The sequence below is a fragment of the Apodemus sylvaticus genome, chromosome 4 (assembly GCF_947179515.1).
Source record: "Apodemus sylvaticus chromosome 4, mApoSyl1.1, whole genome shotgun sequence".
NCBI lineage: Eukaryota > Metazoa > Chordata > Mammalia > Rodentia > Muridae > Apodemus > Apodemus sylvaticus.
This window is the reverse complement of record NC_067475.1, coordinates 39,701,883-39,762,830: the sequence shown is the minus strand read 5'-3', so window position 1 is coordinate 39,762,830 and position 60,948 is coordinate 39,701,883. Positions and strand designations below refer to the sequence as shown.

General features: G+C 40.1%; 1 protein-coding gene across 1 annotated transcript; it reads right to left on the bottom strand.

The window, feature by feature from the left end:
• Window positions 1–308: 308 nt before the first annotated feature.
• Myoz2 (myozenin 2) lies at window positions 309–27,877 on the bottom strand. Its single transcript, XM_052178507.1, has 5 exons — window positions 27,802–27,877; window positions 19,841–20,010; window positions 11,344–11,473; window positions 9,158–9,341; window positions 309–543 (listed from the first exon to the last, which is right to left on the bottom strand). The coding sequence occupies exons 1-5, from the start codon at window positions 27,875–27,877 to the stop codon at window positions 309–311; spliced, it is 795 nt and encodes a 264-aa protein (XP_052034467.1).
• Between the last annotated feature and the right edge of the window lie 33,071 nt (window positions 27,878–60,948).

Below are 60,948 nucleotides of genomic sequence, written 5' to 3'. Positions count from 1 at the left end.
TTCTAGAGTTGAGACAAAGAGAAATTCTGTCAGCTAACTCTTTTCCATCTGAAACTCACAATGAAAAGGCTAGCTTATTTAAAACAGGAAGTTAAGTATGAAGATAAGGAGCTGAATGAATCTGAGGGACTTGAAAGTTTTTAAAATAAGAATTTAATGGTTCAGTTCAAATTAAATGCCAAAAAATGAAATGTTCTTAACTGCTATTGAATGACTATAGCAATGGGGAACTCCAATGGCTTGGCCACCTGGTAGACCACCAGCAGCTGTTATGGGCAGAACATCCTGCGCAGTGCCCAGCTTCCCTTTCACAGGTCATCTGATTCTGGTACAGTGGCGTCTTCTGTAGGCTCAGTTGTTATGACAACAGGAACATTCTCAGATATCCATCCCTTCGGTGTCCTGTTAAAGCATCGCCTGCCTGAAAGAGGATTGGCAAAGGCCAAGAACCTGGGGTCTGTTAGCAGCAGCAGTTCAAAATCCGGAACTTTGAACTTAACCATTTTTGATGCTTTTTCAAAACCTCCAAAGGGAGTGGCAACCCTGTGGGAATCAAAAGAAAGGCAGATAATAATTAATATTTAATTCTATTTGACATAAAGTGCAGATAATCTCGTAACTTTATGGACATGTTGTTATAGTCTTCAACGGATGTTTTTCAGTTTGGGGCCACAGAACCAAGCATTTTCCATGCGTTGACAGTAAAGGACATAAATGCATGTCTGGACAAACCTGATCCCTGAATCACTGCATCAATTTGTGCCACTCTGCTTTTTGCTGTTTGTCAATGCCTGTGACGTTTCTGCTCTGTCTTCCATCCAAGGATCCCAGCTCACAGTTTCCTCAAATTCCTGTGGTACGGGTTGTTTCTGTTAACCATTTGTACTCGAGGTACGATAATTTGTATTTTTCATATCTGTTTTTAAGATTATCATTTCCTTGGGGTCATCAATGAATTCCAAATTCTTTGAAAGGAAGAAATGTGTCTTGAGTGTGTGTATCTTCACCATAAAGATTTCAAAGTTTGCAAAAAGAGGCAATGGATTTGAAAGAGAGTAGGGAGGGATACATGGGGGAGTTCGGGGGCAGGGAAGGAAAGGGAAGGTAAAGATGTTGTAATTAAAGCATAGTCCCAAAACAAATGAAAATTTCAAAATTTCTAGATGTATCTCTGAATAAAAAAAATCTAACCCCTGCTATTGCATACAAGGTCTCTCATGCGTTTCTAGCTCATCTTCAGTTGTTTTTTGTTTTTTTTTTTAATCATCCAGCATCAGGCACAGTTTTAAATGAACAATGTAGTAAATGTTCAGATCTTGTGTCGTGAAGGAGGCATAAAAAAATAAAACATCTAACAGTGATGAGCTATGCAGCAAATTCAAAAAGGAGGATACTCTGAGCAGCCTAGTGTTCAGTGACTTTAGTTTGAATCATCAGAAATATTTCTCTTTGGAAAAAAAAAAAAACACCACACAACATTTAAACTACTTCTGAAGAAAAGAGGTCAGCCATTAGAATTTGGCTAATGCATAACAGCACGTCCACTGGAGAGAGGAATCAAAGGCAGATATAATTCTGGAAAGCTCAGGGAAAGAAAGAAGACCTATCTTTCTAGACTCACAGGCAGAGGCAGGAGAGGCTACAGGCCAATTGTGGGGGGGGTTGTCTAGGGAAGGAATATGAAACCATGAAGAAAAGCCAAGCCAAGTACTTAGAACATGGCAGATCTTATAGCCCAGTACTTAGAACATGGCATATCTTATAGCCCAGTACTTAGAACATGGCAAATCTTATAGCCCAGGAGGAAGAACACCATTTAAATCCACTCATCAGCGAGTCTTGGTAAGATAAAAACAGAGTCCCCTTGCCAATTTATTAATGATTTTTGACTGGAGCTCAGTATTGGAGCCCATGCCTAGCATGTGCAAGGGGTCATTTCCCACAGTGAGAACACAGAGAGGGGGAAGATGGGAGGTGAAGAGGAAAGATAGAGGAGAGAGAGAGAGAGAGAGAGAGAGAGAGAGAGAGAGAGAGACTTTTTCAAGATAGGAATATCAGAATACCCACAATATAACTCACAGACCATGTGAAGCTTAACAAGAAAGAAGACCAAAGTGTGAATGCTCCAATCCTACTTAGAAGGGAGAACAAATGACCATAGGTGTGTGGATTCATTTCTGGATCTTCAATTCTATTCCATTGGTCCACTTGTCTGTCACTTCCTGGGCATATACCCAAAGGATTCCCCGGCATGCAATAAAGACACATGCTCCATTATGTTCATAGCAGCCTTATTTATAATAGCCAGAAGCTGGAAAGAACCCAGATGTCCCTCAAAGGAGGAATGGATACAGAAAATGTGGCATATTTACACAATGGAATACTACTCAGCAATTAGAAACAAATGAGTTCACAAATTTTTAGGCAAATGGTTTGATCTGGAAATATCATCCTAAGTGAGGTAACCCAATCACAAAAGAATACACATGGAATGCAATCTCTGATAAGTAGATATTAATTAGCCCAGAAGCCCTGAATGCCCAAGGCACAAGTCGCATAACAAATGACTCCCATGAAGAAGTATGGAGAGGGTCCTGATCCTGGAAAGGCTTGACCTAGCATTGGAGGGGAATATAAGGACAGAGAAAAAGGAGGGAGGTGATCGGAGAATGGATGGAGAGAAGAAGGTTTATGGGACATATGGGGAGGGGGGATCCGGGAAAGGGGAAATCATTTGGAATGTAAACAAAGAATATAGAAAATAAAAATATTAAAAAAAAAAAAGAAGGGAGAACAAAATAATCCGGGGAGGTAGAGGGAGGGATCTGGGAGGGAGAGAGGAGGGGGAAGGAAGAGGGGGGGAGGGGCAGGATCAAGTATGGGAATAGTCAGGAGAGAAACCCAGAGGGTCAGGAGAATGAATAGAAATATGTAGCAGTGGGGGTGGAAATTGGGGGGAACCACTAGAAAGTCCCAGATGCCAGGGAGTGAGAGGCTCCCAGGACCCTATGGGGATGACATTAGCTGAAATACCCGTCAGAGGAGAGAGAGAACCTGAAGAGACCACCTCCTGTAGATAGGCACGACCCCCGAGGTGAGAGATAGGGCCACCCACTCATCTCAAAAATGTTAACCCAGAATCGTTCCTGTTTAAAGGAAATGCAGGGACAAAGAGTGGAGCAGAAACTGAAGGAAAGGCCATCCAGAGACTGCCCCATCCCATCTGCAGACCCCAAACCCCAAAACACTATTGCTGAAGCCAAGAAGTGCTTACAGACAGGAGTGGTATAGCTGTCTTCTGAGAGGCTCTGCCAGCACCTATGACAGATGCAGATACTCACAGCCAACCATTGGACTGAGCACAGGGTTCCCCAATAGAGGAGCTGGGGGAAGAACTGGAGGAGCTGAAGGGGTTTACAATGCCATAGGGGGTATGCCAGAGGGGTGAGGCAGGAGTGGGTTGGTGGGTGGGGATCACCCTCTTAGAGGCAAAAGGGAGGGGATAGGATAGAGGGTTTTTGGAGGGGAGACTGGGAACGGGGACATTTGAAATGTAAATAAATAAAATAACCAATTAATAAAAATAAATAATTTTTTTTTAAAGGATAGGAACAATGGAGCCACTGAACCAAGCATGGCTATTTTACATGGGTCCCTGCACAAATAGTCATTACTGGGATTTTAAGAATGGTTACATCATTAGATTAAGCAGACTGGAGTTGAACGTCTCTGAAGTCAGCTGATTTGCTCAAGTGATTTTATAAGTTCCAGAGATGAAACCTGACTGTGTTTTCTGACTATCAGAGAGAGCGCACCGCAGGGTTGCTGCTTTGGCATTCAGTGTGCTATTTTCTTTCTTTTTAACCACTTGTGTTTCATTTTTCCTAGGTGCCGTGAGCACACTTCTTGCCTTGTAAAGGGCAGTGTCCCTTGGGTCTGTCGTCCATCTCTTTGCTCTCACCGCAGGGCCAATAGAGGCTGCTGTTTGGAAAAGGACATTTTCTTTTCTTTGGCAAGTCTGAAACTACGTCCTGTTGATTTGGGCTCTCTGGCCCTCTCTGCAGCACTGAAGGAGCATGCATTAGCACTCAGAGTGGGAGACCTCCTGTAAGACGGTTTAGGTCCATGGGAATACTTTCAAACTTCAGTCCAAGCTGGTAGGGCAAAAATTTCCAGTGAAAAGACTTGAAAAAAAGTTTTTTTAAAAAAACCATAATTATAAAAAAAACCCTATGATTTCCATAATACTAGCTTTTCAGAAAAAGGTCTGAGTTTAAATGATTTTCACATTATGTCACCTATGTAGTGAATAATAGAGTCACAGATTGATGATTTCTTGTTTATTTTTTGTTTGTTTTTCTTTTTTATTTTCTATATTGTTTGTTTGCATTCCAAATGATTTTCCCTTTCCCAGTTCCCCACACCCCATAAGTCCCATAAGCCCTCTTCCCTCCGCCCGTCCTCCAATCAACCCCCCCTTCTTCTCTGTCCTGGTACTCCCCTACAATGCTGGATCAAGCCCTTCCAGGACCAGGGACCTCTCATTCCTTCTTCTTTGGAATCATTTGATATGCAAATTGTGTCTTGGGTATTCAGAGCTTCTGGGCTAATATCCACTTATCAGTGACTGCATTCCATGTGTGTTCTTTTGTGATTGAGCTGCCTCACTTAGGATGATATTTTCCAGTTCCAACCATTTGCCCAAAAATTTTATGAATTCATTGTTTTTAATTGCTGAGTAGTATTCCATTGTATAAATATACCACATTTTCTGTATCCATTCCATGACAGTAATAATCACTATTCCTTAAGATCTCTTAACATCAATAGACGCAATTCCCCAATAAAAAGACATAGACTAAAAGACTGAATACGTAAACAGGACCCTACATTTTGCTGCTTATAGGAAACACACCTCAGTGTCAAAGACAAACACTACCTCAGAGCAAAAGGCTGGAAGACAATTTTACAAGCAAATGGTCTCAGGAAACAAGCTGGAGTAGACATTCTAATATCAGGTAAAATTGACTTTCAACCTAAAGTCATCAAAAGAGACATGGAAGGACACTTCTTACTGGTCAAGGGAAAAATCTACGAAGAAGAACTCTCCATTCTGAACATCTATGCTCCAAATGCAAGGGTACCCTCTTTTGTAAAAGAAATTTTACTAAAGCTCAAAAGCCTACCACAATAATTGTGGGCAACTTCAATACTCCACTCTCCTCAATGGACAGATCAGAAAAACAGAAACTAAACAAGGACACAGAGAAACTAAACCTTTGGACCAATTGGATTTAACATATATATATGTATATATATATATATATATATATATATACATATATATATATATATATATATAGAGAGAGAGAGAGAGAGAGAGAGAACATTTCATCCTAAAGCAAAAGAATATACCTTTTTCTCAGCACCTCATGGTACCTTCTCCAAAATCAACCATATATAATTGGCCACAAGACAGACCTCAACAAATATAAGAAGATCAAACTAATCCCATGCCTTCTTGTTTATTTTGATAGGATTATGTTGTAAAAATGTCTGAATACACTGGACATAATAATTATTTTTCTACAAAGTAGAATGTTTGCATAAAAATTAAAAATAAACCATTTTTACCAAGTAGCCAATCAATGTACTATATTTAAAGGCACTTTAATCATAGACTATATTCTACAGATGAGAACTTTGAGTTAAATGCTATACGTAAGATCACACAGCAATTTGAAGCAAGCCAGAACATTTCTTGCTCTCGGTTTACTGCCCATGTGTTCCACAGACTCGAAAGCAGCATGGAGTTTGAATACACACAAAAGAAACAAAGAACCAAAAGGTATAATCAGATCTTTATCATTTTGAGATTGGAATTATCCTTGGGAGTCGGTTTTCTTTTGATCATTATCAGCACTGAGAGTTATCAGCCTGCACCTTACCTTTTGCTATTATCTAATGATATATTAAAGATATATATATATATATATGTATATATATATATATAAAATGATATATATAAAGATATATATAATCTAATGATATATATAAAGATATATATATAATCTAATGATATATATATAAAGATATATATAATCTAATGATATATATAAAGATATATATATAATCTAATGACATATATAATGGTATATATATATATATATATATATATATATATATATATATATATATATATATCCCTCCCTCCCTCTCTCCTTCCCTCCCTCTCTGCCTTGTTGTTCTCTGTGTGTCTTTGGCATTTGTTTTACAATAATGAAAAGGTCATATCAGAATAAAGTCTCCATGTAGTAACATGTTGAATAATTTAATACGAGTGAAACAATACTAACTGCATTTTACTTTTGAAATATGTATGCATAATAGTTGGACTAAATTCTTGGTTAAGCTGTGTTCTCAAAATCATTAGTAGTTGGAAGAAGTAAAGTTGTGTTGACCTACAATGGGGAAAGAGCCTGTTTTATACTGGGAAATTATTTGAACTTCTCTTTTAAATAACTGGATTTTATTCTGACTAATGTAATGAAAGGCCTTTGTCATTTTGAAGTTATACAGGTAGAGATAATTACTGGGGTTACTTTGTCCACATAAGAATTTTTAAATAAAAAACATTTGTTTACGAATCAAAATAAAACATGCACAAAGTAGCGCACTGGAATCAGGTTGCAGACCACAAATAGTATTAACATATTTGTTTTCTAGTTATTTGTTCCTGGTGTATTTTATGCTGGCTTTGTAGTTTGTCCTCCTGACACATTTACTTAACTAATTCTGATGATTTTCCCATAGCTCCTTTCGAATGTGTGTGAGCACAATAAGCCCTCTGTGAATAATACAACTTTATTGTTCTTGTCTTATTGTCTAATAGAGGTCTGTGTCTGAAAATGTGTATGTAACTTTTAAATTTAACTTTTATCTTGAAAGAATACTTCTAGTGGATGTAGAATCATAGACTGGTAGTTACATCACGATGTTAGGTACTCGTTCGAGATTTCCATCATTTCTGTTAGGAAACCAACTTGCTTTTACTTCTTTGAAGAGAACTTTAACCGTGGGACTTCAAACCTCTTTCCTGTCTTGCTCACTTTCCTTGACTTGCGCGCCGCTTTTGAGGCTTCTGTCACGTGTGGAAAGGTCTCGGCCATAAGTCCTTCTCTTTTGCTCTAACTCCTCGCCCAGCGCCTGCTCCCACAGACCGTCATAGCCGCGCATGCGTCGTCTGCCTTCCTTGCTCTCTGGTTTCTTTTTCTCCATATTTCAGCTGGAACATTGTCCTATGTCATATCATAGTTCTCTCTTCAGACGTGTCTAATGTCACTAAGTTCATTTGTTAAGCGGAAAGCTTCTCTATTTCTCAATATGATACACATACAGGAAAACGTATTAAATTTCCATAACAGATACAACAAATCATCATGGAATAGCTGTACATATTAGGAACTGCTGTGGCACATTATATATATATATACCTGCCCAATCTTAAACCCTCTTGCTCCTGGAAGGAGTTGATATATTGAATCTTATAGTAATATAAACACAAAATAAAATTTAAACTAGAGGACATTGTACTAAACCAGTCTAAAAAGATAAATACTATATGACTTCACTTACAAGAAAACTTTAGAGTAGTAAAAGTCATAAAGATGGAAATTTGATTGACTATGGAAGATGAGTATCAGAATCACTGTCCAGAATGGATGCAGGAGTTTTGGTCTTACAGGAAAATGTCTTGAAGACGGTGGTGATGATTACATCCATTGGGAATACAGCAAACACAGCTGGCTAGTACCTTAACGTGATTAAAAGTTAGGGGCTGGAAAGATGGCTTAGAAGTTAAGAGGATGCTCTGCTTGCCAGTGACTAGGTTTCTAGCACTTACATGGTGACACACAACCATTTGTAACTCCAGGTCCAGGGGTCCGCATGCCCTCTCCTGACCTCCAATGGCACCATGTACACATGGTGCACACATCCAGGCAAACCACGCATCCACATAAAGTAAAAGAAATATGTCTTGTTTGGGGCGGGGGTTGTTTTCTATTTGAGACAGGGTTTCTCTGTGTAGCCCTGGCTGTCTTGGAACCCCCAGAAATCCACCTGCCTCTGCCTCCTGGGTGCTGGGATTAAAGGTATGTGCCACCATGCATGGCACAAGAAATACATCCTTTTTAAAAATGGTTAAAGTTGTCAAATGTATACTATGTGTTTTATCACAATTAAAAATTGACAGGAACTTAACCATGGTAGAGATGATTTGAATCTAAAGTTGGGCCGTGTGGAAGGACTGACTGTGGTTGGTGGCAGCGTTGTGACGAAGAGGAGATGGAGTTTGCTCAGCTTGACACTGCTGATAGAAACCACATTGAGGTTGTTGACGGTTGGTCTCCGTTTGCCTTCACTCCTAACGGATATGCTCGCAATATCTAGCTGGAAACCTGGGGTAGACACCAGGGCTTCTACATGGAATATCCCAATCTCTTCCTGTTCCTGCCAAGATCTACCTGCTCAGTTTTGCTTAGCTTATTTATGTTTATGTCTTACCAGTGAACACCTCCCCTGGAAAAGTGGCATCAGCTAATACGTTTAGATTCTAATTTTTTTTTTTTTAAAGATTTTGGTCTTCAGGATAATTGCCTAACTTCATAGCTTTCCAATCACTTAAAAAAAAAAAAAAAAAAAAAAAGACTACTGTGCCAGCAAGATGGCTCATGAGATAATGGCCCTCATTGTCATACCTGATGACCCGAGTTCAGTCCCTGGGACTTTCTTGGTAAAAGCTTGGTGGGGAGCAGACCTCTGCAGGTTCTCTTCTGACCTCTAAATGTGCACCACGGCACGTGAGCCACCCTCCCGCCCCACAATCAAAATGGAGAAATAGAAATATATAGATAAATGATAATATTTTAAAAGCATCATTTTTATGAAATTCTTTGTACAGACCCCAGTGAATTGACTAGTTAAAACTTTTAGTAGTAGTGCATAGATGTATCAACTCAGATTTAGCAGATACCCAGGTTTCTACTTAGATTCTTTTCTCAGAATCGCAGATGGTTTTCTCAATTTGATTCCCGTTACGGTAGTGGGAAACTCTTCTTTCACATACCCACTGAGTCGCCCTGGATAACTGAGTTACCTGTTGAAGCTCCTGTAATCTGGCAGTTCTGCCTTTCCTTCAGGCATGAAAAGTTTCGGGTACAAAGCCTCCAGGAGCTCCGGATCGCCGCCAATGGCCTGCTCCCACGGAGACTGGTAGTACTTAGGAACAGCCGTCGTGTTAAATCTTTCAGGGGGAATTTCCTTCAGTGGTCCAGAATATCCTTTGGAAACAGGGCAAAGGGAATGAACAGAGTGCCCGTCAGGTACTAAATGCCAACTCACATCTTCCTGTATTTAGTGTTTCCTGCTGAAGTAAGTTTATGAAGAACCTTTTCTATAAGTCACCAGAAATTATCACATTGAAGTGGAGATACTTAAAAACCTTTTACAATTAAGGAATCTAAAAAGGAAGATACTTTATTATTGTTGTTAATGAGCCTCCAATCATTATTCAGTATAAAGCAATCAGCCCTGAGTTATACATACACAAATGTATATAAAAGGCTCAGCAGGTTGTATTTATCTATTTCTTAATATAGGTTTAGATGATATATACACACATTATCTATTACACAATATAATAATAAGGAAAGAGAGGCTATCAATCTGTGAGTAGAGAAAACATGAGAGGGCTTGGAGGAAGGGGACATTGGAGAGGAGAGAGGGAGGAAGGGGAAGAAGGAAGTGATGACATTACACTTTAATTGAAAATGTAATCTTAAATAAATAAATTATAAACTGAACTGAGTACTCACTCTACCTTAAAGACTATATTTTTCAATCTTAGTTCTCACACTAGATCTGTAATAACTTGTTTTCCTTGTTTTAAAGATTTAAAAGAGTCAAAGCAAAAAAATATTTTTTTTACAATGCACTAGTAAAATGAAAAGAAGTGGACCTAGTTGTGATGGATTTAGCCCGCTGTGATCTGAAAGCTCGCTTTCCGCCATGACTTTCGCTTGAAACTGCAGAAGAAAGATCATCATTGTAGTATTTCTTTTAGAATGCTGTGCATTTTAATTGTTCTCTCTTGTTCTTCGGTGTCATTTTAAGATGTCTGTCTATAGCCCTTCTTAGCGTGATCAATCCGAATGCTCTAATCTATCTAAGCTCAGCAATGACTGACAGCTAACTTTAAAAAAGATGAAATGTTAGTGAGTGGACTCACCCATGTTCAAAAAGTCTATTGCCACGCTCGGAGGAAAATCCACAAGTGCTCTTCCTAAAGTGTGTGTTCGTTTTATAGAACCTGGCAGATGCGACTCATTTGGAAGTTAAGTCTCGTAAATTTTTAAATATTTAGTTTGTATATTACTCTAAGGCAATATTCGAATTTTTGAAGACAAGAAGCTTGTAGGTTATTTTTGAAAAGTTACTAATTAATTAATATGATTTTTATAAAGATATTATCTCTCATCATGTAATCATGTTTCTAAGTAATACATATTATTTGAATAAGATTTGCTTTTAAAACAAACTAAAGAACTATGTTCTTGTGTGTGTGTGTGTGTGTGTGTCTTGTTATTTTTGTTGTTGGTGGTGGTGGTTTTTTTGTTTGTTTGTTTGTTTTTGCTTTTTTGAGACAGGGTTTCTCTGTGTCACCCTGGCTGTCCTGGAACTCACTCTATAGACCAGGTTGGCCTCGAATTCAGAAATCCTCCTGCCTCTGCCTCCCAAGTGCTGGGATTAAAGGCGTGCACCACCACTGCCTGACTGTGTCTTGTTATTGATACTGTTTGTTTCTTCTGATGCAGTGTCTAAACAGCCCAGACTGTTATGGGATTCATAAACGTCTCACCTTAGCTTCCAGAGTGACAGAATTAAAATAATAAGCCACCCACACCTGACCAAATATATGCTTTATAGACTTCAGATAAAGTCCTTTCAGAGAACAGAAACCAATAAAAAAAATCGACTACTGAAAACTGTCTTCTGACCTCCACGTGCACTCAGCAGAAGACACACACACACACACACACACACACACACACACACACACACACACACACACCAGTTAAATAAATAAAAACTGTTAAAAGAGATAGTATGGACCATCTAAAACAAAATATAACTACAGTAACTATTTTAAATGATTATTTTAAACTGAAATGTTACATTTATTCTAAACTTTTGAACAAAATACCATTGAATAAGACTTCAAAGGAGTAGTATTTTTAAAGACATAGAACTTTTTTACTGTCGCATTTGAAGGTGGTTAGTTACCTGGTGCAATGCTCTCTGGATTTGGGGGGCTTCGTGGATCTGGGGTGTTGGGGGGAGTTGAGGGGCCTTGCTGTGAGCCACCTTCTAGGTTGCTTCCATCAATTCTCCCATTCTGCATGGCGATATTGTGCTGTATTTGTTTAAAAGTAAATTTGAACTATTAGGCACAGAAAGAGCAATGTAAACTTCCATTTGTATATAGAGAAAGTAAACCTAATGCTACCATATTGCCAGTCGGGACCCTAGTAATTTACATGGTAATGAAGTTGAACAGTTCAAGGAGAACTTTTACGTATGCCAGTCTATAGTCCACTGAACAACAACAACAAAACAAAATTAATTGAGTAATACTGTGTGCAAGACACTGTAGAGCTCTCCTCCAATTTATTAGATTTCTAGCCATAACATTACAATAAGAAATATGTTTAATTTAACAATATTTACCAATATACTAAAACAAAGCATTTTGGCCAAGCATTTGACCTAGAGATTCTTTAAAAAAGAAAAAAAGAATGGCTTTTATTATCTTTTTGAGAATTTTATACAATGTTTTGCTTGTATTTATCTCTCTCCCCTAACTCCTCCAAGATTCTTTCCAGCTTCATTAGACTTCATGCCCTTCACCCCCCCTCCCCCATTGAGTCCAGTATGTGTTGGCCAACTACTCAAGGGTGTGGGGCCTGCCCTGGAGTATGGTTGACAAGGTGTCACACCATTAAAGAAGACAGAAGTACCCTCTTTATGCAGCAATCAAATACCAAGAACTCAAGTTAGGGTTGGGACCTCCTGCCCACCCTCCCACCCTCTCTCCCATGCTGGGAGAACTTTTGACTGGCTTGAACTTTCACGGGTCTTGCACAAGCTGTCACAAGTGCTGTGAGTTCCTATGTGTGTCTGCCCTGCTGTGTCTGGCAAACACTGTCTCCTTAAAGCCATCCACTACCTCTGGCTGTGAGAATCTTTCCACCATCTTGATAACAATGGTTCCTGAGCCTTGATAAGGGGGTTGTGCTATAGAAGTCCCATGTAGGGCTGAGCAATCTGAGTCTTTTATTTGCTGCATGTTGGCGTCTCAATGGTAACTGCCATCTACAGCAAGAAGAAGATTCTCCAGTGAGGCTCAAGGAGCGCACCGATGGCTATAGTAACAAGTCATTGGGAATCATTTTAATGCTGTCTTTCAGCAGATTATAGTAGTAAAATTTCCCCTAGGGCCCATGACCTTTGTAGCCACAAAAGTTGGCTCAATTGACAGTATCATATATAGGTTCTATCTCTTGAAGCAAAACTTAAATCCAATGAAAAGTAGTTGATAACTCTCAGAAACTTTCTACCTCCATTGTATGGTGTCAGTGGGCATGTGTTGCTAGGCTAGTCATCAATATACTTTGCAAGTTGGCTGTGGTTTATGTTGACTTTCTCCTCAGCTGTGATAGCAGATTTCAGCATTACGGAAGGCAGGCAGTTAGTGAAGCTTCCAGTTGACTAACTGGCTGGATTCCTCCATGTTCTATATGACTCAAGCACATGGTATCTTCAGCCATAAGATCTTACTGTCCAGTTCTAGAAGGTAACTAATATCCTGTAATGTATTAATGATGATTGTGTGACTCCTTTTGGCTGACAGTTTTATTATATTAGTGTTGTATTTTATAGTTATGTTTTAGATTCATTAGACTATAGAAAGGTTTCAAATTCTATAGCATCTGAAGAGCTCTCCTTCATACCATGCCTATACACAGAAAAGCTACATGTATTTAGCGACATAGACTTAATGTGATTTTTTTAAGGAAATAAAATTCTGAAAAGAGATGCTTCTCCTTTAAGTTTTAAGTGAATTTTTTGTAGTCTTATAATTTAGGACTGCCTCTATGGCGACAGAATAATGCCTTTCAAAGCTTTCAGTTCATTACCATTTTCCTAGCCATTGTGAATAGATCAAAAATGAACATAGCTAAGAAAGTATTCGTTGAGTCAGTCCTTTGGGCATACGACAAGGCATGGTACAGCTGGGTCATCTGGTAGCCCTATTTTTTAGCTTGGTGAGAATTGTTGATAATGATGTTCATCGTGGCTGCACTAATTTTCAACCCCACTAACTGTGAATAAGTGTTCCCCGGTAGAGAGAATATTTTGTGTATTGTATGGATGTATCATCTGTCAATGAAAGAGCCTATAGCCTGTGACCTGAATGAGGTGGGACATCTGGGAGGAGAAAGAGTTCTGGAGAGAAGGTGGGAGAGTCACTGAAAAGATGTGACAAGACAGACGCATTGGATCTGAGCACAGGTAACCTGGCTACATGGCAGAGTGGGCAGAGTAGGCTAGTTTAAGTCAGAGAAGAGACTTGCTATATGGCCAAGGAATTTGTTGATATATTTTGAGTCTGAGTCTTGTTTCTGGGAGCATGGGTCTAGGAGGAAGAACCAGGGATGACTTCAGCATCCTCTCTCCCACAGCTTCATGAACATGTGCTACCAGTGGTTTTCTTGATCTTAGCCATTCTGACTGAGTTAAGATGAAATCTCAAAGTATTTTTAAATTGCATTTCCCTGATTTCTAAGAATGTTGAACACATTTATCAATATATCTCAGCTATTTCGATTTTTTTGTTCTGAGAACTCTCTGTTCAGAACCATAACCCCTTTAAAATTAAAAGAAAAAAAAACCCAGGTCATTTTTTTTCTTGTCTCTGTTTTGAGTTCTTTGTATATTTTGGGTCTTAATCCAATTTCAGATGAATAGCTGGTACTCTGCAAGTTTCTTTCCCATTTAGTTGATCAATGTGGACACACACACACACACACCAAATTATTATTTAGTTGTAAAGAAAAATGAAATCATCAATTTTGAAGGTAACTAATAGAATTACAAAATATTATACTTAGCGAGGTGACCCTCAGGCGCCACACACTTTGCACCCAAGACTTAGAGGTTTAGAGTTGGATCTGACCAGAAGTCTCCCTGAGGACCAGGTCTCAAAGGTCTAGAAAGCCTTTCAACCACAAACAGCACTGTGTGACCATTTCACACCTGGCCATCTTCATGTGTACACATGCTAGCTTTGAATCTAACTGAATGCTTGTTTTTACAAAGCCTTATGTAATGTAATCATTCTGAGTATTTGCTGAATTTTTAGTGAATAAATCATCAAATCCAGCTAATTTCTTTTTGCCATAACCTTCTTAAACCTGTCTTTCTTTACCACCTTAGTCTTCAATGTGTATATCTTTCTTGCTTATTTCTCTTTCAAAACTTATTTTTAATTACATGTGTATGTAACTGTGCATAGCTATGTGCATGTGAGTGTGGTTGTCTACAGAGGATGGAGGAGGGGTTTGAACCCTCTGGAGCTGGACTTTCAGGCAGTTGTGAGCTGTCACATGGATGCTGGGAATTAAACTTAGGTCATCTGCAAGAGTAGCAAGTGCTCTTGACTACTAAGTCACCAACCTTCCTCATTTTTGTCCTATAGATATCTGCCTTCTGTTCATTTCCCATCATGTACTACTCTTGTAGTCAGTTGGAACACTAATGCATCTGTCTGACATGACTGCACCCTTTAGAAATGCTTCCTTACCTCATGTTGAATACTGTTCAAACTCATGTCCAACCATTAAGATCTTGGACTTGCCTCTTGAACTGGCACATTTCCAAGATCTGATCTCACACGTCCCCTGTCCTTCACTGCCCATCACGTTATGATTCCTGCTTTGTCTCTTTGCAGTGAGCTCCCTCTGTTCACTATCAAGCCAAATCCTAAATCCTCCATGTCTCTTTTCAATTTCCTTCTTTCTAATGTATCATACCAGAAATGTCACCACATCTGTACTATCTCACCGCTCCAACTACATCTGCATCCTTCTTTTATGGTCTCTCTTATTTGTTCTTGTCAAGCAGATTTTTATCACATTCACAGCACTGTGAATTCCCTAAAGGTTAGTAGTCTCTTAAATCTAGTTAGGAAATTTTTTTTCTATAGTTATTACACAATGACTATCTTAGCTAAGTGTAGTGGTGCACATATTTAATGCCACCACTCATGAGGCAGACACAGATGGATCTCTTTGAGTTTGAGGCCAGTCTGGTCTACACAGTGAGTTAGTTCCAGGCCAGCCAGGATTACACAGTGAAACTCTGTTTCAAAAAAAAGTCTTAAAGGCCATTTTTAATAATTACTAAATATAAAGCATTTACATACATATATAATTTAATGTTTTACATTTTTGAATGTATCTTCTACCTCAAGTATTTTACTGAATTTACTATATTAATATTTTACCAACTTCAGTTATAAATTTAAAGGCTATTGAGATAAATGTGGAAGGTTCAAAGCGCAATGGATAAAGAATCACCATTTGTTATGTTTCTAGAAGAATACAATATGAATTTCACCTATGGGAACAGGTACTCCTTCCCATGTTCATTTTAGGAAACATGACATCTCTTGAGTCTTGGAGTGAACAGGAACATCAACTCTTTGGTTAGTCATTGGCAGGAAGGCCCCAAGACTTCTATTATCATTGTTTAGTGTACAAACAAAGACCTGTGATGTTCAGGTGATGACTGATTGTGGCATAAGCTCTAAATTATAGTGTTCACCATCTGTGTTTCCTGTCAGAAAGGTTGAAAAGACAAGGGAAAATGTGGTGTTTAATTTAGTGAGGTTAACCATAAAATTAAACCAGCATCTTCTAGGCTCAAAACATACGAGTTCAAAACAAATATGCAATTTCATGATTTCTGTAGAAATAACAATAAAAAAGATTTGTAGTAAATTTTATACCAAATATAAATAAGTTGATTTTTAAAACAAAACATGATAGATATGTATTAAGATTTCCAATATACATTGCTTAGTCTTATTTAAGAATTGTTTTCTTAAAAAAACAGATGTTTTTATTTTGATACAATAACAAATTATTTTGGAGGAAAATGGAATGTAGCATTCTAAAATCGTGACAAACTGAACTGTTTTGTGAGGAAACAAAATGTTTCAGTACATTTGCAAATGTGTGCTTTCTTTTAGTTTTTTGGTTTTTAAATTATTTCTTTTATTTTTTTGACATTATACTGGAATCATTTCATTTCCCCCTTCTCTCTCCTCCCTTCAAGCCCTCCCATATATTTGCTCTCCTTCAAACTCACACCTTCTTTTTTCTCATTAACTGTTGGTACTTGAATCATATATACTTAAATACAACCTGCTCAGTCTGTGTAATGTTACTTGTATATATCTTTTCAGGGATGACCATTTGGTATTAGGTAACCAGTTGGTGTGCATTTTGCTGGGAGAATGGCCTTTTGTAGCACACTTTCCCCTAGAAGTTTTAAAGACTGCAAACAGTCCAATGTCCATTAACAGTTATTTATAGAAGAGGATTATAATTATCATTAATTTCTCTTACATTTTTATTTTATCTTGAATGTTTACTTCATCAATTTCTTCTTTTCCTTCTTTCTTTCTTTATTTTGTTTTGCCTTCTATTTAAGACATAAACAACTTTACCAACCAGGACTTTAAAACTAGTTCATATAGCAGGCAACCATTCTTTTGAAGAATTCATCCATTTGTTGTTAATATTATTTATTTCATACAAAGTGCATAAGACTTGAACTTGCCAGTGCCCTCAGAAGTAGATTAAACTTGAAGCTGTATTTATATTTTTATTTTAGGGTGTGCCTATAATCACGATACATATGAGAGTCAGGAGTACAAGTCCAGCCATGACTGCATAGTCAGTTGAGGGACAGTCTGGCATGCATGAGACTGTCTCAACACAAAACAAAACAAAAAACCCAACCAATCAAAGAAAATAAACAAGGTTACTTAACAGTTGAGTTTACTTAACTGTTTACTTAACACTGAAATGGATTATTGGGGATTTGATCCATGTTGTTATCTATATGAGATACTAAACAACATAATAAAATAGGAAACATACAGATAGGTAATTGTCTGTAACTCAATGGATGTGGAAAGGTAAAAGTATTCTCTCGGAAAACTGATCAATAATTAGACCAGACTCATTATGTTCTAAGAGGAAACAGGTCCTAACTTCCTATCAACAATATGATTGCTTAATTTTCAAATTACTTTGCCTTTCTCAATTTCTTTTTTTAACTGTAAAATATGGGGACTTAAATGCTCTCTGAGGTGTCACCTGTTGCACAACCTCTTTGTGACATGATTTTAGTGCTAAAATATGCCCGAGGAATATGAGAAAGACAGCATATATGAACCACACTCACTTTGTCAAGAGTATGACAACTCAGTCACTGCAATTTGGAACACTGTTAAAATGACAGGAATTTTTTTCAAAAAAAAAATAATTCCGATTCCTGTCAATTAATTCATACCTTTGGGAAATGTTTACTGAGTGCCTATTATGTTGTAGACACTATGTTGGAAATTCAAAAGGCAAATAAATGCATTATTTTGTCTAGAGAAGATAAAGGCACACAACACTAAAAGACCAAGTAATCCCTGCCTTTACAATCTATATTGGTATATACTGCTCTGAGTTATTTAGCATCAATATATTGTTTGGTTTGGCTGTTTGGGATTCTATTAATCATTTCACACCCAGTTTTCTTGGAATAGTCAGCAATCTCAAGTCATATGTTATAAATTTCTTTTAACTGAAAACAAATACAGAAGATTATGAGGGAATATGTTATGTTCATGAGGACAATTTTAATCAGTGGTTTGCAACCTGTGGGTTGTGACCCCTTTGGGGGTCAAATGACTCCTTCACAGGGGTCGCCTAAGACTAATACCGCCTATCAGATATTTACATTATGATTTGTAACAGTGGCAAAATTATAAATATAAAGTAGCAACAAACTAATTTTATGGTTGGGGGGGGGGGCGTCACTACAACATGAGGAACTGCGTTAAAGGGTGGCAGCACTGGAAGGTTGAGGACCACTGTCTTCTTCAGAGCTGTTGTTAGACTGTTAGTGTTTGCAGTGTCTGTGGGAGTCATGCAAGCAGGCATTATTCATTTACTGAGAGGCCTGAACTTGCAGGTGATTTTGCAAGACTTTCCCTAATCCACCTATTTCATATTACTTCATAAAATGTCATCTCTGTTGTTATTCCTCCATAAATGTAATTATGTAACAGACCATCTGGTAAATGAGGATTATTTTCAGTTCATACTGTACTAGCCACAGATAGTTTCTGAGGAGAGGGTATTATGGATAATAATAGGCTAAAATAACATCATATATTTACTCATGATTTCAGGTAAAAATTAACTTTATCCTTCCCAAATGGAAATATTGTAGTTGAGTGTGATTTTACACATCTAACTGAATTCACAACTAAAACTAGAATTTAAGCCATGGTTGTTGTTTTGGTTGACTATAGTTCTGAAATTTGAACAAGTCAGGCAAGGATTCAACCAGTACATTTAATCCCCAGCTTTCAAAATCTTAATGTAAGCCTGGTATGACGACACAGGCTTTTAACGACACAGGCTTTTAAACCCAGTCCTTGGGTAGAAGAGGTAAGCATATCTCTCTGAGTTCAAAATCAGCTTGGTCTACACAGAGAGTTTCATGCCAGCCATGGCTACACAGAAACACTCTATCTTAATTTTTTTCATTTACACACTCTATCTTTATTTTATTTTTTCACTTAACTGTTAGTAAGTATAACAAGGAAATATACAAATAATAAAAATAAATAAACTCATTTACCTTAACTGGTCATCTGTCTTTCATTAACTAACTTCCTTCTCTACAGTTTCTCTCAATGACTGTTTAAATGAATATGATGGTAACAGATGTAGACATCTAATTTTTCTTAGTTTGAGACAAGGTCTCACTCTGTAGTCTTGCCTGGCTTGGAACTCCCTATGTTGCCCAGATGGCCTCAAACTTGTGAGTGATCCTTCTACCTCTGCCTTCAGAGTGCTGGGATTGCAAGAATGCACCACTACACACAGCTATAAAATACAATTGAAAGTGTCAAGGTTTTGATGTTTATTGGCCAGAAGAGTGAGGTGCATGTTGACTTGGCTATCACTGTATAGAAGAAATTCTTCGAGGCAAGATTGATGGAGGTCCCCATTCTTGGTGTTTGCAAGGCCAGGATGTACCCAGCAAACACAACTCTAATCCCTGCTTTGTGGACCTCTGTGTGCCTTGGGAGTGTTTCCACCACAAACATTTAGCTGTAGGTGATAAGACTTGGAAACATTTGGTACCACTTCTCCCTTTTCACTCCCATTCTCCTAGCAGAACAGGCCACCTCCTCAGTGCCAAATCCACAGCTGACAATGTCCTATTGAAGAAAAAAGCATTCTCATGTCATGCATAATGTTTCCTTTATTTGGGCCCCTAAGCTATTCATCATCCTGACTAAAAGGTCTAATAGAATTAAACTGAAAGAAAATATGCAGATCAACTCGTTTGAGAGCCTGGGAACACGTTTCAACTTAGGAATGCTGTCGATTCATGTATGTACTCACGGTCCGGCTGTACGTACATTTATTTGTGCTTTAGTTTCATACTGGAAATTTTCAAAGGTGTATTTGTCAGATCTTCTTTGACGCATCTTAAACAGTCTGGCACCACGATTACTGAAATGGGACAATTCTTCTATCATGATGTCTCTGGGGATGCTAACTTTTTTGCCCAGGTTCATGCCGTCGACATCTGTAAAACAACATTCACATTCATGAGAATCCAAAGGAAGGCAGTTTCACACACTTGGCCAAGTTCTATTCTTTGTCTCCTGCCCTGGGTTATAGGAAGTTATCGACATGTCTTCTCTCAGCCATCCTTGGGGGACATCTGAGCTCAACATTTTGGCACTGCATAATGACCTAAGTCGCTTATTTTGTCTAATCCTTCATGTCCTCCTCGTTTATGTTCAGCTCATAATAAGAATAATAACTAGTGCAAAGAGTTGGTATTAAATGGTATTTAAGTAAAATGTTTCATAGTAGCTATTCAGCATGCTATCCAGCATATAGAAAGAATTAATAAGCATTAGCTGTGATGCACTTAGTACTGTTCAGACTTTCCCACTCCTGACTTTTCAAACAGAACTGCTTCACATTGGCATTAATAAACTTTGCTTTTCTCCTTGCATTTGTACACATCAGTTTGAGTTTTGCCTATCACTGAAGTACGTGCTCTCTCCAACTCCACTATCTAGTCTTGGATAAAGACCATTCTTTCTGTAGCCAGCACCAAGCAACCTGCGTAAAGGAGGCAGGAAGAAAAATGGAGTGGATATCTTTCCCAAACAGCTCAAAGGCCATTTCTGTGAATCCCTGCACCAAAATCAATGTATGCTTCCATCATATCTCTGGAGCACCGAATTACAATTCTTTTATAATAATAATAATAATAATAATAATAATAATACTTTTAAATTTTTTCTTTGGTTTTAATTCTATGTACCTTATATTTTAATTATAGAAAACATTTGTAATGAGTGTTATTTTTAGCTGAAAGTGTGGGTGTATGCTCATTATCCCAGAAACTAGAAGTGGATGAAGAACAATGTTGAGTTCCGGGGCAGCTTGAGTTACGGAGTGAGCTCCTTACCAACCTGTGTTACATACCGAAACTCTGTCTCAAAACAAACAACCAAAAATCTAAAGACAAAAGGTCATTATTTTCTATTTCTAATACTAAAGAGCTTTCCTGGAAAGAGATAAAATTCTTCTGCTTTCTCCTTTTGTTTGGATTTTATTTTCAGGCCTATTTGTAGCCCACACTAGCTTCCAACCAATGACACGGCTCCTGTGCCAGCCTTCTCAAGCTCTGAGCTTATAGGTAAAATTCACCATGCTCAGCACCTCCAAGTGCTTTTAGAATCAGGAACATAATTCTGTAGAATGTTCATAATCTCTTTGCCACTGAAAAGTTTTGTTAAGTACATAAGGAGGAAAACCGACTGTAAGGCAAACAAATATTTATTTTTATTGAATAAGATGGAAGTCATAAACTGGGCAGTGGTGGCTCACGCCTTTAATCCCAGCACTTGGGAGGCAGAGGCAGGCGGATTTCTGAGTTCGAGGCCAGCCTGGTCTACAGAGTGAGTTCCAGGACAGCCAGGGCTACACAGGGAAACTCTGTCTTGGGGGAAAAGAAAAAAAGAGGGAAGTCATAGAGGATGTGACAAATTAGCTACGATAATTAAGCTTTGAGGAGTGTGTGCTGGAACACGACAGTCCACAGTAGAACAGGGCAAAGCCAAGTGAGTCAATGCAGGGATTACGCCCTGGCTTTATGTAGAAGCCTTGGGACGAGGTCTCACAGATCACCTCTGACCTTTTCAGATAAGTAAACCATTAAATTTCCTTTATTGTTTACCAAGCTTCTTTCTGTCATTTTCAACCAAGCATGCTATAACTCACATAGTTGTTTTCTCTACACAATCTTGCTAAGAGAAGAACAAAATTTGTGCTAAACGTAGAACCACAGCCAAGGGTGAAGAAAGGTGACCTGAAAACCCATGGTGAAGCCCATGCTAAACAAGACATATGGGGAGATATTTGGAAAAAGAAAGTTTTTGCTTTTAACTCTAGGTTCATTGGGCTCACAAGAAATGATTACTCCTCTTTAGCAACTCACTACAAGCTGCCCCAGGAGAAAAATGTGCACCCACAGCTACAAAAGTGTATCAGTCCTCAATGGTAGGACAGACAAAGAAATTATCTGTGGATACAATCCAGTGCTGCTTGTGAATTTATGCTATGAGAACGCTGAAACAAGAAACAAAAGAGAAAATACTTCACCAAGTCAACTTATTCATTACATCCCAGTCTGTATTGTCTCAGTCTTAGATTCTGCCCCCCACTCCCAACTCCACAGTGGCTTTGAGTGACGGAACATCTAGATGTTTAGGCTCAGAAGCATTGCATAAGAAACTAAGTGATGTGCTAGGACCCGGATTGGTTCACAGGCCAGACCAACACATTTTCAGAAAGTCTACAAGCCAGAGGTTACACAGTGAACATGCCACTATTAAAGTTAAGTGATTAGACAGATCTGTCGCTATACAACTCAATCCCAGCACACTGGACATAGAGGCAGAGGATCAAGGATTCAAGGTCAATTTAAGATCAAGGCCAGTTTGAACTACCTAAAAACCATATGTTTACCCACAGACAAGCACATGCACACCGTCACCCATGCATATACACACACACAACTATGCATGCACAATGTGCACACATGCAGATCAACACACACACACACACACACACACACACACAGACACACACACAGACTTTATAAAGAGTTATTGATATAGCTAAGTGGCAGAGCACCGGCTTAATCTATGTGAGGCCACGTTGCATTCCTAGCAATGAATAAAAAGGACGTCTGGCTGTGCACATGGCACTCAGCAGACAGAGGTGTAAGGATTGCGAGTAACCTGAGCTACAACAGTGAGATCACAGTAAAAAAAAATAAATAAAAAGTTATATTCATGTAATAGACAAGTCATAGTAAAAACATCAATAACTGTTCAAGTGGTTGCTGGATAGGTTTGCTATCATCTCTATGGTTTTGAGGTTATTCATCTATTGTAGCTACATGAGGGAAATTAAAATACCATTGTGGTGCTTGCTTTGCCATTGCTTTGTGAGTACAAATGTGGCATTGTGTGATTGCTCATTTCTCCTCACACTTCATTAGAGCCTCCATGATGGTACCAACCACAGCATCACATCCATCAGTGTGTCGGGAAAACATCAAGACAACGACCTTTGCATAAACAAACACCGAAGGACACGCTGAATCCTCAACGTTTCCTCCCCTCTCTTAAAGGGAAGTTTACAATGTCACACAAGCAAAAGTTTGATCTGATATTCCAAGGAATGGTCATGCCCACTGCTCAAAGCTCTCGGCAGAGTGCTGTCTGCCCCCGAGCACAGGGATTCCAAGTTCAGGTGGAATTAGCATAATGCCAGCACCAGGTCCTAACGGTGGTTTTCTTCTCAGGGCCTGGTAAATGATACACACTCTCATCCTCATGACTTAGAAGGTTGTCTTTGAGGCATTAGCTCATCCATTGAAAATAAAATTGCTAGGCATATTTTCCTACAGCTGTCATTTATAGTGATATAGAACCGCATTCAGATCCAGGAATTTAATCCACTTACAAACAATTGTAGTACGACCAAAGATCTAAACTCACTTCCTCATGACTGCCAGGCAAATGCAGTCTTTATGGAACCGATAAACCGTGGGAGGAGCCAGCTAAAGTGCTGGACTTTCTGATTCAAAGAGATGCTTTTCTGCATTTGCAAAGGACTCCATCTACAAATGATAGTTCATAAAATGTATGTTCTTATATACTGTAAGCCATATGTTACCTATAACATAAAGCACTGCATTCCAACCTGTGATCTTGAAGAATGCTTGAAAAATTCCTAATTAATAAATTAATAAAACTTTAACCGAAAAAGTTAAAAGTGAAGATGCATTTGAAATCTATTTGAGATCATTTATGTTTCTATTTCATATATCCTTGCATCATTTTGAGGCATTTTGTTGCTTTGTTTAATTTTTTTGTTTGTTTTTGAGACAGGGTCCCACAGTATAAATCTGGCTAGCCTAGAACTTACTAGGTAGACACAGCTGGCCTTGAACTCACAGAGATTCACCTGCCTCTGCCTCCCGGGTACTGGGATTAAAGGTGTGCACCACCACCCATGCCTTTAAATTTAAGCATTAATACTTACACTAATACTTCCATTAGTGTGTGACTAGCTGTGAAGATCTATAAATATTTAGGAAATTCTATTATCAATGTTCTAAGTCGCACAACAGAATCATCCGACGCTGCCTGTGGTGTGTAGGAGAAGGGCCTGTCACAGTGAAAAAGCTCTGTCAAAACTGAAGGTGGTGATTAGTGTAAAACAGAGTTCAGTGTAGTTCTCTTAAAATCCTTGGTAAGGTTAGGTGCTTAGAAACGCCAAATGATCCCAGCACTCTGGGAGGCAGAGGCAGGTGGATTTCTGAGTTCAAGGCCATCCTGGTCTATAGAGTAAGCTCCAGGACAGCCAGGGCTACACAGAGAAACCCTGTTTTGAAAAAACCAAATCCAAAAAACAAAAACAAAACAAAAAGAAACTCCGAATACCTAGTAGGTGACTACACACTATTTTTGAAAAGAGAACACACTCTTTTTTTTTCCTTGAAATTAAAATAGTGCTAATGTGAAAAGTTAAAGAAATATCAAAATTCTACACACTGGAGTTTTCTCCCCATCATTTTGATACTGAGATTTTGGTTGATAGGAAAAGTAAAAACTATTGATCCTGGAATAATCTTTCATCTGAAATTCTAGTCCTTGTGCTCTATAGTTTTTCAAAGAGTCCTTGCAATTTCCGTCAACACTAACATTACTTTTTGTTACTGACAGAGAAATGGACACAGCCATTCCAGCCTTCAGGCAGCTCAGTGGATGGAAAAATGGAATTTCAAAATTTGGTGCACCAGCGATGCCAAATCTACACAGACCTCCATTCAGAACTAGGACGTTTTGATTTCAGAGCACAAAGCTAAACTCTATCCCTGAAATTACAAAAAATAACCTTCCCGATTCTCTTCAGCATGCCAGGGAAGGCTGTTCACCGGTTATAAAGAGGAAGACAATAATCAAAAAGCATCAGGCAACAGAGCCCTCCTGCATGCAGGAGGAAAAGCTACCGGGTAGCAGTTGACACACTTAGGTCCCCTTTCCTATTACACAGCTCTTATTCTGAGCTGCTGGTAACATCCGTGCTTACAGTGAAGGAATATCTCATTCCCAGTTTATCTTGTGGTTGTTTTAACTCTCATTTCTGTTCCCAACCGTATTGTAGAGCACTCCTAATCCGTTCTGATGGCTCCATCTCTTCCTTTGTCACCTATCCCTATTCTCTTATTCCTATGCCTCTGTGTTTAGATTTCAAGTCTGAAATGTGCTCTCGAGTGAGCAGGGACCATAATTCATGCTGGAAACCTATACAGATTCGAGGTAAACTGCCCAGGGTGTATGGGTCAAGAACTATTATGTGCTGTCTTTTCTAGTCCTCACAGCTAATTCGTGTATAGGTGAAAGCAATATATTTCTTCAGTCCATCATAGCACTTTTTAGATGTTTGCAACTGTGGCTGATATACTGTTGTATGAAGCAAGCACAAATGTTTTGGTTACAACAGTAGCACAATACCACTTCCCCATATTTTCCTTTAGTACCAGTACAATGATAGTGCTTTTCCGTGATGAAGCCAATCCAGGCAGACAGCCTGGGTAGTAGGTAATAGGACATATTTTTTTTCTTTAACATTTTTCTGTTTATTAACTCTCTCTCTCTCCCTCTTCCCTCCAGCCTTTGTGTGTTTGTGTGTGTGTGTGTGTGTGTGTGTGTGTGTGTGTGCTGTGTACTTCTGGAAGTTTGTTCTTGCCTTTCACCACCGTGTGGATTCCAGGATTAAAGGCAGGGTCCCAGGCTTGGTCCCCAGAACCATCTGGCAGGCTCTAGATACTTTAATCAGCTCTTGATTGGGCATGTGATATATTCTCTTCTGGTGCCTAATGAAGTCCATATTTCATTCCTACATCCCTGGAAAAGGTGACATTTCCCTGCTGTAGATCTTTCAATTCCTTGCAGCTCATAAAGAGTTAAGTTCCATGCAAGACTCCAGCAGAAATAAGAGAAAGTAATTAAATATTTGTCTTGCTTCATAAGCTGTAGTTGTTTTGTCTTAGATGAGTCTGATTACCCGGCCCGTCTACAATATTTAGCATCATAACATCTGAGGCTCCTCCTACCTGGCCTGGAGCTCATCCAGTGTTGGAGGGGAAGTCTTCACATGGCCAAGACTTCCTGGTGGGGAGATAGTAGGGTTCCCCATTGATATATAATTGTATTTTATACTTTCTAAACATAAAGCTTTCAAAATGGTTATATTTATAAAAATCAAAGAGATAATTTTACTCTTAAGGGAAATGCAGAGTAGAATCTAGCAGTTAATTTAGAGTCAGAGTATATTAAAGGGACTCACTTACTTATGATTATGATGTAATTATATGGGATCATTTGTGTTCAGGTGATACAGCCTAAGACAGTTATGATAATGATGTGATTGGAAAGTGACTTATCCAGAGCCTAGTTTTACAGTAAATACTTTAGTCTTAAGTTATTATTTGATTTTTGCTGTAATTTGACTAGGAAAGCCACAGAAGTGTTTTCAAGTAAATTACCCAAAGCGGGATGCACAAAAACACTTGCAAATTTTTAAAAAAAAGCCACCAAGTTGTGAAACTTTGGATTGATACAGTCTGTAGCTCGGGCACACTTATTCGCATTCTATTCTAAATGAATCTGTCAGGAAAGCAAAGCCTGAGACGCAAGCAGAAGCCAGCACGAGGATCTGATGGCAAAGAGATCACAGCTGAGCCGTCCCCTTTCAACATGACTGTGGTATGTGGCTGCTATGTCAGACACTTTGATTGGTAGAACAGCTTGCTTTATGGAAAAGATGATGTGAAATACTATACTCATCCTGGTTTCCAGATGCCTCACAGGGTTTCATGCCTCTAGAGGTGAATATTTTCATGGCCCAAGGCTCCATTTGTTGACCGCAGAACAAAAAGACAAGAGGACACCCTACACATTCCACAAACATATCTGGAATGGGTCAGATCAGCCCTAAAGAGGGTCTGGATATTAAACTGGAAATTTAACAGTATGCTAACCTTTATTCATGAGCGAAATGAATTTCCCTTTTAACAAGTAAAATACAAGGTCTTCCAGAACTATTTACTAGGATTTTAAAATAATAAAAAATATTATTTATTATTGAAATAATATCCTGTATCTGTCAAGTAGTAAAATTAAGTTGTTATAACATTTAAAAAACTCATTTTCAGAAAGTATTAATAAAAGTTGATTTCACATGCAATATGTGTTAGTAAATCAACTGCTAATTATGACTGGTGTCAGGGGTAAACACTGGACACGAATTTCTATGCAATCAATTGTTCGCTTTGAAAAATCTCAAAGGCTGGTAGAATATATTTTGAATTTTTCAAGTAATGCAAAGTAAAAGTAATCAAGGTAGAACAAGAAAGATAGGGCAGTATGAGCATTATCTATAAGCAAACCAAACTAATACGCATCACGTTCCCTGATAATGTGAGAAGTGAGCCCAGGGACTGAACATCAGCTGTCAGCTTGCTTCATTCCTTGTGCAGCAGTTGTTCATCTGAAAATAGCTTTCAAATGAGAAAGGATGACTGCAAAAGGGATGCAGTGCCACAGGGTTTTCTACAGCACCCCGCACCCCCCACCCCGCACCCCGCACCCCGAGGGGTTTCACGTCTGTTATGGTAGACAGGAAGTATGTAAGGAAGTAAACTATAGAATATTAACACCGGAAAGGACCTAAATCTGTGCCGCGCTACACTAAGACAATGAAGAGCTTTTAGTGATACCATGTCCATGGATTTCCTCTGCGATAGCTGAAGCTTGCTGTTTCCTTTGCTTCACCATGGCACTGTGGGATAGCATAGTTTTTTGTTCCCTGTCGAAAATAAAGGAAGACACGATTGAGGCAGTGTGAAGGATTCGTTACAATCATCCTTTCTGAAAGAGAGCATCTCCCTGCTTTAGTAAGAATATGCTGTTGCCTTTTACTGAAAGGCCAACATATACTGCTTGTCTGTCTATAACACACATGTCCATCAGTCCATCAGCACCCCATGTCCCAGTGCAGAGGGTGACAGTCTCCGACCCAGGCTTTCCCGACAGTGACCACTATGCACGGAGGAACAGTGAGAGGGCCAGCCTCCTCGCTCTCCCCTCTTTCCTTCATATTTCTATTCTGTCAGTGCTTCTCTCCTGGCTGTCATCCCACACGCATCAGGAGACATCACTCTCAGCAAACTCTTAAGAGTGAGGAAGAGGCCAGATTCAGCCAGACTCTTTGGTACATTTTAATTCGGCTTAGAGAGCTACCCTTCACAGCAAAGGGTTACCATTGTTTTATGAGTCACATAACTCTGAACCTCTGGGGCCAACTGACTAATAAAATATTTCAGGAAACAGTCTACTCACCTTGCTGTCAGGCTGCACTTTACAGCAGGGGTGAATCCTAATTGTGGAGGAAGGCACTGGAGCTGGAATATGATGGTGCTTGGCCTGATGGGATTTATCCTTGAACCTGGAACGGCATGGTCCCTAGATCTGACTCAAACAGGGGACTGAGCCTTACTGAAGAGACTGGCATCCAGCTGACATCAACTGACTATATATAGCACCAAATACTTTAGCTACTCATATCTTCCTGGCGAAAGGGAGGGACAGGGAGAGATTAGGTTCTCTCTATTGTATTTCTGGCCTCTGAGATAGTTGAATGAAATATTCATTCATTGGGCCTGAAGAATGTTTTTACTGAACACTTTCTGTTGGAAACTACCACAGCCAAAATGGATCTTAAAACTTTTTAAAGATGTAGTTCTTATTCCATACCTTAGTTGAGGGGACAAGAGATGTATACTAATTAGAGCAAAATGATGAATTATTCATAATACAAACGAACAGTAGGGTCCCTGGAGCGATGGCTCAGTGGTTAAGAAAACTTGTCGTCTTTCAGAACACCTGGGTTCAAGTCCCAGTCACCCACATGGTTGCTCACAACTGCCTATAACTCCAGAGGATCAGAAACCACACACACACACACACACACACACACACACATACACGAGAGAGAGAGAGAGAGAGAGAGAGAGAGAGAGAGAGAGAGAGAGAGAAGGTGGGGAGAGGGGAGAGAGAAGAACAAACCTTTTAAAAAATGAACATTATGGCCAATATCTATGGCGCCTCATCAAGAACAAAACCTGTGATGAGTTTATCACCAGAGCAGCCCATAAGCAAAGGTGAGAATTGTCACAGCTTCCAACACCAGGTAATATTTGAATGGTCATATGAAGAGAGTTTAACATTGGCCATGGTGGGCTGAGCCGTGAAGCTCAAGACTCCTAACTGGATCACACTTTGGAAGACGTCCATAGAGGTTGTCTCTGCAAAGTTGCCCAGCCTCTCCAAGGTCAGGAGGGAAGGAAGGATTTCTGCCTCAAGGAATTATAACTGGAAAAGTTCTCAGAGTCAACCATCTTGGCTTCCTGGATGGATTTCGATCACAAGGCCATAGTTCCCTTACGCTGTGTGGTAGTTCCCTTTTATAATTCCCTATTTCCTGGAGCACACTTCCCAATTCACCTGGCTCACTTCTTCCAAGTTCACAGTGTCACCTGTTGAGGGCTCGGTATTAAGTCCTTATGACACCTTGCTCCAACCGTCCTGCTTATATTACATTGCACCACTGACTAATCTCTTATGTATTTTTCTTAGTGCCTTGAAATCAGTCAAGAGGAGCATTATGTGTGAGTGAGGGACATACTCAACTCCCACTGAAACAACCAAACAACAATGAGGCAGACTTTTGTTTGTCTCTCAAGAAAACTTAATCTGGAGTGAGGAACGCCGGATAAGTCTCACCTAAGTGGCGTAGCCTTCCTTCTTGCTCCATTATTCCTTAAATGCAGATCTCTGAGGCCTCTATTTTATCCATCCGAAAACAAGAAAAGAACACCCCCTCTTCTTCAGAATGTGTCTGAATACTGGTTCTATCTCTCCTGCTTATATCCATGGGGCAAAAGTTAGCCATTCAGCCACACACAACATAAAAGAGTAATTTACTGTTTTAAAAAGTATGCAGTGGTTTCCAGGTAATTGTTCTCAGTATATCCGTCCCAAGAATATGCACGATAGGATCGGTTTTTTTGTTATCTTCTCATCACATCTTATCTAATCACTGATTGACTGCCATATCTTTTTATTACTAAGCTACAAACTGCAAAAGAATCGGGGCCTTGCTGTATCTTCAGCACTCGGAACTGCACCTAGAGACTGGGAATGTAGCTCAGGAGGGTGGTCATAGCAAGAATGGAAGTCCTGACGTTGGTAAGAAACACAGCATAAATTGTAATCCTAGCATTCAGACGATGGACGTAGAAGGAGTTCAAGTCTATCTTCAGCTACATAGACAGTTGGAGGCCAGCCTCAGCTAATAAGACCCTGTCTCAAAAAACAAACAAACAAACAAACAAACAAACAACAATAACACCCAAGCCAATTAAAAAACATCATCTTGTAAACAAGTAGTTGATGTCAATGTACTGAATTAGGGGTCTGGGGACTAATTGTGGAATGAATCAAAGGCTTGGCATGGATTGACTTCTCTTGTTATGTCAGATGCTGTAGCTCAGTGACAGAGTGTTTACAAGACACATGTGAGGTTCTGGCTTTGATCCCTAGTGCCACATATACAGTCATTAAATCAGAAGAAGATGACATGACATGACATGGAATGCATGAACTGAGACAGGGTACCAAGAGACACTGGGATAAACTGTGAGTCTAGCCACAGTATTAAATTTAGAGACTGCAGGTTGAAGTTTCTCTCTCAAAGTAGCTTCTAAGCAAATGTCTGCCCAGACCCAGTGAGCTCTGTGCCAATAAGAGATCATTTAGTTAAAGTCAACAGATTTGCATTCCCTCTCAAGATCCTTTCATTAGCTGGGAGAATGGAGACTCTCACTTAGAGTCTCATCATCATGAACTTGGGGAGGAGGTGTTCAAGCCTTCAGCCACGAAAGCTGGCTGTAGGTCAGCCTGGGCCCCAAGTAGACACTGCTTCAAAAACTAAGAATCAAACCCAAAACAAAATCTTTAAATTTTCCTGTATTCCTGGCTTTAGGATTAGATGGCAGATCTTTTAAACTAGTTCTGTCATCTGTACAATAAAGATTATGGTATCTGTCAAATAGAGCCTCGAACAATTTGTATAATAATTTGAGAAATCCATTAAGCTCAGTGAAAGTTTAATAAATGTTCATTTTACCATTGTTGTTCCTAGAATATGGAAGCGTTTAGAACAATCAAGTACATTATTTAGCATAAACAGTAGATTTATTAAAATAAAACAAAAAATAATAGAGTAAGAAAGCCCCAATTTTCCTGTTCAGTTTTCTTCTTCCCACTTTTATGTTAGATACAGTTTTAAGGTTGAAATAGATACTTTTGAAAAATATAAGAAATACTTTAGGGCATTACTAGCTTAAATGTTTCTGTTTTAAACATCAAACTATTTTGTTTTCTCAGTGATGGATTAACTAGAGTTTTGGTTTCTGAGTTACTTTTGCTTGGAAAGAGAACAAAAACCAAATTCCAAGTTTAAGGCAGTGTATGCTGTGCGTGCATTTCCGTGCACACAGAGATCTCGGCATGTTAGTACTGAGGTGTCAGATGTTCCATTCTGAAAGGCTCTTAATTCCAAACAAAGTCACAGTCAATACATTTCTATTTTATTGAAAAGGAGATCTAGTACTAGACCAAACTGTGCCCCGGCCCCAACCTGTCACAGCGCCCACCTTCCATGTCTATGTCCCAGGACTGTCCCTGCCCCACCCCCAAACACCTGAAAGCTGGAAAAGGATATCCTCACACCCGAGACGCCATTTTGTCCCCTAAGTACTGTCTTCCTTGGAGAGTCTCCCAAAGTCCGTCCAAACAGGACAGTGTTTTCTTTGCTGCTCACCTTCTAAACTCTTAAGTATTTTTTCCAGTCAATGCTAGAGACAAAAGAGGAGACTTTCCCTTAATGAGTAAAAGGACGGATTTCTAGTGGCCAGAATGTGTGTCTCGGGAAGATTGAGAGTGGAGCGCTGTGTTACATGTTTTACGGAGCTAAGACACCCATGTAGTACAGCTGCTCCTGTTGTTGGGCTGGCTGCAGCTGCCTTTCTAATTTTCCTATTTGTTGAAAGAGCAGGAAAGATTAAATAAGGTGACTCTTCTCACCACAGTCCCACCCACAAAAAATCCACACCTTGAGACCCATGAAAGGCAAACTTACTCAACTGGGCGTGGGGGGCGTGGGTAAACAGATGCACGTCAGCCAACCAGTAAACAAGATTTGCCGTGATTGTCCTCAATTGGGAGCTTGTTTTGAAACTCTGTGTTTCTTTGTGTCCTGTTTATATTAAGTGGCTATGTGAAATTACAGATTCAGGCAGGATTTGAAGGGGGCAGGCTGTGGGAGCAGACTGTGAGATGAGGAAAAAGCATCACATTACTGTTATTCAAGTGTGGGTTCCGATCAGCACACACACACACACACACACACAAAACCCAAACCCAGGCAGTGGCTGCGGCCCCACGGAGGAATGACTCAGACAGCAAGCGATACAGCTACCTGTAAGGGATGAATTAAAATAAGCCTGAAAGAACAGGGAGTAAGCAGAATCCAAGGACCAGTTTATCAAGGACAGAGCTTGGGTGACATCAAGGTCTAGGACCTTGGAATAAATTTCACGGCTGTGTGAACAATTCCCCTGTGGAGAGGTTCTTCATGAAACATGGATTATGGTTTATGCAAAATGCTCTATTCTTTTCTTGATGGCCTGCTGTCTTCCATGGTTTTCATTTTCCTAGTCTGGAAGGGGCAGAGAACCGACCTCTTCCCTGCCCATAAGTACTAACAAGCAGCACGCCGGTGCCCATCCTGCATACAGTGTGAGATGATACCTAGACGAGTTTGAAATAGTGCTCACAACAGAAAAGGCCAAGCGCAGTGGGCATGTTGAGAGGCACAATGACAGGCATTCTGGGGTTGTATTCGCCATGCCTGGACTGTAGCAGAGACATGGAGCTGAGCTCTGGAGGAACTGAGAAAGTCGCCAGAGGTCACACTTGTAAGTTACAGAGATGGAGTTAAGAATTGGTTTGGTCCGATCCAAAGGCTTTGCATTTTTACAAAATCACAGAGAGATCTCTATTTCTTGAATTTGTTCTGAGCATCTCTATAATAAAGAAACAGAATTGAACATGCTCAGAATAATTAGAGCAACATGTTCCTTAGAGGTTTCCCCTGGAATCTCCAAATCCCAGAACTAGGTTTGCCTCGGTTGAGATGCTTTTTATTTATAACCTATGCAACTGTTTTCCTATTCGTGTTTTTCTGGCTTGCCGACCTCCTGGAGATCTTCGTGATACCTTTTCACAGTGTGCTTTTCTTTCCTTCAGCTGTGCAAATATTGAAGTTATTAAAACACAGAGCAATACACAGAGGTTATACACAGAGCACTTTTGTGTATAAATACACGAAAGCAAGAGCACTTTGTTTCCAGCCCTCTCCTTCTTCCCCTGGCCTGGGTACCACAGTGTTGTGAACATACCGCCTCTGCCAACAGCATTCATCCAGCTCCGGCCACCGAAACAGCCCACTGAGGGAACACACACACCCTGTCTTCCTTTGCAAGTTTTGCTTGTTTAAATACATTTCCTTAAATGCTTGCATGAAGCCTCAAATGAGCCAGGGAGAGAAGGAGGTGCCAGCAGAAGCCAACGGCTGACTAATGCTAAAGCAATAGGGTTAAGAAGTCAGAGATACAGTTTTATAGGCAGGAATGTTAAATAAATAAATAAATAAAAATAAAAACAAGTTGTCAAAACAAACCAGTAAGTCATTTTCCCTTTCTGCCTAATTTCAAAAGTTACACAGCTTTGTCAAATTTTCTTGCACAGTTCTAGCCAGGCTATAATCTCTATAGATTAGAAACACGGAGAAATATAGTTTTCTCTCCTATACAAGAAAAAAAATCACTTCTTCTCTTTCATACAAATCTCGACTGACCTAATTAAATAAAAATTCATTCAGGTAGTCTGATATCATGACACACACCGAGAATCTCAGCACTCTGGAGATTCAGGTTATAGGCTCCTGAGTTCAAGGACAATCTGGGATGTATAGGTAACGCTGTTTCAAAATAAATAAATAAATAAATAAATAAAAGCTAAATTATGGATCTCCAAGATAGATCAGGGGGTAAAATTCTTGCTGTGAAAGTGTGGGGCCCTAAGTTCGAATCCCCAGAATCACATAAAGTTGGCTGTGGTAGCAAGTGACTACCAGCCCTCCTACACCAAGGTAGGAAGCAGAACAGACACTCCAGAAGCTTACAGGCTAACTAGCCTGGCACACACACAGCAGAGAGGTCGCATCAGGACCCTTCCTCTAATTGGAAGGCAAGATCTCTGACCTTGACACGCATGCCGTGGCACACATATCATTGAAGGAAATATGAATGTGTCCTTCATTTTGTAGCCTCCCAGTCATGTGGCGTGTGTCGAGTGTCTGTAGCATGGCTATAAGATGGGCTGTAAGGATCTTAGGCATTTTACTAGCACCAAAACATTAGTATTAACCTGTGAAGAGATATGTTCTCTTAAATAACAGCTAAGCCTTTTTGCAGATGAGTCATGGAGAGATTAATTCCCACATTAAAGGCTGTACATAGTGATTTTTAAATTTTATTTAATCTTTTTTTTTTTTTTTACAATCCAGATTTTATCCCGCTCCTGGTCCACCCTCTGACTGTTACACATCCTATACCTCCTCCCCCCATATTCATGAGGGTGTTCCCACACCCATCCCCCATCCCACCAGACTGCCCCACTCTCTGGGGCCTCCAGTCTCTTGAGGCCCACCATCTTGAGGTGCATCATCTCTGACTGAACACAGACCCTGATGTCCTCTGCTGCATATGTGCTGGGGGGAGGGGTCTCATATCAGCTGGTGTATGCTGCTTGGTTGGTGGTCCAGTGTCACTCACTCTTTGTATGCAGAGTGACCCTAGCATGCTAGCAATTTAAATAAAAAATTCCTCATGCGTTTTGCATCGATTTTCCATCTCTGCGTGGTCCACTTGGGGTGGGGGTGGGGTCCGCTAGGTAAGACTGGGTGAGTCTTACAGAATGACTATATAAGTAGCAAATAGAATGATTAGTACTTAACCTTAAATTTACACTACTTGAGTTCAATTTCTAGCTATAGTACTTACAAAGAATTATTCTTTTCCAGGTACAGGGGGTAATGACTGTACTTCTGGTACTTGAGAGATGGAGGCAGGTAGTTCAGGAGTTCAAAGCCACCCTTGGCTAAATGGCATGTTTGGAGCTAGCTAGTCCTTCATGAGACTGTCTGCAGCCCTCCCACCTCCCCACTCCCCAAAAGAATGAATTGTCCTTACGACTTACTGATTATAACATCAGTGAAAAGTTATTTAACCTCTAAGAGGCTCTTGTTTCTCTACTGTAGCCCACAGGGTTCTTGTGAAGGTTCAGTGACACAGTTTTGTCATACATTAAAAGTAACCTGGATCATGGTGTTAATCATTCCTGGATTATTTAGGACAAATGGTCCTCAGATGAGGAAGCCAGAGTCCACCAGCTGTTTCTGGCCCTCTGACTCGGTGTGAATGGAGGCCGCTTTTCCATCGAATGCCTTTTCTCTTTGCTTTCTGTTTCCTTATGACCCAGATCCAAAGTCAGCCACAGACATATATCCAGAGGATTCTTCAGCATGCAATAAGGACACATGCTCCACTATGTTCATAGCAGCCATATTTGTAGTAGCCAGAAGCTGGAAAGAACCTAGGTGTCCTTCAACGGAGAAATGGATACAAAAAATGTGGTATATTTACACAATGGAGTACTATTCAGTCATTAGAAACAATGAATTCATGAAATTCTTAGACAAATGGATGGAGCTGGAGAACATCATACTAAGTGAGGTAACCCAGTCTCAAAAGATCAATCATGGTATGCACTCACTAATAAGTGGATATTAGCCTAGAAACTTTGAATATCCAGGACATAATTCACAAATTAAATGATGTCCAAAAAGAATGGAGGAGTGCTCCCTGGTTCTGGAAAGACTCAGTGCAAGAGTATAGGGGAATTCCAGAACAGGGAAGTGGGAAGGGGTAGATGGAAGAATAGGGGGACGGAAGAGGGCTTATGGGACTTGCGGGGAGTGGGGACCCAGAAAAGGGGAAATCATTTGAAATGTAAATAAAAATATATCAATAAAAAAATTTAAAAAAGAAAGTAAAACAAAACAAACAAACAAACAAAAAGACACAGTCATCCACAGAAAGGAAGTAGAACCCTGGTCCTTGGCATACGTCTTTGGATGCTTCTCACTTGCTGGCTGCCCAGACTGTCAGAGACTTTTCTTTCTTAAGAATTACAACATCAACAATAGGCAGGGCTTTCAAAGACTTCCTTAGATGCAAGTATAATGTGGGTGAGCAGATTTAAGGACACAGTTGGGTAAGTTTCTCATCCCCGACTCTGGAGCATCTAACAGGAGCGTGTCTGCCTCTTCTTGCAATAAGTAGTAAGCAGATGCTACCTAACTCACAGGTCTTTCAGATTCTTATTCTTCTTAGAACTAATACTTTGTCCACTTTGAATATTTTTGTACTTTAAATATAAACAACATTTGTATGAGGTAGGTCCTATTATTATAGTCCACTTTATGGATTTAAAAAACTGAGAGATAGCTGGATGGTGATGGCACACACCTTTAATCCCAGCTCTCGGAGGCAGAGGCATACAATCTTTGTGTATGTGGAGGACAGCCTGATCTATAGAGTGAGTTCCAGGACAGCTAAGGCTACACAGAGAAACTGTCTCTAACAACAACAACAACAAAAATAATAAAGCAAAACAACCCCCTCCCAAACAAAACCCCCTGGAAATTGATGAAACATTTTTTCTCTAAAACTGGTGTAACTGAAAAAAAATAAAAAGGTTCATGAGTTCTGGAGTCTGTTGGGAACCGTGTAGCTTTGCATGGTGAAGCTTGCCTGATTCCTACTACTATGGGAGGCTGAGGCAGAAGCACCACTGAAAATTCAAGGCTAGTCTGAGCTACATCGTGAAGCATGGGCTACAGAATAAGACACTGTTTCAAAAACGAAACAACAATAACAAAAAACATGAAGTAAAAAAAAAAAAAACAAAACAAAACTATGGCCAAGGGGCTTGGGAAATGGCTCAGTGTGTAAGCATGGGAACCCCAGCTCAAAACCCAGCCATGGTCATCCCTGGAAACATGCATATAAGGGACTAAGCAGGGTGCATTTATGTATTTAGTAGTTGTATGTGTTTGTATGTATGTGTATGTGTGTGTATGTATGTGTGTGTAGTATAGTGACAATGAAAAAAGAGGCTATGAATTTAAAGGAGAGCAAGGAGAGGTACATGGGAGGGTTTAGAGGAAGGAAAGGGGAGAGGTGATGTGTTTATAATAGAATCTCAAAAATGAAAGCACTAATTAAAAAACCCCTAGAACTCATGAAAAATACCAGCATGGCCAGGCGTGCTTGCATACAAAACTAGTATGGTATATCCTCCCTAGTATGCGGGGAGGTGTGGTGAGTTTGGGGAGACAGGTGAATCCCTGGAGCTCACTGGTCAGCTGGCGAGCCCCACTTCAGGTTCAACGAGAAACCTTGTTCCAGGAAGGCCACCCACTGGTCAAAACAATCATCTTTGTCCCAACCAGTCATAGGGTCATGGTTGGGTGTGGTACTGAGCCTAAAAGAGCTGAGGCTATCTCTTTGATGGCTGGAAGGCTTCTCCACACCCCGACACCAGCAGCGGCAAGGGGTGAGGTACAAGTATATGAGGACCAGAACCACACTGAGGATACAGCCCATTAGAGCTGTGTTGAGGGTGTCATGGTGTCCGTGCAAGGTGAAGTTATACACTTGTAACTCTGCAGACAGTGTCTCATTGAGAGTCTCCCCATAGCATAGCAGGTATACACACCCCCATCCTCAACCTGCACCTCTTTAAAGTGAAGACTGCCATCCTCGGACACGGTCACCGTGCCATTGGCCCCCTGATCTAGTGCCTGTTCATTGCTTGGGGTCACACACACTTTGGTCATTGCTATTTGGTATCACATGTGATGGTCAAGGTGTCTCCCAGGTGAGCCTCCCAGGCGGCTTTGAAGAAATCCAGACTGAGATGTTTTGTTTCCATTCTTGATCAGTTCCAGAGGAAAGTCAGAGGTCAGATTCTGGCTTAAGTAGAGTTTCTGCAACTCAGCCATGTCCTCAAAGGCATTCTGGTCCACCACCACAATGCGGTTACTGTAGAGCAACAGCACTTCTCTAGGCTCCTGAAGCATGCACACATGCGCATGCATGAGCACGCACACACATATACATACACACACACACACACACACACACACATACATAGACATATGCCCACAACTCTGATGGTGCTGCAATAATTATATCCACAGGTATATATTTTAAAGTTTTTAAATTAGAGAAAATAAGTAATAATAGGTGCTTAATTCCATGTCTTTAGTAAAACAGGACCAATAGGAGAGGGGAGTAAAATGGAATACAAGGTAGCCCTAAGCTGGACTCTAGCTCCATGGTAGCTGAGGCTGGCTCTGACTCCTTGCCCTTCTGCCTCCACCACCAGAAGGCCGGGATTCCTGGTATTGACCACCATGCTTATGGTTCAAGGGTTTCAGCTTTAAAAACTCATTTGATGTTGATCACAATCATTTGATATTGATGATAACTTTGAGTAAATCAAGGGAAAATAATTTTGCCCTCATTTTTTTTCTTGCATCTCCTCTCTCTCCTCTCAACTCTCACACTCTCTCTTCCCTTCCCTTCCCTTCCCTTCCCTTCTCTTCTTCTCTTCCCTTCCCTTCCCTTCTTCCCTTTCCTTCCTTTCCCTTCCCTTCTTCCCTTCCCTTCCCTTCTTCCCTCCCCTCCCCTTCCCTTCCCTTCTTCTCTCGCCTCCCCTTCCCTTCCCTTCTTCCCTTCTTCCCTTCCTCCCTTCCCTTCCCTTCCCTTCCCTTCCCTTCCCCTCCCCTCCCCTTCCCTTCCCTTCTTCCCTCCCCTCCCCTTCCTTCCCTTCCCTTCCCTTCCCCTCCCCTCCCCTCTCTTCCCTTCCCTTCCCCTCCCCTTCCCTCCCTTCTCTTCCCTTCCCTTCCCCTCCCCTTCCCTCCCTTCTCTTCCCTTCCCTTCCCCTCCCCTCCCCTTCCCCTCCCCTCCTTTCCCTTCCCTTCCCTTCCCTTCCTTCCTTCTTTTCTTCTTTCTGTCCTTCGTTTCTTCTGTTTTCTTTACTGAGAGACCATCCCAGCAGCTGGCCTGGGCCACTGTGGACCACAAACTGCCCTTGGACTTATAACAATCATGTTTGCCTCAGCCTCCCAAATACCAGGATGACGCCACCACTCTTGCCTTGCCCCATTTCAACCAAGAAAAAGAACGTCAACAAAATGAAATCACTTACTCAATGTCGCATGGTGAGGCTGGAACAGGAATCTCTAATATGTTCACTGAGTATCTTCCCACTGTCCTGAGCCCCGACAGCCCTGCCTTTTTGTAGGACAGAGGATAATCGAAGGCATTCTTTTAAATAGATTTACTGAACAATAGGGAAGGGTCTTGTCTGGTGAGCAGATTTCATTATGATAGTCGATGCCATGCCTGGATCCCTAGTGAAGAGTGCTAATATCATTTTATTTTATTTTTCACAGACACTATAGGATCCAGTCTTGCCCTCTCAGTTTTAGAAGCCACACTTAAAAAAATGAAAGTGGCCATTACAGCATGCTACCCTTTTCACTGTCTGCTGCTTGTCTGAGACAGCGTCTCACTGTGTAGCCCAGGCTGGGCTCACACAGACTTCTAGCCCCAGCCCCGCCAGTGCCAGGACTGTAGGTGTGAGCTGCCCATGCCAGGCCTGCCTATCGGCTAAAAAGAGAAAAACTTCCCAGATCTTTAAATATGTTTCCCAGAATACAAAACTGTGTTTGTTTTCATTTGAATGAGCTTCCCACATAAGAGTAAAATTATATGTGAAAGTGGGAAAATATGCCTCCTACTCTACAGTAAATGAGTAACTGAGATAGACTTTATTCTCAATAAATTGCTAAGACCATTTAATTAAATGATCTTAAGCCCTATAGTTCTGATTATATTCTTCATGAACATTTTATGATTACTATTCCTATTCAACTTAGACACGTACTAAGAAGGAATCATATAATACACTCTACAGTCAGGAAGTAACATACTGACTGGATATTTAATTTATAATAAGAAAGTCTCTTTCAATAAAACACCAGTAATTGAAATGACAACAAATGCCATCTGATAGAAATATCTAATGAAGAATAGCAAAGACTAAAATAACCTGTGCTCCTAAGTGAGGTAAAGGGGAACTCAAGGAGGATGCCAGCACTGTCTAACCAGTTCATTTTCCTGGCCAAGTCCCTTACTTTCTCAAGACAGGATTTAAGAAAAGTGAATGCAGAGAGGCTACCAGTACCTCATGGAGAACGACCTTTGCTACAGTGACCTTGTTTCAGTTGTTGTTGCTATGATGATGATGGTGATGGTGATGGTGATGGTGATGGTGAGATGGTGATGGTGATGGTGATGATGATGGTGATGGTGATGGTGATGATGGTGATGATGATGATGATGGTGATGGTGATGGTGATGGTGATGATGATGGTGGTGATGGTGATGATGATGATGATGGTGATGGTGATGATGATGATGATGATAATGATGGTGATGATGATGATGGTGGTGGTGATGGTGATGATGATGATAATGATAGTGATGATGATGATGGTGGTGGTGTGCTGAAAGTGCCATGCACAATACTCTGCTGCTGATACTCAGAAGGCCGGAACCTCTACCTTTCTTTAATTCTTATTTCTTCATAGTGTTTCTGTCATGATTATAGCATTCATATAAGTTCAGTGTATATATGAATGTATCTTTGGAAACTTCTACAGTAGTAGGTTTCCTTGTGGCTTAATGGTTTCATATGGCTCTTTCAAAAGGCTTTTAATGTCCACTTCCCTTCCCATGATTCCTCCTGCCTGTTGGCCAGTTGAGGATCTCTGCGTTAACTAACTGACATCTGCTACAAGAAGAGAGATCATCTCCTCTCCTGTGCTCTGCCCTCCCGTCATCATCCATTCCATCTAACCCTTCCTGGTTCATCAACCCCTTCTCTACTCTCTGTCACTGGATTCTATGTCCCCTGTCTTTTTCCCTAATGTACGTGGGTATTGAAAATGAAGTACACATATCTAAAGACTCAAAGGTAACATCCACATATGAGAGAAAGCATTTGATGTTTGTCTTTCTGGATTTGGGTTGCTTCACCCAGGGATTATTATGCCCAGTTTCATCCATTTATGTATAAATTTCATAATTTAATTTTCCAAACTGAATAATATTCCACTATGAAAAACACTACATTTTCATTGCCTGCTTCTCGGAGGACGAACATCTAGGCTGGTTCTGTTATCTGGCTGCTGAGAATGGAATAGCAATAAGCAAGGAAGAATAAATATCTCTGTAGTGAGGTGATGGGTCTCTTGGGTCTCAGATCTATTTCCAGATGATTGAGGAACGTCACCTCTGCCTTGCACAGTGGTTACATCAGGTGATACTCCTACCAGCATTAAACAGTTAGCCTCCTCCCTTTCTCTACAGCCTTACCAACCTCTGCTGTCATTAGTGTTTTGTTCTGTTTTGTTTATCTTGAACACTCTGAAATATGAAAGTTTTAATTTTCATTTCCCTGGCAACGAAGAATGTTGAACATTTTTAAAAAGTATTTCTCAGCCCCTTGAGTACCATCTTTTGAGGATTTTGTTAAGTTCCATGTCCCTGTTTTCAAATCTGGCTGTTTATTTTCTTGATGTTATGTCTATGAGTTTTTTTGGATATTACAGATATGAACTCTTGGACAGATGTACAGTTTGTAAAGCCCCATTCTGTGGGCTTCCTCTTCAGTCAGATGGTGATGTCTTTTCCTTTACAAACTCTTTTTAGTTTCTCATGGTCCCATTTGTCAGCTGTTAGTCTCAATATATGTTCAGAAAGTTTTTTCCTATGCCCGTATGTTCTTGCACAGTTCTCCTCTATCAGATTTGGGCTATCCTGTCTTATTTATGGAGTTGAGCTTTATATGGGGTGGGAGACAGGATCCTGTTTCGTTCTTCTCTGTACAGCTGCTCAGGTTAACTAGCACTGATTGGTAAAGATGCTCTCTTTTCTCTGCTGAGTACTTTTAGACTTTTCATCAAAAGTCAGGTGGCATGGATGTGTGGGCTTATATCTGGGTCCTCAATTCTATCTCACTGATCAATCTGGGATTTTAAAGTAACATTATTAATAGCATTAAAACAATAACATTGTTTTGACTGCTATAGCTCTATACTATAATTTAAAACAAAGGAGGGTGCTACCTTAGCAAGTCTTTTATTGTTCATGATTGTTTTGACTATCCTGGGTTTCACCCTCCTCCATCATTTGTATGTGTGTGTTTCCATGTAAAATTTTGGATTATTTCAAATTTTTGTCAAAAATGTCGTTGGAATTTTGACTGGTATTGTGTTGGATATGTATATTGTTTTTGGTCCGATGTCCATTTTCACAGTATTTATAAAAAGCAAACCATGGTCATGAGAGCTCTTTCCATATTCTCGTGTGTTCTTTTCCTTTCTTCCAGGTGTTAACATTTTCTTTGTACAATTCTTTCACTTCCTTAGTTAGATTTATTTCAAGATATTTTTAAGGCTGTTTTGAATATGATTGTTTCCCTCATTTCTTGGTATGTTTGTTATCTTTCTAATGAAAGTTACTGATGTGGGTGTGTGTTAAGTTTGTATCCTATTACTTTCCTGGATGTTTTCATTAGCTATAGTAATTTTCTAGCAGTCTCTAGAGTTCTTGTATGTATAATATCATAATATCTGCAAATAAGGGTACCTTGACTTATTTTTTTTCTTATTTGTATCCCCTTTGTCTCCTTGATGTGTCTTACTACTCTAGCTAAGATTTCATACAGTATATTAGACAAGAGTGGAAAGAGTGGGCATTCTTGTCTGTGCAGATTTCTTTCACTAAGATTTCTTATCTTAGTGAAAATACTTTGAGCTTTATCTGTTTAGAAATATATTCACTATAAACTCATTATATGTTGAGCTTAACAACATATATAGCTAAACACATAGTTATTGTGTTTAACTATGTCTCTAATATCATATAGTCTCTAGAACTTTTATCATAAAAGAAGTTGAATTGTATCAAAAATCTTTTCTCATCTAATGAGTTGATTATGTGATTTCTATCCTTGAGTATATTCGTGTGATATTTTACATTTACTTATCTGCGTGCTTAAACCAACCCTGCATCTCTGATATGAAGCAGACTTAAGCTTAGCCAATAATGTTTTTGACATGTTCTCGAGTTTGGTTTTCAAGTGTTTTATTGAATAAATTTATGTTCATCAGAGATATTGGCCTATGATTCCTGTTAATTGTTCAACATTGTCTCTTTTTTTGGTATTAGGGTAATACGACTACATTAAAAGAGTTTGGAGGAGTTCATTCCCTTTCTATTTTACAGGCTAGTTTGAGAAGTATGGGTGTTAGTTCTCTGAATGGGATTCTGAACATACCCACTTGACTCTGGGGTTTTTAGTTGGGAGATTTTAAATTACTGCTTCTATCATATTGGTTGTTAAAGGTCGATTTGAGTTACTTTATCTTGATTTAATTTTGGTAGGGCATACATATAGAAAATCATGCATTTTGTCTAGATTTCCCAGTTTAACAGAATATAGTTCTTTTAAAGTATGTTCTTATGACTCAGTTTCTTCAATATCTGTTACAAGATTTCCATTTTTGCTTCTAATTTTATTAATCTAGATCTTCTCTCTTAATTCTGGCTAATTTGACCCAAAGTTTGTCAATCTTGGTATTTTTTTCTCAAGGAATCAGCTATGTTTCCTCAATTCTTTATATATATTTTTCTATTTTGCAAATTTCAGGTTTGGCTTTTGTTATCTGTTCCTTCTGTTCTCTTGGGTGTTGTTTGTTCTTATTTCTTCAAAACCTTCAGGTCCAACATTAAGTCATTAGTATGAAACCTCTTCAGTTTTTTTACACAGGTACTTAGTGCTGTAATCCTCTTACTACTGTACTCAGTGCTGCCTTAGTTACTTTTCTTCCTGCCCCCCAGGCCTGCTCACTCTGGCCCCACTTGGTCCGGCCCTACTCTGGCCATATTTATTTCATATATGTGGGTATACTGTCACTGTCTTCAGACACAGCAGAAGACAGACAGCATCGAATACCATTACAGATGGTTGCGAGCCACCATGTGGTTGCTGGGAATTGAACTCAGGACCTCTGGAAGAGCAGTTGGTGCTCTTAACGTCTGAGCCATCTCTTCAGCCTCCTTAGTTACTTTTCTGTTGCTATAAGAAAACACCATAAAGGAGGCATCTTATAGAAGCAAGAGTTTATTTCGGGCTTACAGTTTCAGAGGGTTAGAGTCCATGTCCATCTTACGGCAGACAGGCATGGCACTGGAGTAGTAACTAAGGGCTAACATTTTGATCCACGAATAGAAGGCAGAAAGATGGCGGAAGACTGGGATAGGCAGGGGCTTTAGAAACCTCAAAGCCCTCCCCCAGTGACGAACCTCCTCCAAAACTGCCACACATTTGAATCATTTCCAAATAGTTCTACCAACAGGAGACCAAACATTCAAATATATGAGCCTGTCTGGGCCATTCTCTTTCAAACCACCACATTTGAGATCCTTCCTTTTTTTTTTTTTTTTAACATAGGCCCTTAGAGTTACAAATTTTCTTCTTTGTGCCCTAGATTTTGGTTTTTTTTTTTTTGTCATTTTCATTAAATTCTAGGAAGTTTTAAATATGTCTTGATTTCTTTCCTTGACCCAATTTTCATTAAGTAGTTTATTGCTTAGCTTCCATAGTTTTGTATAATCTCCATCATTTCTAATGTTGTTGATATAAAACTTGATTCCTTTGTGCTCAGATATGGTATACCACATGATTTTGATTGTCCTGTATTTTTCGAGACTTGCTTTGTATCCTAATATTTCAAGAAAGTTCCATGTGTAGCTGAGCAAAAAAAGTGATTTTCATCTGTATTTGGGTAGAGTTCTGTGTTTTATGACGCCATTTGACTCCAGAGTTTCTCTGATATTCACTTGAATGACTTTATTGTTGAAAGTATAGTATTGAAGTCACCAACTATAACTGTGTTAGGATCAATCTGTGATTTAGATGTTTCTCTTATTAAAGTGGGTACCCATATATTTAGTTTGCCAGCATTTAGAATTTTAATATCCTATGAGTTGATGTACAAGTAAGGGGTAAGAAGTGGTCTCAGCTCAGCTAGGGATAGAGGTAAATTCCAAGCCTAAAAGGAAACCTTCTGTTGGTTTAGAAAATTCTTGCTGCCATTCTTTAGAAGTTTGTGGGGGACCACCAGGTTCTGCAAATCATCCTTGGGTAGCAGTGAATGAGATCATAGTAGGAATAGATAGTGTCCCTTCCTGGGGCACAGGATGTCACACCATTCTTCGATGGAGTGGGCTGGAGGGTGCTATGGTCCTTGGGTGTTTGCTTGGCTCTAGAAGCCTTTACCTGGAGCCACTGGTCAGACTTTAGAGATGCTGGGTGGCATGGTGGATGGATGACTACTAGGTGGTCAAAGTGGTAGAATGGGCACCATGCAGTGCCAGATGGTGTGGTCCATGGGGTGACTAATAGTAGAATGGGTCCAGGGGACCTTCCTGTGCTTCTAGGTGGGACTCCAGGAGATGGTGTGTAGTGTATTGTGTAAGAGGTTGAAAGGTGGGCCAGCCCTCATTCTTTTTAATAAATAGAACCCTAATAATTTAAGTTATGCTTCCTGAAGGAAAAACTGTAGTTGAAGTATATTTGGTGAAAGTTTGGGGATTAAACTATCAGAGGACCTGTTCATGACATACAGGTAACTGTATAATGACATTTTATGTTTTAAAAACACTAGCTGTACTTTGCAAGCCAAAATGGTTGTTTCTCAGACAGTTGGAATTTAATCTACTTCAAGATCTAGCTTCACCACTCCTGGGTAATAGACCCAAAGGACTCTCCATCCTATCACAAGGACACTTCCTCAACTATGTTCATAGAACCTTTATTCACAGTATTCAGAAACTGGAAACAACCTAGATGTCCCTCAACTAAAGAATGGATAAAGAAAGTGTCATATATGTACACAATGGATTAGTAATTATCTGTTAAGAACAACAACATCATGAAATTTTCAGGAAACTAGATGGAGCTACTATATATATATACATATATATATATATAGTATATATATATTGTATAATTGTATATAATTGTATATATATAATGTACATATACAATATATACATATACATATACAATATAATATATAATAATAATATATATATTGTATAATTGGATGAAGTCTCTCTGGTCTCTATGATGATGATTTTCCAGTCCCAGGACATTCTGCAGGCAGGATGAACTGTAGGTGAAAGGTATTACGGTTGGGCTGATGTCCCAATCCTTCCGTTTGGGGCCTTGCCTGCATATAGAGGATGACCAGTTCAAGCTTCATGACCCCTTTACTAGGTGTCTTTGTTTAAGTTACTCTTATAGATTCCATTGAGTTTCCAATGTGCTATGTTTCCACCTCATCCATGAAATGTATACCACCCCCACCCCCATTTCAGTAATTTCTCCCAGTATTTTCTCCCTCCCTCCTGTAGAGGTTAAGTAACAAGGAAGGCTTCAGGAGTATGCAAGGATCTCCCTGGGAAGTGTAAATAGAATAAAAATTTGGGGTAGGCTGGGGTGAGAGGGGTTGAGAACAGAAGGAGGAAGAGGGGGAAAGGAGAGGGAAAGGGAGAGAAGTCAGTCTGACATGGGTTTTTGAAACCTCAAAGCCCACCGCCAATGACACACTTCCTCCAACAAGGACACACCCACTCCACAATCATCTCCCCTAAATTTTTCTAATCCGTTCAAATAGTGCCACTCTCTGATGACTGAGCATTCAAATATATGACCACCACAGTGATGAACCCCTCTGGTCCCAGCATCTTGGGAGGCAAGCACAGGTGGATCTCTGTGAGTTTAGAGGTTAGCCTGAGACCTCCAGGCCAGTTTGGGCTATACAGTGAGCCCTCATCTGAATGAATACAGTTAAATGCTATTGCCACACTTTCTCAGCAAGTTCTAGGGCCACAGTTCTGAAACTGGTTTATATGAAAAAAAAAAAATGTCTTACCTCTTTACTCAGCTCTTCTAGAGTGCATGTGGAAACAGTGCAAACTTTGTGTTTCCAAAGGAAATAATAATTTATTAGTAGAGTTATTTTGATAAGGAATGACATTTTGTTTGCTTTAAGAATCTTTCCTTTTTTTCTTTTATATTTATTTATTACTGTTAATTCTGGTGATTGGAGAGAGAAAAAAAGTCCTCTTATGTTTTCAGGCTTTCTTACTAGGTCATTGTTTATTTGGAAGGAAGTAGAATGTCTGGACTTTGAATGGCTGACTCAAGATTGCAACAGTGAACTATTTACCCAGCCACAAATCCAGTAAGGAAGTTTGTGGTTTTTAAATGTTATGTATATATTGGGGAGTATATCCACCTTTCTCTATGCTCCCCCATCAAAATTGTGGTTTTGTTAAGGTATTATTGTCTTAATCTTGAATGTGAGCACCATTGTGCTTTGGTAGTCTGTTTCCAATTGACATGAGAATCACAGTTTTATTTTGAAATGTTAGGTTTAAAAGAACATATAAAATACCAGTTTGAAATTCCTTTGGACAAACTTTGCACTTAAAGTTAATTGTTCTTGAAGAACAAATGCTTTGACTTTCAAGCTGACTTGAGTCAACCAGTAGGTATGAAGAATACAGACAGTGTGACCCATTGCCCTCTTGTTCTGAAACGGTTTACACCCACTAGGTATCGGCCTAGTAGGATGTAATATTTCAGAATAGGCACATTTAATACTGCCCCTAAAGAGTGTCACTATTGTCTGCATATGAGTATGTCTAGAGTTCATATCACATTAAGTGAATGTTTCTTTGTACTGTCTTAGAATTTTGAAATTCATTTTATACATATGTATAAAACATTTTATACACTTTATTCATTTTATACCCTTAACTATCAAGTTTAATTTTGTTTCCCATTTCTGTCTACGTATTATTTCCTGGACATCCATTGTCTTTGTCACAGTTTTTGATTGCATGGGTGGATTGCATACAATCAGCCTTGCTGGCCTATACTCTGATACGTTTATGAGATAAGCCAGAGAGTGCCCCAGTAAGACTGGAACAAAAGACCTCCTTGTCAGTATTTACTAGGAGAGTAGATATTATAGTCTGCTTCACCTTTTAAATTTGCTCTACAGCCCCCACTGATTGACAGTGTTGCTGATTAAATAACATTTAGGTTTTTCATAACTTTTTTCTGTTGCTCTGATGATAGCCTACATTCCATTCATCATCAAAATACAGCTCATTCCAGTGCCGTGATCTAGGCTGTAGTGTGTCCAAGTCACACGAGATCCCTGAAAGCTGTTATACCATCTAGTTACCATTCTTGGAATGTTCTTCCCCTCCTCCTAAGCTATATGTCTTACCTCCTTTAAAACTGCTCTGGAATTGATTTCTGAGATGTTCTTGACTGCCCATACCACTTACTGAGTTTTTGTCTTCAGACAATAAAGAATAGAAACTAGACGGCAAATGTGGCAGAAGTTCTCATCATCACTTTCTACTGGTGATCTGTAGGATAGCCACATACTCCAAGGCATTTGCAACAACTTGTTCGCCCATGTAATTATAAAAGATGCTTGTCCATGTTCTTATGTAGAGTCAAGGCCTACTCTTGTGTACTTGGTCTCACTTGTTCATCTGTACTCAAAAATGAAGCCCTTACTCCCCACAGTTATCACTTGGTTTTGCTCTATCTCTGTTGTTTTCACTTTCTATTGGAATTTTCCATCAGCATAGAAACATACTGTTTTATATCTTACATCAAAAAAAAAAAAAACCACACTATGAGCTGGGATGTAGATTAGTGGGAAGTGCTTGCCTATCATGTTTCTACCTGTAGGCTCAATCCTCAGCACCACAAAACAAATTAGTGAATTTCTCACAGGTCTAACGTGGCAATGTGTGACTTCAATCCCAACACCCAGGAGGAAGAAGCAGGTGAACTGATGGAAGTTCAAGCCAGTCTGGTATACACAAGTATCAGGCCAGAAAAGGCTACATAGCAGACCTTGTCTCCTGAGGAGGTTAAGGGCATGGGTTCAGATTTGATTCATATACTGTCATGAAGATGGCCCTATGTGAGTCATGTTAATATATTAAAATAAATGAATGGATGAAACTTCATAAAAATAAACAGTTTAAAAGAAAGACCTTTTCCCATAGCAAAACCAAACAAGATAGGAAGGACATAAATCAAAATGTAAACACACACACACACACACACAGATGCTCACAGACAGAAATGAATAATAAACTCAACCTTTGATCCATTATGACTCTGTGGCCATTGCGTAACTCCGTACTCCATCTACTCTGCTGCCTCAGCTTTTACTTGTTGCCCCAGTACAAACTGGTTCTTGTCATGGGCTTGATGGCAAAATCGTAAAGATTGTCCATGATTTTGTTCTGTTTTTTGTTTGGTTGGTTTGTTAAGTTTTGGTTTGTTTGTTTGTTCGTTTGTTTTTGCATTCCATTCTTGAAACACCCAGTAGAAATCCTCCTTTAAAATGGAATCTGATTCTTTGGCTCTCTCTTTAAAAGTCTTTTATTTTTATTTTATTTTATTTTATTTTATTTTATTTTATTTTATTTTTGATAGTAGTAGTGGGGGTTGAAACAGGGGTTTTTGTAGCCCATACTGGCATGGAACACTGTCCTTCAGCCAAAGGATGACCTTGAACTTGTGACTCCTCAGCTCCAGAGTATGGAGATTCCAAGCATGCACTTTCCCATTCTTCACTCCTCCATTTGTTTTTTTTTGTTTTTTTTTTTTAACATTTATTTATTGAAGTATGTGAGTACATGGTCACTGTCCTCAGACACACTAGAAAAGGGCATTGGATCCCATTACAGATGGTTGTGAGCCATCATGTGGTTTCTGGGAATTGAACTCAGGACCTCTGGAAAAGCAGTCAGTGCTCTTAACCACTGAGTCATCTCTTCAGCCCCATTCGATCTGTTTTAATGAGGTTTACTTAGAATGAAGTCATGGCTTCTAGAAACTTTGTCTTTCTATAGAAACTTCTGCATTGTAACAGTAGGGCTGGGCATCGTAATATGTATGACCCATAAAGCCTTTTTATAACCAAAGTTGATTTGTCCCTGCCCTAAAATATAAGCACACAGAGAAAAGGGCTTAAGTTTTATTTCCTTTTATCAAACCAGTATCAACAAGAATAGCTAATGTCTAGCAGAGGCTTTCTTGCTACTCCCATGCAAAGCAGGCGTGGATAATCTGAGACCTTTGTTTTCTCCCCCTTACTGACTTCACACCCATTGTGAGTCTGAGAGCCAAATACTGCTCCCCAGAGACAGCAACAGCTACAACAAAAGCGCTCTTAACCATTGAGCTGTAGCTCCTGTGGGCTATCTTTCTTATTCAACCCAGGACCACCTGCTTAGGGATGGTGCCTCCCACAGTGGGTTGGGCTCTCCTACCTCAGTGCCTAGTTGACTACCCACTCCCCAAAGCAGACATGCCCACAGGCTATTCTGATCTAGGCAATTCCTCAACTGGAACTTCCCTTGCTGAAGAATCTGGGGTGTGTCAAGTTGACAACTAAGGATAAGTAGAACAAATTTTATGAAGTAATTGCACTTGTATTCTCTTGGTGAGACACTTTATTATTAACAGAGATTATGTTTGCTCCATCCTCAGCTTTTGCTCATGAGACTTTGTTCAAACACCAAATTCAACTGGCACACGAAACTCCTCTGATGGTACAACCTACATTTGAAGGAGATACTTTTAATATTAACTTCAATCCCTTGCAGATGTGACACAAATCTCAAAATAAATAAGTGAACTTTCTGTGTTCATAGTTAAAACCAAAGAAAATAAACTAAAGAAATGTATCTGCTGGATCTAATTAGTTCTAGGTGACTAAATGAAATGTAGTAGCACCATAGATTTAGAGTTATCTTTCTGGAATCTTGGGACTCTTTTTTTTTTCTTAAATAGAAGATAAAATTTTTAATGTGTTCCAAAAATATCTTGTTTCGGTTATTATTGTTCTGACAAAAAGAATCATTGCAAAATATGAATATACATCTATTTGTATGTTGTGAGTAGAAGTATCATCAATTCCAATCCATCAATAATGACCAGACAGGGTCATTCCTGTGATTTGCCTCCGATGTGGCTTCTTAGGCAAGGTGATTAGCCTAAGCCTTGTTGTGGGTAATGATGAGGACATGTGACTGTGTCCTCTGCTGTTTGACATCACTGTGTGGAGTTTTGAAGTTTCCTCCTGCCAGGTCTCCAGGTAACACTGATCTTCCCATACACATTTATAGCTCCTCACATTTTACCATGAGTGTACAGCAATGAAGAAACCCCTGATTAGGATATAAGTGCCTAAGTGGTAACACATTTCCAAATGGAAAATATCTAAATAATAGAATAATTATGGAAGGATTAAGTAACTTTGATGTTTTCTTTTTTATTTTATTTTTTAAACTAGTTTTCTTTTTTATTTTATTTTTTTTTAAACAGGGTCTTATTATGCTTTTAAGGTTGCTCTAGAACTCAGTATATAGCCAGCTGGCCTCCAACTCACCAACCTTCTTTCTCAGTCCTCTAGCTGATGGATTTGTAGACATGTGCCAGCATACATGGCTGTATACTGGTTCCTAACTAGTAAACTAGAAATGATACTCAGATACTAGAAATTAAGATTAACCTACTATTATATAATAAAAGTCTAACTTCTCTCTCTGTGTACAATAGATTGTTTCAGTTTATTTTCCATAAATTTGACATTAGACACTCCACATAAGCTACAGTCATAAAATATACCGTTTGTTGAACACATTCATCATTTTCTATTGAAATAGAAATTGTGCGTTAACCAATAACATGGCATAGTTGAAAGAAATTGTTACCCTCAAATTAGAAGCTATATTCCTAGGAACAGTTCTATCCTGTGATGTTGAACCAGTCATGTAGTTCCCACAGGACTGCAGTTCCTTGTCAGTTACAGGAGAGGGTTGGATTAGCTGATGCTGCAACATTGTTAATAGCCTTGTACTGTTTGGGCTTCTGTATCTGTGTTGTGGAAACAGTGCACAGGGAGGTATATGTATTCCTGCTTCTTTTTTGTTGTTGTTTATTTTCAACTGCCTACAGAAGATGGATAAAATTAAATTTATTGTAACTTCTTTATCTTTTGTTATTCCAAAGGCACACCCAACCATGGGGTCAGTGAGCAAACATGTGTAAACAATCAGCTTTCCTACTGTGAAACCAACTTGGCAAAAATCATAAGCAGGGTAAGGCAAAGAAAACAGGTTAAGCCCTGCCTGGAATGTGTAAGAGGTCCCGAATTAAGATTCTCCCTTTACTTTGCCTTCTTAACTTCTTTTTTTCTATAGCAACATTTTATTGCCTAAAGACAAAAGAGTAAAGAATAATGTAGCCAATGCATTGATATATGAATCTCAGGATAATGAATCAAGCGCTGTGACTGTATTAGGCAGATCACCCATCAAGATGTCAGGGAAACTTGATACAGTATCAGATTAAACAATCTGTGAAGGGTGTTCCAACTGGATCTATTTCCAAAATGGATTAATGTTAGAAAAAAATAGTATAGCCACCAGCTTGGATATTGTTGCAATGAAGAAAAGAGAGTCTGTCACTGTAGTGTTGTGAGCAGAATACTAGAACACACTTCCACGTTTTGTTTCTGAGACAAAGTCACACTGTGCAGCAGAAGCTGACCTGGAACCTGTCGTTTTCCTGCCCCCAGCTCTCATGGGATGAGATGACAGATGTGTTCCTCAGGATCCTGTCTCAGAACTCCTATATTGAAGGTGTTTCCTGACCTGAATGAACCTGAGAATTAATTTGTATATCTTTTATGAAGGATGGACAAGAAAACCAAGGATTTACATAGCAGGAGAAGCTTGCTAAGTAGCCCGCATGCTACAAAGTCAGAATATAAAAGGGTTGTGCTTGCAGCCCAAGGGAGAGCCAAAAATAAACTTGCGTGTACTCTGTACATTGCCCCTCCCTGGAGATATCACCTGTGTTTAACTTGGGCAATAAAGCCAGGTGTGGTTCACACCTGCAGTTCCTTCTACGGGAGCTAAGACTATCACACATCCAAGGCTTGTTTGGTATACACAGCAGCGCAGAAGCCAGCCTGCACAATTCAGCAAGACTCCACATCAAGCAAAACTGAGAGAGATGAGCTGGGTGTCAGCGCTCCTGTCCAGTGTGCACAATAAGCAACGTATATAAAAAGTCTCTTTAGAACTTCTAACTATTAACTACTTTCCTTATGTGTTTGAAGACTGGGTTTCCACATTCTCCTGTAGCTGGAAGTATCCAAAGCCAGTAGATATTTTCAAGTGATCCTAAGCCAACACTATAAAGGCACTTAAATAAATGGGAACTCCTTATATAGAAGGCCACTTTTCCTCAGGTCTTAATGATGAGGAAACACTCAAGAAAGACACGTAGTTCATTAAAGTCCTACATGTACCTTCAGATTCTGGCTTCTTCAGCAGACAGGGTCCATTACAGAAAGCCACAGCTGGTGATTAACTGACCTCAACTGACATATCTACAACACTATACTACAGTTCCTATGCCTGAGTCTTAGGGAACATCAGAGAAGAGAGGGTGAAAACCTGTAAGAGCCAGGGGACCATAAGGTATGCTAAGAGGTGACATCTTTTATGTGGGACAGGGAAGCTGCAGCCCAAGATGACCTTGAACTTCTGATCCTCCTGTTTCCTGGAGTCCTGAGTGCTGGAATTGAGAACAGACCTTTCCAGACCTTGCAGCCAAGTTAATAATATGCCTTGAGATAACTTCAGACTTTTTACTAAGCCCAGTGTCCTGCTATGTGCTCTGTCTTTTTAAGATCAACTTACCTTTAAGAGAACAATGTAGTCAGGCAGTGGTGGCGCACACCTTTAATCCCAGCACTTGGGAGGCAGAGGCAGGCAGATTTCTGAGTTCCAGGCCAGTCTGGTCAACAGAGTGAGTTCCAGGACAGCCAGGGCTACACAGAGAAACCCTGTCTCGATAAACCCAAGAAAAAAAGAGAACAATGTAACCCAATCTTAATAAGCTTAAGTCACATAATATTCTGTGTCCCTGACTCAGAATAATGTGTGTGTGTTGTGGTAACGATTTGTTGGGCGCAGCCAACAGGTTGGAAGCAACCTTACAGCAAATAGCCACCATCAGTACTGCAAGCAGCATGTAGCTATGGGTTGATAATGTCTGTTTACAATGTCGAGTGCTACACTCTTGAGTCATATGGGGCAGTAGCTGCTTCCCTTGTGGAATTCTATTGAAGAGTTTTTTTTAAAAATAATCCCACCATTCCTTTTCCATGTCATGTTTTCTGTGCTGTTCAGTTAACATAGAACAAAGCCTTTTGGAAGGAGCAGACACAGAGTTAGACACACGCACAGATTCAGACATTAGACCCAGGCACAGCTCACAGGTAGCAGGCACAATGAACAGGGCACAGCTTTAGACTCACCCAACAGGCAGATCACAGAGAGGCCAGTAACAACAACCACAGGCAGACGGAAAGCGGAAAGCGTGGGGAGAAAGTGGAGAACTCAAATTTGGGCTTGCCCTTGGTCAAATTAATCCAAGAGGAAGTAGCTTTATTTTCATTCTTTTATGCAATGAAGACATCCTCAGAGGTCATCTTTAGTACATTAACCAAAGCAGATCTCCAGTACTGCATAAAGCCAGTGTGGGAGTCCATATCTGCATTCTAGAACTCAAGAGACAGAAATAAGAGGATCAGAAGTTCAAGGTCATCCTTGGCTACATAGCAAGTTCAAGGTCAGCTTGGGCTATGAGAGATTCTCACAAAAACAAGAAAGGGGTGGGGCAGAGACAGAGAAGGGAACATGGAAAGGCAAGAGAGACTTAAAATCAGCTGAAGGGAGAAAATATCTGAAAGTAGGAAGGGAGCAACAAACTGATGATCACACTGAACTTCCAGAAAGACTTTAACAGGATTAATGTTTCCCGAATTCTCGTATGTGCCAGGGAGGGCCCATATGTACCAACTAATTCTTTGACAATACTATATGGTTGGAGTCTTCATTCTATCATAAGGTAGATGATGTGAAAGATAATTTGTTTTCCCTATTGGGGGGGGGGGGTGCGCGCGTGCGTGTGCATGTGCCTTTGCGTGTGCCTGTGCCTGTGCCTGTGCCTGTGCCTGTGCCTGTGCCTGTGTCTGTGTCTGTGTCTGTGTCTGTGTCTGTGTGTCTGTGTGTATACTCCCAAGCTGGGGAGAGTATATAATTTGAACTCATACACCTCCTGCCTCTTCCTCCCAAGTGCTACGATTATAGGTATGTGACACCATTGCACAGTTAAGACATTTCTAAAGACCACAAGGCTAGGGAGTGACATCTAGTTCATTCATCTGTTTACCTCTGGACATTATGTTTGCTTTGCTTTGTGCTTTGAAAGAGCAAGAGAACAAAGTCAGCAAATGGAATGAGAACTCCTCGATGGTATCTCCTGTGAGGCTCTAGAGGCCCGGCAAGGAGAGAGTCTGAGGTAAGGTCGAAATGACACTGAATCACACACACACACACACACACACACACACACACACACCAGTGGGGAAAACAAATTATCTTTCACTTCATCTTCCTTATAATAGAATGAAGAGTCCTACCATAATAGTATTGTCAAAGAATTAGTTAGTGCATATGGGCCCATATGCCAGATTTCATATTCTAGACTGCTGATACTTGAGTCTGTCCACAAAAACCATAGTAATACTATCTCATTAGGATGACCTGTGGAAAAGTCTACATTGTTCATTCATTCCTTAATTCAGTGAATACACATGGAACTTAATGTTGTCCAGGGCTGTAGTGGGTACTGAGCTACAAAAGCCCCCAGTGCCTGCATTCATGGAATTCATAATCTACTAGGGGACAGGCAGATAGGACCCTGTGACCTGTTGGATTCTGGAGGTGATGGGACTGTTAGAGAAAACACGCAGCAAGCAGAATGTTTGCCAGGGGCTAAGATGTGGGAAGGCAAAGCCAGCAAAGGATTTAAACCCAAAGGGTGGTGATAAACGTTCAACGCGCTCATGGAAGATTTTGCTGTGCATGGTAAGGCTTGTCAGCAGCTTCCACATCTCCTCAGGGGCAGAACTGGATCTCCATGTCCATGCCCATCCAGGTTGCATCTGGTGGAAGGCATCTTCTTCCCTGCAGGACAGGGTAAAGATGGCAAGGAAGATTATGCCCGAGGGAAGAGAAATATCACAGACAAACGTTGCCTAGAGGGGGACAGAGTCGAGCTTTCTGAGTACGGTTTGGTATCAGTTGTGGCTGCAGGGAGCGGCCTAAAGCTGCTGTTAGTGACATGGAGGGAGAGCATCTGGGAAGAGAAGAGGGCACTGTCTAACAGGAATTTTAAATGCTTTCCTTTTCTTCATTTCCACAAGACCTTGAGTAAACCCCACATTTCCCAGTATTTTTTATTTTTTTGGCAAGGATATTTATTTCTAGGGGGAGGCAGATATTGAGGAGATCAAACAGAAGAGCGAGGGACAGAGGAAATTGGAGCTAAGCTTGCTCTTGATTCCTCATTAAAGCCCCTAAGGACATTTCTCAGCAAAAATGAAAGGATGGTAAAGAAATATGATCCTTTTCTGAACATATAAAAGGGTGTTTTCACTCCTCTCAGTGTGACATTAGTTCACCCTCTGAACTCTGAATTCCAAAGACACAAGCTGTAGAAAGAATCATTCTTTCTCAGAGGCCAGAATCTTCTACTGAGGCGTGGAGGAAACTCCTATGGGCCTGTTCGGCCACGCCCTTGACTCCTCAGCAGAAGCATTGGTTGAGTGAGACACACCTTGGGCATGTGGACACCCTATTCCTAACCTGATTTTAAAGAGAAGGAAATACTTGGCTAAGTGCAGAGCCTTGATAGCTACATTGCCTGAAGTCACAAAGCAAGGAAGATGAGCCCAGGCTACCTCACCACAGAGTCAGGATACTTTACCATGGAATCACACAGCTGGCTTAATCCCATAAGCAAGCACTGACCTCCGAGTACAGCCTACAAGGGAAGGAAGATTTCCTCTGTTTATCACTGTACCCTCAACAGCCAAAGCATGATAGGGGCTCAGTGGGGATTTATGGAATGAGTAAAATCAGATGCATCAGTACCTCCTAGGATGGCCTCTGTAATCTGGACAGCATCTTCTCTCTGCATAAGTAGTAGGTTGCACAATCCTGAGAAGTAGTAGTTTAATCTGCTTTGTGTGGAAGGGGAAAAACAGTGAGCATCAATAGACCTACAGAGTGAAAGGGATCCTGCACATCAACGATAGGAGAATGAAACAGAGTGGGAAGGGACTCTCTCACCGCCACTCCGTCAATAAAGGGGAGCACGGGGATGAGTAAGGAGTAGCACGGGCAGGATAAGCAAACTAGAGAAGGAAGGAAGATCAGCTAGTCTGCCCCACATGTACAAATCTCCAAATCTAGGGGGCAAAATATCCTAATTTCATCATACATGTAAATTGGGTCACTAAAAATATTTGAGTGGTTTGCATTACATAATGGAATCAATGGTGGTCCCAATTTTTTTTTCTGTACTTGGGACCTTGAAAGAACTTAATTCTGCCCCAAGTATAACTTGGACTCAGTACTACTAGTTAAGGCCACCTAGAAAGACCATGGTGACTTGCCTGAAGGCCATCCTGAAGGTAGGGAAAGCGATTCCTTTTTCAGGTCTGGAAGGGCACATGCAACTTCACTTTTGTTTCTCTTTCCTGCCTCCCTTCCCCCTCTTCTGGCCTGTTGGTATTGTGTTTTCCCCGGAATTTCAGTATTACAGTATTACAGCAGCATCATAGGCACCCATGAGCCAGTGGGGTGCCGTTTCTGTTGATGGTGTAGAAGCATGGCTTTTCTGACCTTTAGTTCTAATTCACCCTCTGTTAGGGGCTGTGAGCAGGAGGGGAGCCAGTGACAATACATGCCAGTTGGTGTTTCAGTCTGGGTTCTTTGAGAGGTGGTGAGGGCTAACCTTCTTCACTCAACACTCAGCCTCCCCATCCAGGAGGAAGCAGGTGCCACCTCTCTGCAACCCACCCAGAACCAGTGTTGACTTTTCCTTCAGCTATGTTTACAGTCTGTGGCCACAGATAAATGACTGCAGCCCAGGGCGAGGGTGGATGCAGGTTTTTATTGGACCTGAAGTGTTTCTAACTTTAGAACTGCACTTAAGAAAAGATGTTATGTAAAAGGTATAATTTTCCATTTAAAAATACAAAATGAGCACAGGACTGTAGAAGGGAAGTCTCTAAACTAGTCCTGGTGTTAGCTGCAGGGGACACCAGGGGTATAAGGAGCCTGTGAGGAATCCCTCTATGCTATCTGTGATATAAACGGCATGGGAGGGCTTGTGACTTTGGGAACAAAACATTCTACTTTGTGACCTTATAGAAATATAGAAGACAAGACTTATTCTCTCTGCTTTTCTGGTATTTGGTTGTAGCACCTACATATCACAGATTATGACTACTTATGGTGTCTATTTAAGAATGTGATAGGCAAGAGCTGTGGGATGTGGCTTCTTGATAAATGTTTTCCTCAGTACCCACGAAGCCCAAAGAACAGGACTGAAGAGAAGGGACTCTGACAGGCAGCATTGTGTTGTACTGACTACATTACTATAATGGAAGTGCCATGGAAATGCTTCACATTAGAAGCAACCGAGGCAGAAACAAGGGCAAAGGTCAGCTCTATGTGGAGCAGAAGATGAGAGAGCAGAGAAGCGCTTCAGAGAGAAGATGACCTGTAGGCTGAGGCGTGAAAGGAGAGACAAGGATTGATAGGTAGTGTTGAAAGGCATTTCGTGCTGATAACATTTAGAGCTGCAGGGTAGGGATCTGTACCCACAGCAGTTTATGGAGTTTAAGAGGTTTGATGTGGAGGAAGCAGGTAGAGGTAAAGGCAGGTAGGCATGTTGGCCTTTGTTTGTAATCACAGTGTTTGGGAAGTCTGAGGCAGGAGGATCAACATGCGTTCAAAGCTAGACTGGCATATAGAATGAGACTTATCTCAAAGTATGCACACACACACACACACACACACACACACTTACTCCACATGCACGTACGCACACATGTGCATGTGTATTCTCTGCAATGAGCTTTGCTCTTTCCAAAACTTTTGAAGTTTTGGAACAGTATGAACACATCTACCATTTTCAAAGTTCTCTGGAGGCTTCCTCTGTGCTCTGGACTTGAATATTGGGCAGCTTCCAAGTTACATTCTACTGAAATATAACTTTCTACACAGAGGGTTCTCAAGTGGTCAGTGGAGACAGTCTGCTGTTGTCCCTAGCAGGACTCTTGTCTCACATGTCTCCAGGAATGAAGTAGGCAGACAGCAAAGAAGAATATAAACAGGAGGTCCTCACTGTCACTTCAGATTTAACAGCCTTAGAGTGGGTAAAAAAAAAAAAAAAAAAAGACTTAAACAGATCATCACATGGGACTTAAAAGAAACCAGTTCAATCTGTCAGGAGCAGCAGTTATGCTAATACACATGCTAATACAGTGTTGAGATTGTTGAGATGTATTATGGCTCAAAGCTCTGGAGGCTGGAAGCTGTCACAAAAGCAAATCCTTGTCCCCCGCCAAAGTGTCACTGCAGTATACATTATAGTCAGCATATATCACCCCACCTATCCTAACATGCTACAATTAGCAGATATCACACTGCCTACCTAACAGAGGGACATCACTGTAATGTGTACTACAGTTGGTAGATATAACCCCCGACACACACATACTTACCTGTTCTGACATCTGTGATATCTATGTAGTGTGTATGACATTCAGCAGATATTACGCCACCTACCCTAATAGCTGAATGTCACTTCAGTGCACACTGAAGATTGTACCCTACCTACCCCAACTCCCAGTTGTCACTGCTGTGTATATACTAAGGTCAGAAGATGTCACCTCTGCTCCCCTAATAGCTAAACATCGCTGTGTTGTGTGCCATCAGCAATCTCAGCTTATGCAACTTGATACACCACAGTGTACTGGTTCTATATTTTTGTCTCTAACACCACTCGCAGGGCCCATGATTAGAAGGTGCCTATGAGGGCTCAGCTCACTGTGACAACCAACAGTCTCTGGAGGGACACTTGTGAATTAGTGAGTATCTGCAGATGACTATGTCCAGGCAGGACAGACACCATGACCAAGGCAACTCTTGTAAAAGACAGCATTTAATTGGGGCTGGTTTACAGGTTCAGAGGTTCAATCTATTATCATCAAGGCAGGAACATGGCAGCATCCAGGCAGGCATGGACCAGGGGGAACTGAGAGTTCTACATCTTTATCTGAAGGCTGTTAGCAGACCACTGACTTCCAGAGAGCTAGATGTGGGTCTTTTAAAGCCCACGCCCACAATGACACATCTACTCCAACAGGACCACTCCCTTAATAATGCCACTCCCTGGGCAGAGCATATACAAACCATCACAGAAAACCT

Excerpts from the sequence above, each read along its gene's own strand:
- Myoz2 (XM_052178507.1), bottom strand. The coding sequence starts at position 27,877 with ATGCTATCCCACAGTGCCATGGTGAAGCAAAGGAAACAGCAAGCTTCA. Across the intron at positions 9,342-11,343 it reads TCCAGAGAGCATTGCACCAG|GATATTCTGGACCACTGAAG; the intron begins GTAACTAACCAC and ends CTGTTTCCAAAG. Across the intron at positions 544-9,157 it reads GATTACAGGAGCTTCAACAG|GGTTGCCACTCCCTTTGGAG; the intron begins GTAACTCAGTTA and ends TGATTCCCACAG.